Source organism: Brachyhypopomus gauderio, chromosome 21, assembly GCF_052324685.1.
Source record: "Brachyhypopomus gauderio isolate BG-103 chromosome 21, BGAUD_0.2, whole genome shotgun sequence".
NCBI classification, from domain to species: domain Eukaryota; kingdom Metazoa; phylum Chordata; class Actinopteri; order Gymnotiformes; family Hypopomidae; genus Brachyhypopomus; species Brachyhypopomus gauderio.
The window spans coordinates 7,062,897-7,125,812 of record NC_135231.1 but is presented as its reverse complement, the minus strand read 5'-3'; the positions used below and the strand labels follow the sequence as shown (position 1 = coordinate 7,125,812).

General features: G+C 47.8%; 2 protein-coding genes across 3 annotated transcripts in view; both read right to left on the bottom strand.

Annotated features, from left to right (window-relative positions):
* vstm2la (V-set and transmembrane domain containing 2 like a) overlaps nt 1-19,057 on the bottom strand; it is a 26,032-nt gene extending 6,975 nt beyond the window's left edge. The window contains exons 1-2 of the mRNA XM_076984693.1: nt 18,715-19,057; nt 1-28 (exon numbers count right to left, since the gene is read on the bottom strand). The exon at nt 1-28 is cut by the window's left edge and continues 142 nt beyond it. Of these exons, the coding sequence (XP_076840808.1) occupies nt 1-28; nt 18,715-18,832 (146 nt within the window). The 5' untranslated portion in view covers nt 18,833-19,057. The remainder of the gene's footprint in view (nt 29-18,714) is intronic.
* Nucleotides 19,058-22,000: 2,943 nt separating this feature from the next.
* ctnnbl1 (catenin, beta like 1) lies at nt 22,001-56,344 on the bottom strand. Of its 2 annotated transcripts, XM_076984100.1 has the most exons (17): nt 56,199-56,344; nt 55,483-55,665; nt 54,763-54,869; nt 53,489-53,628; nt 52,614-52,711; nt 51,870-51,963; nt 45,023-45,114; nt 43,075-43,147; nt 42,413-42,471; nt 41,295-41,443; nt 39,926-40,107; nt 33,440-33,537; nt 32,637-32,717; nt 28,938-29,075; nt 28,559-28,631; nt 22,432-22,539; nt 22,001-22,244 (listed from the first exon to the last, which is right to left on the bottom strand). In XM_076984100.1, exons 1-16 carry the CDS (start codon nt 56,226-56,228, stop codon nt 22,451-22,453), a joined length of 1,686 nt encoding a protein of 561 aa, XP_076840215.1. In that variant the 5' UTR covers nt 56,229-56,344; the 3' UTR covers nt 22,001-22,244; nt 22,432-22,450. The 2 variants fall into 2 exon arrangements, with proteins under 2 accessions (XP_076840215.1, XP_076840214.1); XM_076984099.1 differs by having other exon boundaries at nt 22,001-22,539.
* Between the last annotated feature and the right edge of the window lie 6,572 nt (nt 56,345-62,916).

Here is a 62,916-nt window from a genome sequence, read left to right as displayed (position 1 = left end):
ATGTCATGAGGAACTTCTGTGAACAGAGCTACAGAGAGGGACAGAACAAATCCCGTTACATCTAAACCCATCTAAAGTAAAAGTACAAAACACCTCCTTTATCAGCTCTGTATAGAAACATCTCGCCTATCAAAGCTTTGTTCTATTTCATGCTCTTAACAGAAACAGAGTGCAGACTTCCCTAAAGTTCAGGTGTCAAAGCAAAACACCCCCCCCCCCCCCCCCCCCCCATCCCACCCCACATGTAACCTACTAGCGCCCCAAAGCGAGTCATCAAGGATCCACTTCTGAGCTGCTGGCTAATTCCCTGTGATGGTGCTGGACAAAAAAAGGTGTGTGGTGCACATGCTTCAGCAGTCGCACGGTGGGCCTCCAGGGGACTCCGTGAATACATCGTCCTCATCAGTGATTCAGACAGGTGTAGTTCAGCCTCCCGCCACATCACCTCCAGCCAGACAGGCCTCCCGTAACAGCTTCCTTTCACTGTGAGAAAAGATGGCCTGAACGCTGATCTACAGTCAGCTTTTCCCCATAATAGCCTGTTAAAATGCGACAGCTGAGCTGATCTCTAAACAGGCGGGGATGAAAGGGGCACTTGCATCAACTGTGGAAGAAGGGCACGGCCAGGCCCCTTATCAGACCCAACACACGCCCGATATCCTCCCCGCAGCCCCGCTCCTTCCTAAGCGGGATAGCCGCCTCCTCACGCCTCCCTCCCACACCTCCATTTCAAGTCTCCTCAGACTGCAGGCCTGTCAAATGGCCCAGACCATCCAGGAGGCAACGAGACTGCAAGGCACAGATTTGTGAGACGAGGTGAGCAAACGGGACATTTGGAATGACTGGAACGCGACTCCGAGGAGTTTTGGATTGTTTCGGTTACACGCTGCTGGAAGCAAAGGGTCTAATGGTGGGAACACGTAGACATTACGGTGGACTTGAGTAGGTTTGAGCTCCAAAGGTTCACAACATCTCACAGTCCAGCCCAGTTTTGCTTTTGTGCAAATCATTCCCGTTTTCACAGATATGTTTATCTTGTAATGGTCAAGATCAAACAAGGCAGACTGAGGCTGTGCCATCTGCCATCAGATCTACTGTACATAAGCTAACAGCAGCTCTCCTTTAAACGCTGATGACTACTGAGGACTATACGGTATACTCTGAACTGTTTCCCAGTGGCTTTATTGAATTATTATCAGTGTTCATGTTCATGCCAACCTGTCAACCGCTACGATATAAAAGCTCTACATTCAGGAGGGCTCTGTGATGGTATACTGGGGCCTGTGCATATGTGCGGTGATGTACAGAGACTGGCAGGGAGTTGTGTGCCTAATACCGCCTGTGATAGTGGGTAGTGTAGAACTAGACCCGTGTGGAATGAAGACATTAGTCTAGCTGATCCCAACCCATATGGCTAATAACTCTACCCGAATCCTCTTAACTGCTCCCCTCAGAGCAATTTTAATTTTCCCCATAATCCCATTCAAACGAGCTCGGGCACTGTGGGGGCCACCAGCGGACCCTGAGGGTGTTCCGGACCCTTCTGTCCACACAGAAGACTGGAGATAAGGCTACTGTCGGAGAGGAAGCACAGGTGAAGCTTCTGGGGAACTCTTTGCATACGAATATGTGACAAAAGAGCAAGGAGTGTGTTTTTCACCAGAGCCTCACCTATAAATTCTCCTGCGGCATGTCGGTGAAGGGATCTCTCCTAGAACTGGACCCTACGTTGTTGAAATGGGACATATGCTGGCGAGGGTATTGATAAGTCACTGATAAGTATTGATAAGTCACTGATCCTCAATTCTGCATGAAAAAAATTGAAAGTCTTGGAGGTTCAGATAAAGGCACATGTAAACATCTCAACCAGGGTCCCAGTCTTTGTCCATGGACCTGTTGTAAAACCGAATTTATCTCAGGGGAGAGAAAAATAAAGGTCTCACCAAAGATCCAGCTGACCCGACCCAGCCCGCTGCTCTAGTTCTGTGAGCAGGCCTCTTCAGAACAGCCCTCAAACGAACAAATAATTCGAGAGCTTTCCTTATAGATGCTATTTGACAAAATCCACCGCTCTGTGGCAGCAGGCTGAGTTGTAAATGCCACACACCCAGACGGACTCTAAAGCAGCCCCGGGCCCCTGGCATGGCTTACCGGGGGGAGAGGGGACCATTATAACACAGCTGCCAGCCCATCAGGAAGCACTCTTTGGATGACTCAGTTACAGAGTAAAACTTTATATGAACAGAGGTTGCCCTTGTAGTCAAACCAGGTGAAGACACCCCACTGCCACCCACCCCAAAGACATTTCAGTCTTGATACGGCGTTTCTGTGGACCGATTCAGTGCGTCTGGAGAAGAGGCGTGTCTGTTTTATTACAAGCCTTTGCTTTCTGGTCTTGGCTGTTGTAAAGGGAAACCGGGCCAGCTGTGAAACATTGGGAGTCCATTCACGCCGCCCTCCTGTCTGTCGCCTCTGCGCCGCTGACGTTAATGGCTTTTAAAATCTGCAAGCTCACTGTACGTCTGATAAGGAGGACAATGTGGAGGCTAGATCACATGCCAGCGAGCCGCAGGACGGCCGTGAGCCTCACTCACTGGATCCTGTTATAGTTTTCATTTGTAAACGTACAAAACCCACAATGTATCGATTTGTCATAAAAACAGAGATAATAGGGGAGGGTGTGTGTGTCCATGCTCCTGGTCTGGGAAGAGCTGCAGAGTGAACTGCTCGTACAGCGTCACAACACACGTCATCCGTTGTTTCAGCAGTTGAATGCGCTCTCGTTGTGGAGACACCTCTTCAGACGCATGCCAGCTACACACAGCTAGCAGCCCTCATCTGATCGAATACGTCTCATTAGGCCCGCAAAGACACTGCCGATTACCTGCTGGGGCTGATCATGGGTGGTGGAGTGGTGAAAAACACAAACCTGTTCTGTTCAGGCCAAGGCAAAAGAACCGCACCGGCCGAGAAGCCGAGCACGTGAGATGCAGCGCGTGAGACTTGGCGTGTGAGATTCAGCGCGGAGTTTGATGCCTTTGCTGTGTGACAGTTCACTGCTTCGGGGGTTGATTAAAAACAGGAAGTGGGAATCTTGCCCCGTTAAACCACATGCATTCACAACTTCTTCTCTCCAACAATGAGCGCCAAAGACATTAATTAAAGGACCCCTATCTGCCCATCATAATTGTGGGCCTCAAAGGACTCTGTAAGCCGCGTTCAAAAAGAGGCCCGGAGACATCATTATCTCAGGGAGAAATGAAAGAGCCAATCAGATACGCCTGGCAGCCGCCTACCGCGGTCGCCTCCGCTGGTTGTGGGAAAGTCGTTCCGGGTGAGAGCGGAATGGGCCCAACCCACCAGTGAGGGGTGCGGCAAACGCACCTGCCCCCTCTCCCATCATCCAATCCGATAGGCCGGCAGAGCGGCTCGGACAGGAGCCTCTCGTCCTATTGCCTTGATAAGTGAAGCGATTATTCGTGTGAGATCAAAGGCCTCATTGCGAGGAGCTTTGGCATTCGTCACAGTCTCACAAATCACCCGCTGAGAATGAAAACGAACCGCATTCAAACCGCTTCACAGGGTTATAAATCAGCCCGGAGGCTCAGTGCCAAGCTCAAAGCGGAGAGCAAGAGCGCACGTGAGCGCAGGAGGGCACGCCAGCACAGGAGGGCACGTGAGCGCAGGAGGGCACGTGAGCGCAGGAGGGCACGTGAGTGCAGGAGGGCACGTGAGTGCAGGAGAGTACGCGAGCGCAGGAGGGCACGTGAGCACAGGAGGGCACGTGAGCACAGGAGGGCACGTGAGCACAGGAGGGCACGTGAGCGCAGGAGGGCACGTGAGCGCAGGAGGGCACGTGAGCGCAGGAGGGCACGTGAGCGCAGGAGGGCACGCGAGCGCAGGAGGGCACGCGAGCGCAGGAGGGCACGTGAGCGCAGGAGGGCACGTGAGCGCAGGAGGGCACGTGAGCGCAGGAGAGTACGCAAACGCAGGAGAGTACGCAAACGCAGGAGAGTACGCAAACGCAGGAGGACACGTGAGCACAGGAGGGCACGTGAGCACAGGAGGGCACGTGAGCACAGGAGGGCACGTGAGCGCAGGAGGGCACGTGAGCGCAGGAGGGCACGTGAGCGCAGGAAAGTACGCAAACGCAGGAGGGCACGTGAGTGCTTGTGCAGACGTGAGCGCTTGTGCGGCCCCTTAAACAAAGCTCACCCAGTGCAGGCAAGCAGGGGGCCGGTGAGCGCCGGCAGGTACGCCATATGTCCGAGGAAAACTCTTTGATTTTTCAGTGGAGCCACAAAACAGTAGGAGAGAGAGAGAGAGGGGGGGGGAGTGGGGGGAGAGCAATCAACAACTCAATCTCAGCTGGAACAAAAGGAAGAAGAGGGCTTGCAGTGAGAAGGGGGAGTGTGTGGAGGGAGACAGAGGTGTGGGGTGTGGAGGGAGGTGTAGAGGGAGGTGTGGGGTGTGCAGGGAGGTGTGCGGGGAGGTGTGGGGTGTGCAGGGAGGTGTGCGGGGAGGTGTGGGGTGTAGAGGGAGGTGTGGGGTGTGGAGGGAGGTGTGGGGTGTGGAGGGAGGTGTGGGGTGTGCAGGGAGGTGTGCGGGGAGGTGTGGGGGTGTGCAAGGAGGTGTGGGGGTGTGGAGGGAGGTGTGGAGGGAGGTGTGGGGGTGTAGAGGGAGGTGTGGAGGGAGGTGTGGGGGTGTAGAGGGAGGTGTGGGGTGTAGAGGGAGGTGTGGGGGTGTAGAGGGAGGTGTGGGGGTGTGGAGTGAGGTGTGGGGGTGTAGAGGGAGGTGTGGAGGGAGGTGTGGGGGTGTAGAGGGAGGTGTGGGGGTGTAGAGGGAGGTGTGGGGGTGTAGAGGGAGGTGTGGGGGTGTGGAGGGAGGTGTGGGGTGTAGAGGGAGGTGTGGGGGTGTAGAGGGAGGTGTGGAGGGAGGTGTGGGGTGTAGAGGGAGGTGTGGGGGTGTAGAGGGAGGTGTGGGGGTGTAGAGGGAGGTGTGGGGGTGTGGAGGGAGGTGTGGGGGTGTAGAGGGAGGTGTGGGGGTGTAGAGGGAGGTGTGGAGGGAGGTGTGGGGGTGTAGAGGGAGGTGTGGAGGGAGGTGTGGGGGTGTAGAGGGAGGTGTGGGGTGTGGAGGGAGGTGTGGGGTGTAGAGGGAGGTGTGGGGTGTAGAGGGAGGTGTGGGGGTGTAGAGGGAGGTGTGGAGGGAGGTGTGGGGGTGTAGAGGGAGGTGTGGGGGGAGTGTTGCCAGAGAGACTGCAAGGCCAGTCTGTTGACAGGTCTGTCTCTCCTCCCTCTCTGCTTCTACTGACCTGCTCCTGGGGTTTTATGTCAGCCATGTGAAAACTGGGCTGTGAAAATTGCCCATCAAACCTTTTGATAACTACTAGTAATATACAGTATATCTATATACATGTCCTGATGTAGAAGCACTTATGTTAATTAGGACATAAAACTAACATTTGTAGAATTTCCATGATCTGTGAAAGCCGTCCTGCTCTGCCACAACAAAGACTAATACACGCAGCTCGCCACAGTCATGTGCTCCTGTTGCCCCTGGAAACGGGAGGCGGACCCAATACTCAAACCCTGTCTACTGAGCAGAACCCTGGCAGTGAGTGTCAGGGTTAGTGAGCAGGGGCGTGGCGACGGCACGTGCTGGTGTCAGCCAGACGGCGAGCGCTGTTATGATACAGCCATATGAGGAAGGACAAACGTTGGCCATTAAAAGAGGCAAATATCTTAAACACTTCAAAACTCTGAGGGTAACTGCTTTTGTCCCGAGGTCACACAGTCCAGACGAGTGTTTTCCCTCTTCTGACATGTCTACTAAACTTGGAAATGACAACACAAATGACCTGCCTCTCCCAGTGCTGCGACTCTGGGAACCATCTGTCATTTTTCAGACTTTAAATGAGGGAAAACTCTAGTAGATCTAAATCTATGTGGGAAAAAAAACACACTAGCCTTGGTAGGTCTGTGTCTAAATGAACAGATCTAGCTCTAAACATTTAATCAACATTAGGAATACTTGCTGTAATAGCTCTGAATCTTGGTTGAGGAAAATTAACTCCGCAGGCCATGGGTCTATTTAAGAAGAAACAACCGAAATGTGTAATTTGCTGAAAGGATTGCTAACTCTAGTAGACCTAAATCTAGGTGGAGGTTTGGAGACAGGGCTGCAACTGGAGTGAGTAGAGCTAGGTGTGCGAGTGAGGCTAGCAGACACTCTATTAGGAGGGAGAGTAGCACAGTGTTTGGGTTGAGTGTCTGCAGCGTGGGCGGACAGGCAGACTCACACCACGCGGAATGATGAACGCTCTGCCGCTCCTTCACATCACAGCGTTATTGTATCCGCGGTGAATCTGCTGATGTGAATCATAACGCCGCGCGCGGTCTCGTGGGTCGGAGTCATGCAGGTGGATGCTCAAATGAACTACACCTTTCAATTGATGTGGAGACACAGATACGGCAGAGGATCCCACGCAAGGCTTCAGGGAGAAAAGGAGGTGAAAGGGAGGAGTGGAGTGGGGAGGTGGGGGTGGAGGTGTAATATGGAACGACAAAGACATCTAAAAGGAGATGAGAGAGAGGGATGGAAATAGAACCAGCTGAAAACTGAAGAACGTACAACGCAGCATGGGGGAAGAGAGAGAGGGAGTGAGAGATGGGGGAGAGAGATGGAGAGAGAAGGAGAGGGAGAAGGAAGTATACAGGTAAAGAATGATACAGGGAGAGAGAAAATGCATACAGGGCAGTCTGAGAGGGTGAATGTAAGATGGAGAATAGAGAATGAAGGAGAGAGGGGAGACAAAGAGACAGAGAGAAAGACACAAGGAGAGAGACAGAGAGGCAATAAGACACAGGGAGAGAGACAGAGAGGCAATAAGACACAGGGAGAGAGACGGAGGCAGAGAGACATACCGTCAGTGCACCTTGTTGGTTATGAATGGTAGAGAAAGAGTTGGTGAAGGTAGACAGGGTGGAGCAGAAAGACTAGTGGGCAGGAGGTGAAGTGAATTATGTAGTGAATTATGAAGTGGAGAACTTTGATTAGAGAGAAAACCTGCAGGGGAAATATATATATATATTTAATTACGATTTTACAACACAGTAACAAATTACCACCACGTCGACCCAAATTTTCTTCCATTTTCGAAAACCACGCGACCACGTATAGCGGAGAAGAATGAAACTACCCAGAGCGGAACATGAGAAAACAAATTATGCCATTTAATGTTCATGTTGTTAAGAATGACAGGGGACACAGTCCTAGCAATTAACCCCACCCGCTTACAAACAAAGACTGGGTCACCATCCGAACACACTCACTCTCTCCGTAAAGAAAAGAAGTGTGCACTTTCCTGAGCACTCTCAACTGCAGAAGACTGTTCTCATTTACACTCACATTAACCTGCCTGTCTTTACTTATTTTCTCTGTGCTTACATGTACTATATTTTTATCCAGCTGTTATTTGCGTTCAAATCACACTGATGTGTGTCTGTGTTCATACCGGCTGTTCTGTACACCAATATTTGTTCTTTACTGGGCAATTCATACACTCATCATATCCTGTGTTCATTCATACACTCATCATATCCTGTGTTCATTCATACACTCATCATATCCTGTGTTCATTCATACACTCATCATATCCTGTGTTCATTCATACACTCATCATATCCTGTGTTCGTAATGCAGTATACTCAGATATCAACAGCTTCTGCTTATGGCTGTTTGACATGAAACAGTGAAAGCCAAATTACTGCGTTGAACTGAAGTGTGAAGGAAAGTGTTACAGTAGCAAAACGACCCGCGTGTGCGTCTCGGGTACCGGGACGCCAGCCAGCGTGGAGCTGTGCAGCCGCGGAGCAGAAAAGGCACGCGGGCTGCGCTGGGTGTGGGGCTGCGCTGGGTGTGCGGCTGCGCTGGGTGTGGAGGTGTGCGGGTGCGCTGGGTGTGCGGCTGCGCTGGGTGTGCGGCTGGGTGTGCGGCTGCGGCTGGGTGTGCGGCTGCGCTGGGTGTGCGGCTGCGCTGGGTGTGGGACTACACTGCAGGGCTGTGGGAGAGTTCTCCTGGGGCCTTGGGCCTGGGCCAACCCCACATAACAGCGTTTAACTGCTAACCAGTTAAAGCCCCATAACAGATGACCTTCGGGAGACTAGCACGCTGATATTAACGTGTCAAAGTTTTACCGCCTGCCCCTTTTATATTTATAGGGACGGTGAATGCCAGCTTTTACCAAAATCTTTAGAACATATAGCAAACCATTCAGGGGTCTTCTCATTCAGGGCCGTCATAATCCTGAGACCCAGTGCCGTGCACAGCTTGGCCTGTGAGATATCGGAGAGTTTAATATATCACAGAAACATTTATTCACTCTGCTCACACAGCAGAGCGCCTGTGCCACCACAGGACGACGCAGATCCCAGTTAGACCCACTGATCTGCTGAAGCTAAAGACGCTCAGACCCCAACACTGCATCATACTGACCTGAGATCTGTGTAATCGTGTAATACTAATGATCATAACAGTTACATTTCATTATTCCAGCAAAGAGTTTTTGACAAACTGCTACTTGCATTCAATGATGCATTGATTGTTGGCTAAATGCATCTATACTGCAGGTACCTCTCATTTAATAGCAAGAGGCTCACATCTGACGTGTGTGTGTGTGTGTGTGTGTGTGTGTGTGTGTATAAGCAGGCACAGCCAGCTACACTAACTAACACACACACCACGACAACCCAACCCTCCAAGATGCCATGAGTGTTAGCAGTCTCCCCTGCGGGGGGGGGGGGTGTATTCCAGCTACACACACACCGCCGCTTAGCACGAGCGTTCAGGTAGCGGGAGAGATGCCAGCTTGGGTGTCGTAGCAGCCAAGACTCCGGGCTGCTTCAGTAGCGGTACTCTCAGCCCTCCGATGATGAATGACGGGGCAGGCGGGACGTCGTCCGTCTCCCTTCCCACGTATCCTGCGTGACATGTTCTCCGATCTTAGAAGTGACGTGTGTTTCAATGCAGACTCTCTACATTAACTTTCATTCTCTGGGTGCGGGCACGCCGCCAGTCAGTCACCGAGACGGTCTTTCATGCTCGAGTACTGAGACAGGACGAGCCGGAGTGTCACACTGAGTCAGGATGGTGGTGCCTCTCAGTGTACCTGAGAGCCAGTGAACCAGAGCCAAGATCAGCAGGGAGGCAGACACTACCCCCCCCCCCCACACACCTCCATCTACACCCAAAACAACGCTCTAGAACTTCAAAGCTCTGAATGATGGTGCAGCCCTGCGATCTGCAGACCGTGCAGGAACACCGTCGTCGTTAGTGACGTCCGGCCCATTTTAACCGACGCTGAATGAATGTCTGAGCCATCAGTCCAGCTAAACAAGGGAACATGTGTTCAGTATGGACCTGCACCATAATTAGAACAGGAAATGCAGAACGTTTAACAGTGGGAGGAGAGAAGACCCTAGAGGACCAGCCCAGCCCTGCATGAGCACTGCACCACCCCAAGTGCATTATTCAAGAACTGGTGGCAGCTTGACTTCGCAGTGTGTCCAAAACCATCCAAATCCCAACTAAAACCTTCGCTTGGAAAGATCCTGCACTGCATTCAACAAGGGTGGCGGTGTGGGACCGCTGTCCGTGAAGCAGCTTGGCCTTAATCCCTATTACAGATCTCTCTCTCTCTCTCTACACTGTTCCTCCCCTTTCTCCCCACTTCCTTGCTCTCGCTCTCTCTCTCTCTCTCTCTCTCTCTCTCTCTCCCTCTCCCTCTCCCTCTCCCTCTCCCTCTCCTGTGCCTTAGAGGATTTTGTCACTGGGTGTCTCCACATGCCAGCACATGGGAATCAGGGCAGGACTCTCAGGAAATCACATGGTGGGAATTCAACAAAGAAGCTGCTCTCACCTCCTCCCAGACCATGCTCTCCAACCCCTCCCCCCCACCACCCCCCCCCTCCCCCCGAACATGGGCTGTGTGATCACACGGGTCCAATATAACGAGAAGTAAAGAAACAGCATGTGAGGAGCAGGGAGGAGTGAAGAGAAGGTGAGAGACAGACAGAGGAGGAATGAAACAGGGCCAATCGTACGAAGTACGCAGAGGCAGAACAGAGCAGCTCACTGGAGCACAGGAGCACTGAGGGAGCCTGTGCTGCATGGTAGTGCTGCAATTCATCTACTGCCAACAAAGAATCTACTGCCACTGCAGAACCTACTGCCACTAAAGAATCTACTGCCACTGCAGAACCTACTGCCACTAAAGAATCTACTGCCACCGCAGAACCTACTGCCACTAAAGAATCTACTGCCACCGCAGAACCTACTGCCACTAAAGAATCTACTGCCACCGCAGAACCTACTGCCACCGCAGAACCTACTGCCACTAAAGAATCTACTGCCACCGCAGAACCTGCTGCCACTAAAGAATCTACTGCCACCGCAAAATCTACTGCCAGTGCAGAACCTACTGCCAGTGCAGAACCTACTGCCAGTGCAGAACCTACTGCCACCGCAGAACCTACTGCCACCGCAGAACCTACTGCCAGTGCAGAATCTACTGCCACCGCAGAACCTACTGCCAGTGCAAAATCTACTGCCACTAAAGAATCTACTGCCACCGCAGAATCTATTGCCAGTGCAGCCTAAGCACAGCGAATGACTGTCAAGAAGCTCCTTACATGCCTTAACCAGGGGTTATGGTGACTGGTTCTTATTATGGGCTGGGCAGCTGTAATGCATTTAGATTTCTGGTAGTGAATGCAGTAGTGGAAGGTCCACCTGAAGAAATGCCACACGTGACCTGTGATTATATTACTGTTGTCATAGTGGTTGTTAACGGGAAGTTGGTGGATGTTCGTAATAGGGGAGTGAGTGGAGTGTTTTTCCATTTGGGTTTCATTAACATGCATGTGCAGAATAAACCGCCTTGACTTATTGTTCATGTAAGTGGTGTGATGATATTTAGTGGAGGAGATGGCGATTCAGACTCGCCTTATTACGAAGAATAACACAGGAGAGATGTGTGTCACATTCAATCAGCCTCGACACAGCAGCATGTCCCAGTCCCATGATGGCCTCAAAACCCAGAACACACACACACACACACACACATACATAGAGGGAGTGAGAGAGAGGGGGGGCAGAGAGAAAGGGGGGAGAAATAGGATAGGGGTGGGGACTCAACAGCAGTTAATTAGAAGAGACTTTTCACCAGACTAGAGGAAGTGTGCTATATTTGAAAGCCCACCTCCTGTCTGTGGACAAACGTTCTAAAAATCACTGCTTCCACGTCCATATCACTCATCTACACAGGGCGTTCACCAGCACCCCAGACCATCGCACATCTCCAGCACCTCAGATGATCTCGCATCTACTCCAGCACCTCAGATGATCTCGTGCCTTCTGCAGAGTCTCAAACTCTGTCTCAGACTTTCTCAGACAATCTCAGGTATTCTCTGGAATCTCAGATAATCTCATATTTTCTCCAGAATCTTGCAGCCTGCCATCCTGAGACCTTCCCTTTCCCAGCCAGTGAACACCTTACTGTGAATGACTCTGGTTCAAACTGACTCCACCCTAACTCCCTCTCATCGCAGCTTGCTGGGAAACCACAGACCTTAGGCCCATGCTGATGGTGTGAACTCAGTAAGTCAGCACCATGTGTCCGGGGCAGGCACTTCCAAGACGACGCTCTGAACATCACAGCACTGTGGAGTTGATCCAGTATTCACTAACAATAACCATCGACCAGACTGCAAGACCCACGTGTGTCAGTCCAGCCCACTAATCTCAGATGCGTGCGGGCGGCGATAAGCAGCCGAGCGAGACAGCGGGACGTGATCAGTCCTGGCGTCTCTGCGGATCGATACGCCACTCCGTCTGCACCGTGGCACAGGCCCGACAAGCGCACCACGCCCCTTGATGTTTTACGGCTCCGCCCCCTCACCTCCCACGTGCCACCTCACACAGCTCAGGGTGCCTGGCCATTATTGACCAGCTCCCTGTTAGCCTGCGGGAGGCTTGGTGTGACATTTCTAACAGGCAGCGCTTCATAAACCCTGATCCACAGCCCAGCGTTCCCAGACAAATGGGCGGAGGATCTGGCCGGCAGCGACCGAGCCGACTACGGTAATGGCACAGGACGTATTTCAGCAGTATAAGCACAAGCGCTGGTCACCATGTTCTTCCAGCAGTAGAAGAAGAGGAGGGACGTGTCTCTACACGTTACCACGACGACAGAAGGGCCGCTACAGGCGCAACGTGGTTCACGTGGAAAGAGAATTCTGTGGTTGAAGATGATTTGATGCTAACGAGGGCACCAGTATGAGGAACAGCATGCAGCCTCAGTCCTGCAACAAGGGGCGTGGCAAGGGGGCGGGGCCAGTGTCAGTCCACTCCCACTCACAGGCTTCCTTTCAACATGGACTCCCTCCCTGTTTATTGCTATAAAAGTAGGGGAAGGGAAATGAGTAGGAATAATGGAAAAGTGATTGGATGGTGATTGGGGTTGGAGGGCAAACAAAACAAAACCGATTGGCTAGACTGGAGATCACTTCCTTAGCATGCAAACGAGGTTCACAGCTAGCATCACCTGCTTAAAATAGAGTACAAAAGCCCTGCTACATTGTAAAGTCAAATGAACAAAAGTATTGCATCAACTAAAGCAATATATATATATTTGTATATTTATACATTATTAATATATAAATAATATTATTAATATATATCTTGTTGCGGACAATAAGCAACAAGATGTGATCTCATACCAAACAGCCATGCGAGTGGGTAGAGAGCGGTGGGATTGGTTCTGTTTGCCACACACATGTTCATTAGCTCCTGTGCTGTTGCACTGGGACATCGTTGTCCTTGCAAACAGTGCAGGGCTTAATTAACTAACAAAAGCTCCTCCCTCTCCGCTTTTAGTGAGTTTTCCTGAGGTTTCAGCACTCCAAGGCAAACAAAGGATCAGCGAGGAGGAGCTGCAGACACGGACTAGCTGGACTAGCAGAGACAGAGAGAAAGAGAGAGAGAGAGAAAGAGATGTTTAAAGAGAGGTGGCACGAGGCGAACCGGCCCTGTGTCTCTCTCTGGCACGCTCAGCCAGAAGAAGAGCCCGCCAGCCCCATCCCAGGAGGGTAGGATGGCACGCTTGGCTCAAATGTGTCTAATGTGAGATAAGCTGTTGGGAGGAGCTCTGAAGACTCTTTTGAGGATCACTCTGCCTCCATCTCTCCCTCTCTCTCTCTCTCCATCTCTCCCTCTCCTCTTCAGATTAAGTTGGGGTGGGGTGTGGGGGGGTCTCACACAGAAAAAGCAACCATGACAGACCGCCACAGCTCAGAGCAACACAGAGAGAGAGAGAGAGAGAGAGAGAGAGAGAGAGAGAGAGAGAGGGGGAATTACAGAGAGATAGAGATAGACAGAGAGAGACTGCAAACATGCTGATTAGCTTCCTTCACTGTTTATATATAGATACTTGAATCCAAATCCAATAAGTTCAGGACTGGACCAGTGTCCCATTTGTCTGCTCAGTGCTGCGGAGCCTTTGGAGACACAGTCAGCCGTTGAGTACGTTTCCGCCAGCGTCGTCCCAAAGACACTCCAAGGACGCACTAACCCACAGCACAGAAGGACATGAAAAAGCAGGAAGAAAAGGGCAAGTGCGGATCTGAGCGCTTTGAGGCATTAGCTCTCCACAGGAATACTTATGTAAAGATGAGTAGCCTGCAGAGAGAGAGAGAGAGAGAGAGAGACGGCTGTCTGTTGGCTGCCCTAGCTCTTTGAGACTTGCTATTGAAGTGAAAAAGCATTTCATCTCTCTGGAGAGGAGACCCATGGAGAAGAAGAGATGGAGAGGAGCCAGGAACAAGCTTCTACCGTTTGTGGACTTAAGCACTGCCTGGTGCCCCAGTCTTCCCTCCGGCCCCCAGCGCACATCCAAGATTGCCTCTTAAATTCGATGCATCGAGTGTTTACAGTGCTGGCTGATCATTAAAAAACAGTTTTGTTTCCTTGCTATGCTAGGACTGCTTAGCTGCTGCGAATTCCCTACAAACACCAAGTTACACTTCACAAACTATTTGCTGAATGTGTCAGAATTGCTTTGCTGTAATGGCAGATCGTGAAAACCTGTTGAACGGAGTCAAACGAATCCGAGAATGCTAATCTGAAGCTTTGGTTACGCACGCAACCAGAACTCCCCTCTGGTGACATGTGACTCCCTGCTAGGTGCTGAATGGCTGAGCTACATGAAGGTGTGCTTCCTTCTGAGGTGCCACACCCTGCATTCTAATTTCACATCACAACGTATCGTAACGTTTCAAGCTGACGCAGGCAGAACCCCACACTCCCGGCATATCACCAGGAAAACGTACACCGCTGTTCCGTGTTGCTAACACAGAACAACGTGAGCGTTTGGGGAGGTTGTAATACAGCCCTCCAGTTTACCGAACGTGTGAACGCCGATTCTGTGCAGTGAATGGAGCTGCTGACTGCCGGGCCTCCACAGGTCACCGTGTGATGGGGTTTCTCAGTCGGGATTCTGTCTGTGTCTGTCCATCACACCAGATGTGATGTGAAGTACACAGTTCTGGTTTTTGTGTCCGATGATACACTCGTGGTCATGGCCCCATGAAAACAGAAGTTAAACAAATCGACACGTCATCACTTTGTAATTAAGCAGCTATTATACATATGCACACAGTCATTAATACGAGCCACACGTTATGTGGTACGTCTTGGCGTGTTTCAGAAAGCATGCGGGGCTTCTGTACAGCACGAGACTGCTCGTGCGCATCTTTAATCAGACTGAAGCAGAGCGGCACACCTGTGTGAGGATCTTTAATCAGACTGAAGCGGAGCGGCACACCTGTGTGAGGATCTTTAATCAGACTGAAGCGGAGCGGCACACCTGTGTGAGGATCTTTAATCAGACTGAAGCGGAGCGGCACACCTGTGTGAGGATCTTTAATCAGACTGAAGCGGAGCGGCACACCTGTGTGAGGATCTTTAATCAGACTGAAGCGGAGCGGCACACCTGTGTGAGGATCTTTAATCAGACTGAAGCGGAGCGGCACACCTGTGTGAGGATCTTTAATCAGACTGAAGCGGAGCGGCACACCTGTGTGAGGATCTTTAATCAGACTGAAGCGGAGCGGCACACCTGTGTGAGGATCTTTAATCAGACTGAAGCGGAGCGGCACACCTGTGTGAGGATCTTTAATCAGACTGAAGCGGAGCGGCACACCTGTGTGAGGATCTTTAATCAGACTGAAGCGGAGCGGCACACCTGTGTGAGGATCACGCAGGACCTGCATGTTTGGGCTTCTGCACACCGACAGGAAACTCTAGAGTCCATGTATCTCACACCTGCCCACCTGTCCAAAACCTGCATTGCTGCTACACTCTGTCTCTCTCTATCTTTCTATCTCTCCCTCTCATTCTTTCTCTCTCTCTCTCTCACACACACACACACACACGGCTCTGGTAAGAGAGAAGGGAAAATGCTGAGAATGTGAAGGGAGTTCTAGAAGAGTAAGAAGTACTTCACACTTGAATGACATCAACAAGCGTGTCTGTAATAACACAACAAACAGTGATTATTTGTGAGCAAATCAAGCATCCTTTTAGTGGCATTATATAATAAAAATAAACAGCAATCAGATTTTACACAACCAACAAATCAATGTATTCCTAACAGAGTTTAATCAAATCTAAACAGGATCTAATTACATCACAGGACAAACAGCAAACAGAATAAGTGATGTCTAATCAAAAATATTTAAGACATCTAAAACAAAAGATGCCATATAAATATTCAGATTTTTTACTGACAATGAAACAAAAAGCTGACAGAACTATTGCACTTACCCACAAAACTCATAAAGAATTGGCTACTCTAATTTTTGATGTCACGCAGTATCAATGTGATTCTGGTTTCCACCATCCACCCTAATGTCTGCAGTTTTGTCTAGAGATGCAGCTGGCTAAACTAAATCTGACGGCACAAACATTTACCAGCAAACCCAAACATCACCAACCCCAGTAAACCCAAACATCACCAACCCCAGTAAACCCAAACACCACCAAGCCCAGTAAACCCAAACACCACCAACTCCAGTAAACCCAAACACCACCAACTCCAGTAAACCCAAGCACTAATCTGCCGCCCATGACACCATAGAAGCTGGACAAGCTTTTCACTCTGAGTTTCCCAGTACTATAAAAGTAAAGAGCCCCACATGTCAGGCCAACAGGCAAATCCTGTTTAACAAGGAAAGCCATTTCATTCTGACACAGGAGTGAGATGTGTTTAAATATGGAAAAGCCTGCGACCATCAGTGGCCATGAAATGAACAAGGAAGGGAACGACCCAGAGTGCTTTTCCCATCGACACACTTTTCCCTCCATTAAGTGCAGCAGCTGACAAGATGCACAAAAGTAAAAATTCCGAATGCATGTCTAGCAGGGGCTGGGGGCGGTTTCAGCGGTCCTAGGGGACCGTACTCTGAACCACACATTCGAAAAGTGGGTCACACCAAATTCTCCCTTGAACAAGTTTTTTCTGTGTTACGGGAAAATGTAAAAGGCACCGTGTGGAACCCACGTGAGTGCACCGCAGTGCTGTTTATTCTGGACAAAAAACACCTGAAATGTCCCAAATGCACAGAGTTGGAATTTTACTTTAGAACGTCTGAAAAAAGGAAATCTAATTTTTCATAGATGAAACACACTTAATTTTGGACATGCAGGTGAACTGTTTACCCTCTACATAGCCTTTTCCTGTGCTCAATCCATTATTCCCCTTTCTGAGAATCACAATACAAACACACACACAACCACACCACAGGAATGACAGTCATGGTGATTGGAGGCCTGATGCAACATGTTGTAAAGGAAAAATCGCTTTGAAACCTTAAGTGTGAACAAAACTGTCCTCTTCATTGGAGTGTGTGTGTGTGGCCATTCCATGTCTTACTGATCCAGGCACTGAGGTTTCTGTCTCTGTGTTTTATTAGGTTAGAACCAACACCAGTGCCACAGCCTCCGTCAGTGTTAATTAGAGCTACTTACAACACAAGCCCAGGCCCGACTCTTGCACCTAGTGTTTTGTATATAAAATGTAATGGCATTGATTTCCAAAGATTCATATTACTCAGGGGTGAGAAAGCCATTAGAGGAAAATCACTGGACGAGAAAGCATTGGTGTGAATTATCAATACATCTAAAAAGGGCTTATAGGCAAAACAAACGCTAGTTTCGCACACATTCAAAGCAAGGTGTGTAATAATGTCCTGGGATGAGTTTGGGTGACACAGTCCAACACGAATGGGCATGTCACCTTTGCACTAGATCTGAATAGCATCAGATGCCCAGCTACTACTGAATGGGGGGGGGGGGGGAGTTAGAGAGAGAGAGAGAGATAGAGAGAGAGAGAGAGAGAGAGAGAGAGAGAGAGACAGAGAGAGTGAGCATTAACCTATTGAAATATAAAGAACATATATGTGATGCATAGATAAAGAACTACTAAACATGATATGATCTTCAGGCTGTGTTTCAGGTTTGTACTGTTTTGTGTCCAAGCTGTTATTACAGCAAAGGTAAAGCCATTTCACATCTATATGATACATTAATGCTGCTCTCAGTTTTGAGGCACCACCACCTAGACACGCCTTGTTTTCAAATAGCCCTCCCATTTCATTACTCTTCAGCCAATCAGACAAAAAGAGGTATAACAAGGTGGGGTTTGCATCTCTCACTAAAGCCTCCGTATAGCATTCACAGTGAATGTCTCCAGTCAGATTCACTGCACAGGGAGTCTGCACCATGTCCAGATACCCACATGGAAGGAGTGCACTCTTGTGAACCCAGGTCCTGTAAAACATTAACTGACAAGCTGGACCACAGCTTTAAACATTTTGGAGACAGGATGATCTAATATAATATTTTAGCACGTTAAAAAAAGACCACTGGGCACCAACCTTTTTTTTTTTTTTTTTTACACAGTATTTAGAGTAATTTCATGAATTAATCAAATAACCTGGCCATGAGGATCTGGCATCATAACTATACCAACTAGATTTTCAGAAGAGAGAAGAGAACGTGCTAAATATTGATATGTATAGTCTTGCTACTAAAGGAACATTTACACAAATAGACCAACAATTAACTGCCTTTCCTAATACGCATGCAGTTATAGGCTGGTGAACAGTCAAATTAAGCCCTCTGCATTCTAGCAAACAAGATAATCGCTCTCTGATGGTGTCTATGCCCCTCGTTTCAAAAGCTAACAAAAGAGAGTCTCTTTTCCGCTTTATAAATTAAATCCCTTGAGGGATATACAAAATGTTCACTCCCCCCAAGAAAAAAAGAAAAAAACACAAACAAATTCACAGAGCGTTATCATAAATCTTGCGGATGAAAAATTCTTTTGTTCCTTCACCCTAGTGCACACAACTGCATCCAGGCAAAGGTAACATAATTCTCCCGAATTCTGTGATTTAAAGATCAGGCTAATCAGGCTAGGTTAGTTTTTATCAGAGATGACATTTGTCAATCACACAACGAACTGCAGTCTGACCCAAAAATAAGATCACGCTCCTCCGAATTGCCTGTTTAATCAAGGATCAACCGAATTCAAACACTACATTATCAAGTCGCATCTTTCTGGCTCAGTGTAAAAATACATCGGGCTCAGAAGCCTACCGTTGCTAGAGATATGATTCTCCACCTCCGCGTATCCACCTTGTCCGAGAGGGGCACTAAGTTGGATATAGAGTCCCATATAATGTAAACTCCCCAGAATGACTCCAAACGTTCCCATCGCTTCTGCTAGTGACCACTTTCTGGCATTAGGTGAAAAGAGTCTTTGAAAGATAGATCCAGGTAACGTGTGGACTTATTTGTAGAGCCAGTTATCAAAGCAGTTCCTCCTTAACACGAGTCGTAGCCGCGGAATGAGGAGGTGGAGTTGCTGTCGCCCGCTGATGCCAGTGGACGCTTCTGCGCTTTTGCGTCTCGCTGCGAGGAACTCTCGGGGTCCCTCGAATACGGCGGAAGAATACAATCATGAGACAGGATGTGCCTCGGTCGACATTAGTGAACGCCAGTTTCGTGTAATTATCCTTATTGGAGGTTTTGAATAGATATTTACTCTATAAAATATAAACGCTTACCTTCACAGAATATTTTGTCATACATTTAATTTTTTTGAATCAATTCTGGACTGAACTGAAAAAAGGACTGGCCACAGCACACGAGTACCCTAGTGTTTCAGGTAATCTAACCTTGTAGTATATACACTGTAGCTATATGCGAGTCCGTTATAGTTCGTACGTTACTTTCATTTTTTTCAGCACCATGGACAGCGGATCTTGAAGCCCATCAGCAATGAATAGATTTTTCTCCGAGGTAGGAAAGGGCCAATCTTCCCTTCAGCTATGTTCAGTTAAGACCTGAAGCCTCAGCTTTTCGATTATTCTCCATTTGTAATTTCCTCATTAAAACTCAATTACGTATGCTAGCCTAATACATCACGCACACACTATTCTACTCACTATAAGGCCCAACAAATAAGGAATGTGCCATGCACAGATTGCCTTACTTGCCCTGTACTCAGTTAAATTGGTGGGATTCACAGCCATTGACATACAAGATTATAAGAGTAGTCCTCCCCAACACTTATATGACTGGTCAAAACTGGTAGATATTCATTAGCTACCTTTTTCAAGCCTTATGACACATCAAAGAAAAGATCATCAGATTGCGCTTAACTTTAAGGCTCCCCAGTCCCCAAATCTTCTGGTAAACTGTTGTGACAAAACACACAATTCAGATAATCGGACAGGAGGAAATTATGTGTAGAACGAACAAGTTTTTTTTGTGAACGCAGCCGAGACGGCAGGTACACGGCCGCGACGTGCTTCCTTACTTAACACGGAGACTTTTTAACTAACATTCTTATTACCGTTTTGTTTCAATTTAGCCGTTTAAAGGTGGGGAGGGAGAGCGGGAATTGTGCGCACGACGAGCTCAACTCAATCACTCGGAAAAGACAATTATTCCAAGCTCTCTGAGCTGTGAAATTACAGTCGAATCACCGTTAGCGCGCTGGTGTCATAATCACTGATATGAGGCGCGTGCTGGGGCACCTTCCCGCCAATTTAATATGCAAATGGCGTTATAGGTGATATTTGAAAGGGAGCGCGCGGAGCAGATGTTACGCCGCGTGAAGAGCGCCCTCCGCCCGGCGGCGACGCTGCCACGGCAACCGCCGAGACGAGAATGATTGGCACGGCGCGATTGCTCTCGTGCACTCAACAAGCATCGCTATGGTAATGACTGTGTCCTTGAAGCGCTGCGGGCGCGCGCCCCGGCCGCTAGTTACCGCTCATTTGCATTTGAAGTTTGATGCGGTGGCGGAGCAGCGTCAACAAATGTTCTAGCTCGCGCACGAAAACTGAAACTTACAAATAGCCCTTTCTGGCTCTCTCGCGCTCATTCAGACTTCGTTTTAAATCAGACCGCAACAGATGGATACCTGTGGCGTACGGTCTCACTCCCATACAAATTTCATTCTGAAAATGTATGCATGTTGCATAGAGCCTGCACAAAGAATCCTCTCATTAAAATGCAGCTCTTGCCAGAGGATTTCATACGTGGCTTTTTATAACCCATGTAATTTGCAGTCACGTAAGAAACCGTTTTTCTCGTATGCAGATTTGTAGAATAAGAACATTAGGAGGGTTAGATTTCCTCGTTAGAACACTCCACCTAAAACAGCTTCAAGTTTGTCAAAAGAAATCCATTTATTTCAGTTCACACAGAAAATAGTTATACTTCCTCCCTGGAGATATTATGGACTTGTAGCCTAAATTCAGCTTTGGGTGATTAAATAAAAACACCATATTGTAAAAACAGCATCTAACACAAAAGAAAACCTTGACAAGGAAACCAGCTGTACAAACGCAGCAGCTAACCATCTCCGTGGAAACAGCGCAAAGTAGCGAGGATAAGTGACCTCCAGCGCCATTCAGCGCCTTCCGTAATGACGACCACAGCGGCGGCTCCCGCAATAAATACAGCCCGGTATGAGGGGCCGGGGGAAATGTAATAAATACACACGGCCTCGAGGGGCGGAGAGAATTTAATATGCCACGAGCGTGGGCCTGAAACGCGAATGCAGCACTACACGGAGGATAAAGCTGATGGATAAACAGAAACGCGCCAGCCAAAAACAAGTGATTCCTCTCGTGCGCAGACAAACAGCGGGGCCAATCCTATCTTAAAGTATTCTAATCCTGAACGCTTGGATGATTTTCCTCCATGTTGCTTCTTGGTAGGTTCCGTCTCTACGTTATTGCACGTAGGCCTACATACGGTCTTTATATGTCGGCCATGCTGAATTAGGTCACAGCGGACAACTGTGCGCTTGCAGAATAGAAACCATTGCACAAAAAGAATGGACAGAAAGACGCAGTGAGATTACAAGAACGACACACTGAAATAGAGGGAGTCGCGCGCTCGTTCTTACTAGCTCAGCACGTCAGTTATTAGCTTAGGAGTAGGTCTGTACGGCTCATCGCCATTGGGCAAATATATTACTGACCATTACAACCATACAAAGCAGCCCTGTCTTGGAGTGGAGCGCGTTCTTTTTTTTTTAAACAAAAGATTAAGTGGAAGATAAAATGGAGCTTAATCTGAGGCAGTTCTGCTAAAATACAAGTGAAACTTCCTTCTACGATTTTCAGAGCACAACTGGACAGTTCAATTACAGGACCGAATAAATACCTGAAGAGTTGAGGCAGGTGAAATGCAGTGTAGTTTGTAAATTACCCAGTAGAGCCTAATGTTGTGAAAGTATATAAATCCTACCGACCCATTTTACCTATAGCGTACAGATGACAGGCTGCACCTTAACAAGCCCAGAGTTTATGAATTAGTACACTATTAGTACTATTGGCAATTAAAATCAAGCACACAGGCAGAATAGTTGTAAAGAATATTTAATTACACATCAAATTGGAATTGCTCACAACTTTTATACATTTCCTGTAAAAAAAAAATAGCCTGAATGGCAAAATAATACAAAATGCGTCCTGCAGGAAAGATGGTGGTGAAAACACAATTCACCTCTGAGCATCGTGTTGAACGCTGTGGTAAGATCGTCGTGTTGGCAGTCAGTGGCGGGAAAATTCATCGTCCAAGGCAACGTGTTCTGAGTTCTGAAAGGGCTGAATAGGTGAAATCAATCCCCATCAAGCCTATTGTAAGGTGCCTTCTCCCGCTTCCTAAAAACACTCCCAAGAGTCCAACTGTCTGTCCAATCCGACCCCAACCTCTCAAGGCTAGCCATTACGAGGAAACATAATGGGATCTTATTTACAGACGACATTCAGCTACTGGTTGTAGGATCCTTGCCTGTGTTCTCCTTGGAGGTTTAGAAGTTCTCCAGAAGTTCCATGATGCGCTTCTGTTCGCTCTGTCGGAACTCTTCATTCTTGCCATCGCCCAAACTTTCTGCGTACTCTGCAAAACGAGAACACAAAACAGCCACGACGTGTAAGTGGACTTCATTTTATTACGCAAAAACACACCTAAACCTACTGCATGCAATTCTAGGAGAAGAGAAATTGCATTAATGCTCAAGTTTTACACATGATGCACACTGGAGTCATCTCTGAGTGCCTGGGTCTGTGGGGAGACGCATGTACTCGGATCCAATAACTCCTGCATGAACAAGAATAAAGGACCACCAGCTCCTGCCTGCAAATATGAGTGAGGAACAGGCAGCTGCATCTGCAGAGCTCGGGCTGAATGCAGACCCCATGCTTTGTGCACAGGGGAGAAATTAGACCATTGCGTGTCTTTTGCTAGTAGGCGTTCATGAGGTATCAGAGCCGATTGCTGGTTGCCATGGTTGATCTGACAACATGCATCTAGTGAGTTATCAAGCCTGTAAAACCGCAGGAAGCAAAGTTTTCAAAGTGATTGTTAACACTCAGTATGTACACTAGGATCTATGCGTGTTTAACTAGACAAGGTGACCAAACATGTTCATGCTATTAATGTTAACTGACCATTTGAAACCTCCGTTATAACCACCTGAAATATCTTCCATTTCTAATGTTTCTTCTTACTTCCTCGCTTTTCAAACAGGACTATAAATATCAAGATATCTAAAATCAACTTTTCAATTTCACAAATCAACTTTTCCCAGATCGAGTATCTGACAGGTGCCAAAAAAAAGACCATCGTGTCCCACCACATCAGCAACAGATGCCACGCCTCCCATCACCATGACAACCGCCCAGCCTCACTGAGAACCAAAGCTGGGAAACTGCTTCACTGCTGGCCGGTGATGCCAGCATGCGCAATGCTCAGGAGCTCTGGGGCAGAAGGTCTTCAGAAGGTCAAAGAGCAGGAGCACCGGGACCCACCACGTGTGTACTGGGCAGAGAGGCACAGAGACTTGTAGGCCTGCACTACTTCACCATCTGCCCCTTTGGTTGCCTTTAGCATCTTCTGCACACATTCCCCCAAGCCCTGGCATGCTCTCTATGACTCACTCTCTTCCCTCAACGTTTAGTCTTCTCTACAATCTCTTTTCCAGCTGCATGACTGTCTTTCATCTGCCTACACCCTCAATCTTTCTCTCTCTCTCTCGGTCAAACACAAATACACAGACAGACACACCGCAGGTTCTCCCACTGATGCTGGACGGACACAGCAAGCCCTCTGTGGCGGAGCCGTGCTCTGTGGATTGAAAGCAGACTGTTGGACTGTTTGAAGGGTAATGGTTAGGAGCAGGCATGGAACCAGTGCTCTGATTGCACTCGGAGTCCGAGCTCAACCCGCCAGAGCGGCAGATATGGGTTCAAAGCAGCCAACAAGGTTCAATCACAAAGTGGAGGAATAAACAGGCAGATGAGGAATGCTGACAAAGGAGGTGCAGGAGGGAGAGAGAGAGAGAGAGAGAGAGAGAGAGAGAGGGAGAGAGAGAGGGAGAGAGAGAGGGAGAGAGAGAGGGAGAGAGAGAGGGAGAGAGAGGGGGAGAGAGAGAGAGAGAGAGAGGGGGAGAGAGAGAGAGAGAGGGGGAGAGAGAGAGAGGGAGAGAGAGACAGAGATGCACACAGTAAAAGAGTTGTTATATTTGCATACTGTATAAATAGAGTGGAGGAAGATAATCCCTGTTTGAGCTCAGGTGTTGGACGTGCAACTTTGCGCTCCATGAATTCATCAACACACAGCTCAAGGTCACACACACACACACACACACAGAATGGTGCAGAGGCGTGTATGACATGGTAGCGCTGGAGATGGCTCACACACAGAAGGGGTTGATGGCGTGGGAGTGAGTGGGGTCAGCAGTGGGAGCTTGACGCTTGACCCCTGCCATCACACCTCGTGTCGGGCTGCTTGATGTAATATGGCCCGTATGAGGAATAAAACCACACTTTGCCCTGACAGTGTTCTCACCAGAGAGACGGTGTGCTAGCCCTCAGGAGCCAGAGGTACGTGGCACACAGGGCAACACAGGTGTATTACATACAGGGCAAGTGGTAGGTACATTAAACCCAGGGCAACACACCAGAGGATTTATGCCTCGAAGTAGAACACAAAGCAGACACACTTTGAAAAATATGGAACCTACATACACCGGCCAATTCATTATCTATATTTTATAGGTTCGGTTTATATACACACACACACACACACACACTGCAGTGAACATACACCACGGGGTGCAGTACACCCATTAACATCCAGTCTCCCGCTGCTCATTGGTGAGCCTCTCTGTACCGATCCCGACCAGAAGACCATAGCTGAGCAGATCTTATTGTGGAGGCTGGTCTCTCAACACTGCACTGACATCGGTGTGGTTTTTGTGAGGCTGATGGGGCGGGAGCAGGTTTATCAGGCACAGCAGTGCTGCTGTCTTTTGTTTCTTTTCATTTCCTCTTTCAAGGTCACTGCGGACTCCCAAAAATCGACGGCGGACCAGCCCAACGAAAAAAGAAAAACGCCATCCATTTAACACTGCAAAAACGAGGAGCGCTAACGCAGCGCTGTATTCAATGAGGATTAACCCAAGATAAGACGAGCCAGCACTGAGCTGATAACCCTGCTGCCTCCTTCCCCCGATCACACCAACACAAACTCCCGATGGCTAGAATTCAGCACTGGACAGCGCCGTCGGGCGAGGGAGCCCTCTGGCTGTGTGCCAGGCCCTCTAGCGACCCCTCGGCTCGGCAGCAGAGGGGACGGGCGATGCAGCCGGCCCCTCCAGGGCGGGACGGCCCCTCCAGGGTCACGGCTGCCCCGAGTTGGTGGCAGAAGCTTCGTCAGGCGGAGGCAGGGAACCTGGGGGGGGGGGATGTACCATCTGCCTCAAGCGGGGGTCATGATGATCACCCCCAGTTAAGGTCGCATTAAGGAGAACTAAAACTTTACAATGGTGCAAATACTGGTTTCACAAGTACTCCACTCCCTTTCACCACCTGGAATTGCACTACATTAATTGCAATCTACACAAAGAAGTCCATAATACTGAAGTGTGAGAAAAGTTAATATGCAAATCACACACAAAAAAAAAACAAATTTTACTGTGAAAACACCTAATTTAATCATGAAACCAAGAAACCAGGTTACAGTTATTAAAAAAAGAAAAGCCCTCAATACATTACTACATTATAACGAAATTTAATTACTATATGGAGCTTCACCTAGATAAGGCCGTCCATTAAACTATTGCGACTAATTAAGAAGAGAAAAAATCCCCTAGCAGCTAAAAGGTAAAAGGTCAGTCTGAAGGATCTGGAAAGATCTGCAGCGGAGACGTGCCGAGCTGAGTGTGGGACAGATACTCCCCAGAGGCTCCACAAAGCTGGGCTTTAGAGAAGAAAAATAACCTCAAATCTCACTTCAAATTTCAAATCATTTCATCATCATTTCAAATCACGTTTAGGGCAACGCTGGAGACTCAGCAAACATCTGAAAGAAGGTTCTCTGGTCCAATGGGACCTAAATTGAAATGTTTGAACTTGGAACACGTTACACAGATGTCCGATTTATATTTAACCTTTGAGCCAAAGTAAAAAAAAAAAAAAAAAAAAAAAGGTACAAATCTATTTTCACTGGTATTACAAACTATAACCCATCAAAGTGTGAACATGGGGGACAGGGGAGGGGGGTGAACACTTCTATTCCAGTGATGACTTACACAAAACATTGATCTGCTGTTCCCTGAAAAAGGAGAATACCAAGTGACCAAGAGAATACAGGTAACATCACAAACAGGCTTTACCTGTCAAATCCTTAGTCCATGTAGTACAGACTAAGGGAAGCAGACAAGATAACGAGATAACGAGGATCTGGTGTGTGAGAGAGACGTTGTCAGGCCGGTGGCTGCGGACGTCTTCTGACAGCGGAGCAGAAAGGCGTCTGGCACCATGTCAGGAGATTAACGTATGGCTTACATGCGCAAGTCACTGGCCGGCTCCAATGTGCCGTAATGTTAGGAAGGCAGGTTTAATGCTTTTAACCGTTAGCTCAGCCGATGTCAGGTAAGCCTTGCCTCGTCACACAGAGAGCTTGAGAAGAACTTGAGAAGAGCTGGCTAAGCACGTCCACTACTGCACACCGGGTAAGCGCACGAGGTCCTCGACACATCGTCCCAACACTGTACGTAGAGCACGAGTCGCTGCGTGTTTCTGCAGTTACAAGCAAGTCTAAAAATAAGCATATGGACAGGGGGGGGGGGACGAAGAGGGAAATCATTCAAAATCCTCTTGGGAGGGGGGCATACTCTCGACATGCGCCATTTAGCTCCAACGTGTCAGGTCTTCATGTTAATAACACCATTCAGCTTCACAGAGATGAGGCCTCATCAGTCTCTCGGCGTTGCGTTCCTGCTCCAGAGAGCAGCGTGGATGGGCACGGCTGGGCTTCCAACGGCGGCCATTTTGAAGTCAGCCGGCATTCTTCACGGCGCACGAGCCAGAGTTTCCTGGTCTCATTAATCATTGATGACCGGGGCTCACTGAGCGCGCTCACTCCCGGGAAAGGGGGAAAAATGGATGGAGCAGCACTCAGGGTGCAGGGCTGCGTCTGAGGCCCGGCAATGAAAGGGCCCTGTAATTACGTTCAAAGGCTATGGCGCTATTGTGCTCGCCGCGGCTAATTGCTCGATGAAGTCCCACCGCAACGAGGGCCCGTGGGATCCTGTGAGGGCCCGTGCGGTCCTGCTCATGGCGAGCCAATAGCAGCAGGGCATCGTTTTGAACTCAGCCAGAGCGGGCGTAGACGTGGAGTTGCAACCGGTGACGAGCACGTCTATTAACTGAACAAAAGACTCAGGACCCAATGGATCAGGACCCCCACAACAGTGTACTCACAGTTACCCATCAAACCCAGGACAGAGGATAACATTGTGCCAAGGGGTAAAGACTGGAAACGGACGAGGAGTAAGCAACAATAAAGGCAGTGAAATAAAGGTAATGACATAAGGGGCAATGTAGCGTTAACCAACTTAACTGCACAGGATTTTCTTGTACAGAACATGGTATCAAACGGAGGCGCCTCAGTGTGTACTACTTTACACTTAACACTTCAAAGTCAACGTAATTCCAGAGAGCTGGAAAGAGATTCAACTCTGGACCTCCACTTCTGATCTGATTGTTCACTTAGATATTACACCCGGACTTCTGAATGTTGTGCGTTTTATGATGAACTAGCTAAAGCTAAAGACCTCTGCTTTGAAGCAGAACCTTTTAAGGTTTTTAACGTTTAAATGGTTTTATGCCTATTTGGTTGGGCTTTTAAACAACTTCAATGTGACAGTTACATTTATTGGCAAATATGCACTGCCAACAGCTACAGTGGTTTAGAATCTTCTAGTCAGAGTTTGTCAGTGTGTGACGTGTGGTAGCACTTTGCTTGCACAAGCCAGCTGATGAAGAACCTGCCCTCTTTGTCTGGGTACCTGGAGTACCTGACTGCACTACTACTTACAACTTCCACATCTATTACATGCATCTGGCAGCCTGGAGTTTTCTTTAGACAGGCATGGAGGGAAAGTTTAAGTGCAATGCACAACATATCCTCAAATACAGATAGCCAAAAATACTTTTATTTGAGTGTTAATCTTACATCCTTTTGTGGGGCACTGAACTTTGCCAAATCTCCAGTGTGTGACAGACATCACCTCAATGACCAATTAAAATGGCAGGAAAAGCTGCTTTAATACTAAGAGCATGAGCAGGAGTAAGACAGCAGTATGACTGGAGTAGTGGAGAGGGTGATGGGGTGGAGAGGGGGTGTGGCCAGGGAGGAGAGGGGGTGTGGCGAGGGAGGAGTGGGGGTGTGGCGAGGGAGGAGAGGGGGTGTGGCGAGGGAGGAGAGGGGGGTGTGGCGAGGGAGGAGAGGGGGTGTGGCAAGGGGGTGTGGTGAGGTAGGAGAATGGTAGGGCGTGGCGATGGAGTGGAGGGGGCGTGGCAATGATGCGGAGGGGGCGTGGTGATGGAGTGGAGGAGTCCAGTCAGCTTACCTCTCATAATGTGCCGGACGGTCTTCACAGAACCGCCCCTCAGGTTCAGGATCTGATGCACTCTTTGCTGCAGCTGTGTGGGTACACAAATAAACATATTTTCAGTGAAAACACCAAACGTGTACGACGGTGTAAAAGCCAGTCAAGTTCAGCAGTGTGATAAACGTCTACTCCAACGACAACACAAGCCTTCTCACATGTACATATCCAAGCATGGAAGGATGCTCGCACCCGGTCTCAACCTCTCAATGTGCAGAACAGAACATCTCTGGATCACGACGCAGAACATACAACGTTGCAAGCTGCTACTACGCTCAGATATCTTCTCTACAAAGCAACAAACGAACAGAGGGGTTGTGGGTGATGGGCTGGTGTGAACCTGTGGGATTCCTGCACTGGTGATCTCCACCATAATGTAGCAGATGAGCTGCAGGACGAAGAGGCCGGCATCCAGACGCCGCAGGTAGAACTCGTCCTCCATGGAGTCGTCCAGGATTTCCCCACGCCTCACCATGTCCTGAGTGACACACACACACACACACACACACACACATATACGCTTCAACACACTCAAATCCTGAGAGTCAGCTTGACTAGTGGAACTTGAGGTCTAATCTCCCTACTGATCAGCATGTAAATCAATCAGGTTGAGACTTAAATGGTGTGGAGAGTCGCACTCGCATCCATGCACATTTTACACACACACACACACACACACACACACACACACACACACACACACACACACACACACACACACACACACACACACACACACACACATTCACCTACACTCAATCAATTTAAATCAGTTAGTCTATATGTCACTTCTTGGCCTTGCCAACACACTCTAAAGAGAAATCCATCACAATGCTGAAGCTTACAGAAGCATTTTTGGGGCTAGAACATGCTCACACACACACACACACACACACACACACACACACAGTAAGGCGGCATGGCAACAGCAGTACACACACACACGCACAATCACAGGTATTTAGCAGACAGTGATTTTCATTACTTCATTGCTGTGATAGCCTTAAAGTCTGAACAACAACTAATAAACCACCATTAAGATTAAAACTGTTTATTACATCCTACACAGTTCCAGACAGCATATTGGAAACGGGGAACAAACGGGTCCATAAATAAGTAAAGAAGTTTCAGTGTCCTGAATAATTACAGAATGTAGAAGTCTTTCAGTAGGAGCGTTTGCTTTTCCACCTGTTCTTGTTATGAGGACTCAGTCGGAGACGGCACACTGTGGCGTGAACCAAGCCCACGTGGGCGGCGGTGATGAATGAGACCTGAAATGGTGGTGAGCTGTGCGCACCTGGCCACGCCCACAAGCTCCACCTTCAGCCACTCCCTCTTCCTGAGTGGTGGGGGGAGCTTCCCTGAGGCCCCACCTAGCAGGAGCGCTCGGATGGCCTTCTCTCAGTCCATAACTGCTTGTCCAGGAAGTAGGACCAGTGTGTGTGTGTGTGTGTGTGTGTGTGTTTGAGGGGGAAATGCTATTAGTGCCAACTGAAGACCCATTTCAGCAGTGGCTGTGCAATAAACCTTCAGAAAATGTAAAATGACTAACATTCGACAGTAAGAAACAAGTTATGTTGATCTGATTGAAGATTGAAGATATTGGGGGGGGGGGGGGGGGGGGTGGTCACTAAAATCTGATGACAGCAATCGCCGTCTGAGATGGGGGGGGGGGCTCTCATTAAGGCCAGCAGCTCAGACAGACGTCAGAGAGAGAGAACGAGAGAGAGAGGGAGAAGAGACAGAGAGAGTGCAAGGAGCCCAGAGCGGGAGCATGAGGAGGAGGGGGAGGGAGACGTTACTTTCTTCTCAGAAACAAGCAAAGAATGTTGCAGAGAGGCAGTGCTGCTTGCCTAGATCGAGGCTCTTTGCTCGAGAGTTTAATGGGCTACCGAGATCAAAACAGTTGCATTAGGCTTGTGCATGCAAAAACCCTTGAGAGTGAAACACAAACACACACACACACACACACACACGCCTCACACTCATTACTGCAGAACGACGGGGAAAAAAAAAATAAAGTAAAGCGTTAGAACCTCTGTTGGCAAGTCAATAGCGCCCTGAGGGGTGGGGTGGGGGGGGGGGGGGGGGGGGGGGGGGGGGGTCAGGGAGTCACCTCATGCTAGAGCACTGCAGGTGTTTCATATGACAGTGGGGAAATGCAGTGTTTCAGATCCGTGTTCCTCTTGCTCTCCCAGAGACTAAAATTAACCTGACTAGTGCTGTCAGCACTTTCCTTCCAGACACAATCCAAAAATAAAGAGGAGCATAAGAAAAAGGAAGAAAGCAAAGGTAGTGTGTGTGTGTGTGTGTGTGTGTGTGTCCATGCTGCAGAGGAAACTGTGATGGGGTGAGAAGAATGAGCCGGTCTAAATGGAGGAGAGCGCAGAGCCTGCAGGCAGAGGGGCCGGTCCGGCAGGCAGAGGGGGCGGACCTGCAGGCAGAGGGGGCGGACCTGCAGGCAGAGGGGGGCGGACCTGCAGGCAGAGGGGGGCGGTCCTGCAGGCAGAGGGGGCGGACCTGCAGGCAGAGGGGCCCCAACCGCAGCGGCAGTGATAAGACGCCCACACAGCCCAAACGTTGTCGCAGCCTGACGGGCTTTTATAGCGCACAGAAACTCTCCTTCCCGGCATTCCACCCAATATGACCCAGATGCATTCAGGCAGATCTCAACAAAGAAAAAAAGAAACCAGGAAAAGACATTTCTGCAGTCATGTGCATTTCTCCAGAACTGAAACATACAGCCATTCTAAACTTGGCGAACACACACACACACACACACACCCCCTCCACACACCCTCCTCCAACACATAACGCATGGAAGGTCCCTTGATAATCCACAGTAGTGTGTGGGAGGAGGCAGGTGTAAAGGTACACTGTTTCCCCCCATCACTGCCTACCTCCAGAACTTATTTTAAAAAATGGAGAGAGAAAAGATGAGAAAGAAAAAGTAAGAGAGACAGGCAGAGAGAGAGAGAGCGAATGTAAGAAGGCATTCCATGCTAAAAGTAGTTTCAGTAGTGTCTGCTTCGTAAAGGGACCACAATCTAATCTAATCACTGTACAGCACATTGAGATGGAATTCTAATCAGTGTGTGATAGAACCTGTCAACATCAATCCTATGAAAGACCAGCACCAGAACACAATCCGCCCGGTTACTTAACAGTCCCGGGAGAGGTGTGACGATTACTTAACCGCCTACAATAATTCGATGCCACTTCTCTTCCCATAATGCCTCTGGGCGAGCGGCTCGTCCACCTATCTGATCAAACGGGGCGAGAAATGGCCATCTGCACTTCAGTGCTGCTCAACAAAGCGCTTGTCTTGTAGAGCCCCTAGGGCTCACATCTGAGCCAATGACCTTCGACCTCGGGTCCATCATGCCAGTTTATGGTGTTTTGTTTGTTTTTTTTTTAAGTCAGGATTCAGCACAGGTTTCAGTGCAGGAATGTAAGACAATCCCATCCGAAGTGACCATAACACACTGTCCTAGAAATTGCCCAGGGCTACCCCAGTGACAGTGGTCGGGTGCTTGTGGGGTCTTCGAGTTATCTATTGGAGGTAAATACGACAAAAATAAAGGCACTCCATCTAGTCTACATAACCGTTGTTAAGGGAACCTGCCAGGCATGTATACCATGACAAGGGCAGAATGTCTGTACTATTCATCAACCCACAGCATCATGCTCCTGTAGCATCTTGAGTAGGTCAACCTCCGAGATTCCATTAGCCCCATTAGGTAAAGGTCCAGCCCCTCACGCCCCGAGTCCGCATGAACAGGAGGTGCACTCTGGCTCCCCTTGGTCTGAATGGGATTGGAGGTGCGGTCCAGGGGAGGGGAGACTGAGGGACAGTCGCTGCAGCCGGGTTAACGGCGCCCCCCCGAAGGCGGAGGCGAGAAAGACACTGATCCCACAACTGTGCAACACCACAAACCCTCACACTGCTTCATTCTTACCTCAGGGTGAGTGGAAGCCTCAACGCAGGTGTGTGTGAGGGTGTGTGTGAGAGAGAGAGAAAGAGTGTGTGTGTTCTTACATGCTTCTCTCCATCAATCCTCCTGTCAGCCTGCTGAACACCTTCCAGGTACTTAAAATGCAGCTCCATCAGTCTGTCCACCTGCAGGAAGAGAGGACACATCTCTGAACACACACATGTGCGGACGCACAAACACACATGCGTGCACGCGCACACACTTTTAGAGAACCGAGCATTCACATACACACACACACACACACACACACACACGCACGCCAGCACATTCACAACTAAAAGCCACTCATCTGCACCACATGCAGCCCGGCCCGGAGATATGGGAGCGTCTGTCCCAGTTTCAACTTGGCTAGCGATTCCTCCGCTAGTCCACCGGTGTCTGCTGCAGTCACCTTGAGCTCCACTCCAGCGGCTACAACCCCAGCACACGCCGCCAATTTTAAGTGCTTTTTATTTTAATATTCCAATTTATTTAATTAATTTCTACAAAGTACATGAAAAAAAGCCTTGAAGATGCCCGTGTTTGCAAACACCGCATTTCCAGCGATCAAAAAGAAAGAGACCCAGATTCAAACACCTCCCGGTACCAAACTGCCACGCTTTGAGGAGTGCGCCGGCAGCCGATTCTGGAGAGCCAATCATTACTTTCTCATTCCTACATCTGGGAGCCTTTCATCCTGGGTGGGTTCTATTGAAAGGAGGGACAATGGCAATCCATCGCCTTTGATCATAAAGGCAACTGGCACAGGTTTCAAACGCAAGACGACGTGCTTCTAAAGCAGGGCTGCGTGCTTTGAATGTAAGCCCGCGTGTGTCTGAGACCGGAGAGTGTGAGTGTGTGTTTCTACCTTCTCGCAATCGTTCTCCGTGAACTTGCTGAGCAGACGGCTCCTCTGCTGGCCCTTCAGGTTCCTGAGCATGGAGGCCAGGATGGAGCACACGTGCTCTGAAGCAGGAGGAGGAGAAGAAGAAGAAGAGAGGAGAAGACCGTCAGTCGTGTTTTTCCCCCCGGCAGCTACAGTGCCCTTGCAAGCCTTGCGTTTCTGCAGCACAAGCTACAGCCCTGCGTGGCACCCACACAGGTGCGGGCTAATTCCAACCGCTATTATGCACAGCAGGATTACGTCCTGGTTTTGAGTTATTCATACAGGCAATCCTTCTGAGGATTCAGCTAGTCTTTACATTCGAGAGACTTCAAGTACACTTCCAAGAGGCTCTAGAAGAGATGCATGGAAAACAATTACAAAGCAACCCTCCCCCAGTGCCTGAAAAGGGATTAAAAAGGAGACAGAAAGACAGGCTAATGAACGTGAGAGAGTCAGTCTTCATTAGTCTTCGTGGGAGAGGCGGCTGGAGATTCTCCGGGCCTAACGGGACTCTGGGGCCGCAGAGTGATGCTTAATCCAGACTGCAGCTTAGTCCAAAGCTGCTTTCTTGACTACGGGAGCTCGGGCCGGGGGCTAGCTCCCCAGGGTCCGGCTCCACTGTGGCACTAATGAAGCCACGGTCATGCACCGCTGCCATCCACACCACATCAGAACCATCGCTCGTGCTCGAGTCCGTGCGGTCCATCGCTCGAGTCCGTGCGGTCGAACGCAGGACGTGGATTAAAACCACAGAGCAAAAATCTAATCCGCTGACTCGCATCACAAGCCTAACTAGATGTCTGCTATGGTAAAGCAGTTTTGAACCTTGTGACTTTAAAGAGAAAAGTGCTGTCTTAATTCCCACGTACTGGGCTGCTTGGTAGGCCGGCAGTCTGCCAGGGAGGGACCCCGGGGCAAGGAGCACACTGGGAGCTGCTTCTCAGAACATTTAAGGTCCCTTAACACATCTATTAGGCAGACTAATCACGGGAGGAAGCGGAGGGGTGGGGTGAACCAGAGGACAGGAAGAGGAAGTGCGGAGTCAGCAGGGCCACTCCCCCTCTGGGCCGCTTGTCTCGAGCTCCCGGCAGGACGGGGCGTGTTAGGACATCGTTACAGCGGAGACGATCTGTGTGGGGTGAGAGGAGATGGGACTGTGGGGGCCAGAGAGAGAGAGAGAGAGAGAGAGAGAGGAGAGAGAGAGGAGAGAGAGAGGAGAGGAGAGAGAGAGAGAGAGAGAGAGAGAGAGAGGAGAACGTTGGCACAGGACAGGATAGAGGTTTTAGATAAGGGTGCTCTCTGGGCTCTCCCTGGGACGTGGAAACAGGAGGGAGGGGGGAGAGTGGGGGAGGGAGGGAGGGAGGGAGGGGCTTGAGCTCCTGGTCTCCGTAGCAACAGCAGAGAGGTTATTAGCTGTAGCGATGTAGAAGTAGGGGAGAGAGAGAGAGAGAGAGAGAGAGAGAGAGAGAGAGAGAGAGAGAGAGAGAGAGAGAGAGAGAGAGAGAGAGAGAGGAATGAAACGGCCCTAACGAGCATGCTGGAGTGGTGGTGCTGGAGCTCTGCACGAGTTTTGGCTCTCATTACACTCATTAGGACGGATGATGTGTGTCAATGGCGGCCATCTCATAGCAGATGAGAGCTGATCCAGGAACGACCATGTGGCCTAGAACCACACCCAGCACACAGAGCCCGGCCACCCACACAAGCACGGGTCCAAGAGTGAGGAGAGGTCGTGTCTACGGGCCGGTGGCTGCTTCCAGTCCGGGCCGGGCGGTACGCGTCTTCACACAGTGGAGGGTCTATTAGCGTGCAGTAAAAGTGCACTGGAGTCCGGAGTTCACCACGCAGCTCGTGTCAGAAGGAGTTTGGGGAACGACACTGTGCCGGCAGCACTTTAAAGAAACACAATGCGGCACTTGCCAATGCAAACCCAGAAACGCTGCACCAAAACACCCCTCCACAAACTAAAGCAGAATGACAGTATAGTTCTTAGGGGGCAGGGAAAAAAATTATCAATTACCAAAAGCTTTACGGGGAAATGAAGTGAGCCAATTCATTTATGCTAAAAACAAAAAACAGCAATGGACTCTTGATTTAGTGAGATGGAGACGATTAGCTGGGCTCTTTCCACGCCATTTACCAAGATCATTGGTCCAATTACTAGGGATAATGCCAATCAGCTTTCAAGAAAGAAGTTTAGCTGGAATGATTTAAAAAGCACCAGTCGTTTTCTTTCTCAATTTAGCATGATAATCTCTAATGGTAAGTTACTTCCATGGGTGAGAGACTCAAAAGCAATCATAACCAGCCCTCCACAAGCGCAGAGTGGGCTACATTTTAGATAATCTCAGGCATTTGTGTTACCATCTAAATTTATCCAAAAATCCTTCTAAGCATTAATGACTCATTAGCTAAACAGAAAACTGTGACTCCATTATTGAGAGAGAGAGAGAGAGAGAGAGAGAGAGAGAAGGGGAGGGAGAGAGGGGGAGAGGGAGAGAGAGTGTTTATAAACAGGGCAATAGTTTCTGATGAAGACAAATCACCCAACAGCTAGAGATTGAAGAAATGTGTGGGAATCGGGAGACATTACAATTGGAAATCTTAAAAGGGCAACACACACAACACACAGAGGCAAGCTCACGTAATCCATCAAGACCGTACGATCCATCAAACCCAACCCCAGCGGAGCTAGGAGATACAGCAGAGTTCACAAAGGTCTCCTATCCGACCCATATCTCATCAGCAAAACATTTATGTACACAGCAAGGCTCCCTTCAAGGCTTCCCTTTGGGATTCCTTCAAAATGCTTGATGGTGATTTCTCTCCTGTGGCTCTTGGACCACGATGAAAACAACGTGTCTGCATGCACAGCCGGCTGGTGGCTTCTGACCAAACCCCAGACTTCAGAGGACATCTCTGTTCCCAGCCTTGATCGAGCAAAGAGGCTACAGAAACAAGAAAACACTACGACTATGAATGAACGAAATAACGACAGATCTCAACAGCACCTCATGTGCTTCAGTGCTAAGCAGCTATTAATATCTTAGATTCATTGTAACCAGTCTTGAAATGTAGGAGAACCGTTTTAGTCCTGTTCACCTCCAAATGCCACATTTCACTCAATACATAACTTCCAACAAAATCAACTTCCTGCTCAAAGGATTCTTAGGATATTTTGAACGTTTGAACCCAAGGACTGACTTTACTTAGTTAAGCTTTGGCAGTTGCTTTACGCTTTCACCCAGGGCAGGGGGGGCAATTAGGTGCAAGGGAAATTAGACTTCAAACTGCAAGGCCCTGGGGAGCCATCCACCATCTTGCCTGGTCATACCCTTCAGCCGTAGATGACATGCAACCTCACCCCGGCCCTGTGCGACGCAGCGCACAACATGCAGCGAGACTCAGTCAGGCTCGAAAACCCACGCTGGGCTAATGGACGCCCCGACACGAGCATAGAAACACACATAGAAACAGAGAGGCCGAGATCTGAAGTCTAAACGGCTTCGGTGCCGACACGAGTCCATGTCTGCTGAGGAACGGGAGCTCGGCGGGAGGTGAACACGGGTTCACGAGGGGAGTGGTCTTACTGAGTGAGAAGGCAACAGGGGGTCTGCGGGACACACTCCACCAATCACAGTGAGCCTCTGATCATCGGGTACCAGCTCCAGAAGACCAGTGGCTTATGGATCGTAACGGTCATGGATGATCGATGTTAGGGGACGTGTAAATTTTCTTGGATTACTTGTACAGTGGTTAGGGGTACAGGGTTACAGGGATGCAGTGGTTAGGGGTACAGGGTTACAGGGATGCAGTGGTTAGGGGTACAGGGTTACAGGGATGCAGTGGTTAGGGGTACAGGGTTACAGGGATGCAGTGGTTAGGGGTACAGGGGTACAGGGATGCAGTGGTTAGGGGTACAGGGCTACAGGGGTACAGTGGTTAGGGTTGGGTTGGAGGGGCAGGTGTTTGAGGCACTGCGTTGAAGACACTGGCATCACTGCTACACACATTTGTCTCCTTTAACATTGCGAGAGCCAAAGGAGAACATGAAGGTCCAGGTTGGACTGTAAAAGATGTTCGGTTGCTGTCATTTCTGTAGTGGTCCATCTGATGAGTCAGTGCCTCTGTCAGATGATGGACATGGTCACCATGAAAGTAGCAGGAAAAAGCAGGAGGAGATACCATGGATGGAGCCTCTATGGAATGTACCACCCACAGACAGCAGAGGTGGCTTACATAAGGCATATCAATAGCTGGAAAACGTGTTTGCTATGCTTAAAGGAATAGTCCAGTGTTAAAAAAGGGATAAAAGCAATCACAATTTAAACTATTTTAATCTTCACAGAATGCTAAATATAATGGGATGTAATGCCGCACAATTTCGGAAAAACCGTATCTTCAAAACAAGTAATCAAGTAAACAAGGTGAAATAAAGGGGACAAGAAAAGCCCGCCCGACGCTGGCGAAACCCGCCTGACGCTGGCGAAACCCGCCCGACGCTGGCGAAACCCGCCCGACGCTGGCGAAACCCGCCCGACGCTGGCGAAACCCGCCCGACGCTGGCGAAACCCGCTCGACGCTGGCGAAACCCCGCCTGACGCTGGCGAAACCCGCCTGACGCTGGCGTTGGCTGTGCGGTTTTTATCCCCTCGGAGTTTTGAAACGTGGGTGACGGAACCGGGCTTCCCGCTGGGGCCCTTTTTCTGGGTTAATGAGCATGAGGGCGGGTCGCCTACCACAACAGGCGCATCATTAGGTGACTCAAACCGTCTGTGTTGGAGCATGAGCTCCCCATAGCGCCTCCCCCCGCCTCCCCCCCAGGTACCAGGGGCGTCGCCGTCAAAGCCACCCGCCGCTCCGGGTTTCTCCCGAGCCTTTCCTAAAATAAGCTCGTTAGGAGCTGCAGCGGTTTCTTGGTGGAGTGAAAGTAAGTAAATTTAAGGTACAGACAGGGCTGAAAGGCTCAGCGATGGACACATGCTGTACACCGATAAACCCCCTCCCCCAGCTTTGTCTCTCTCTCAGTCCCTCTCCTTAGTGGCTCCTCTAGATGGATGTGGTAATTAAAGCAGGGGAGGACAAATCGTATCCCACGATGCAACAAATGTTAGCGCTTTCCTGCAGCTAGCCACTCGCTGCCTGGCTCCGGCTTCGAGAGCAGCCTCCCCATCTCCGTGGGCCACGGCATCTCTGCCGAGCGTTACAATTGTCAGGGAAAATGTCAGCTGTTATTAGCGAGAGCTTTGTTAATGAGCTTGTAACAAATGCAAAGTTAGACCCTTAATCCCTGTCTCGTGCTGGAGTGCAAATTCAAGATGGGATTTTACAGGATCAATCTCAAAAATGCTCACCACAGAGCACAAGTGGGTCGCGTTTTAATGACTTCAAAAGCCCGGTTTGTAATAGCAATGGCTTCTGATTAATTAACTTCTTCTGCTCTCCTGCTGTCCGTCAGCCACACCGCTCACCACACACACACCTACCTGAAGGGACACACACACACACACACACACACACACACACACCTACCTGAAGGGACACACACACACGCACACAAATCCTATTAAGAAAAGGGATGTGAAGTGAGGTAGGAACAAGATGGACCCCCCCCCCCCCCCCCCCCCCCCCCCCCCCCCCCCCCGTTCTATAGACTGAAGATGTGTCAAAGAACACAAACAGGGGTCTGTTTCAGATTGGATTCATTTTCAGGAAGTTCAGAACCCAGTGAGCAGAAGCGAATTAAAACATGGAGAGACAACATGGGCACAAGGCTCGAGTCGTTTAATTTAACAAAAGCGCTCTAGTAAGCAAGGACATCCACCAAAGACCGAAAGCAAACACCAGAGCCGTCCAGCTCCAGGGAAATGGCTGTAGAGAAGCAGCAATATGCAGCCAGTGTGTGTGTGTGTGTGTGTGTTCGTCTCCCGTTTTGCTTCTGTTGGTCTGGGCAGCATGTGAAAGACAACTTCACAGTCTGATGCGTTCCGCCCATCACAGCTCTCAGTCGCTGCCTCTCTCTCTCTCTCTCTCAGTCTCTCCCTCCCTCTCTCTCTCAGTCTCTCCCTCCCTCTCTCTTTCAGTCTCTCTCTCCCTCTCTCTCTCTCTCTCATTTCAGCCCTCCTTCATTCCTCTGAAGCCCCCCCCAATGGAATTTTAAACACATGAAGGCAGTGCATAGACAGCCTTGTACCCACAGAGCAGATCCTGCACGTGTGGAGGCTTTTAGTGAAAACCCAATCAGTGTGAGATCTGCTAGGCAAGCACTGAGAGGCAGGCTACTTAGAGAAAGGCGCTAAAAATAAACAAGTAAACAAATGCTCGCACGTAGGGATACCCTGTCCGTTAAAACCCAGAGGTAAACAAACACGCTGACTCTTTGACAGCGTCTCTGAAAGGGATCAGAAGGGTGGAGGTGTGTGGTGAAGCAGGGCGGGTGTGTGGGCGCCGGGTGGGCGTCTGGCCTACCCTCGTGCTCCTTGTCCGACAGGCCGGCCTTCCTCATCTTCTTGGGCGTCTTCATGAACAGAGGGAAGATGGTGCGCAGGCCAAGGATGTCCACGAACTTGTGGCAGTTGTCAGAGCCTTCGGGGCCGATCATGCTGTGGTCCAGCACCTTGAGAGCACTGGTCCGAGACTGCTTCTTCTCCCTGTGGGGACAGAGAGGGGACAGGGAGAGGGGACAGGGAGAGGGGACAGGGAGTGGGGACAGGGAGAGGGGACAGGGAGAGGGGACAGGGAGAGGGGACAGGGAGAGGGGACAGGGAGAGGGGACAGGGAGTGGGGACAGGGAGAGGGGACAGGGAGAGGGGACAGGGAGTGGGGACAGGGAGTGGGGACAGGGAGAGTGTGTGGGTAGCTGTCCGGAAAGCTTCTTAAACGAACACACAACTAACACAGAGAAAAATGAATATACATTTGATCAAATTTGGATAAGATGAATGATAGGAACTGTGTCTTTGTAAACAATTCACATTTTTAGTAAACAGAGACAGAATCTGCCCCACATATCGGTACAAGTTCTGATACATAATAAAGAAAACATAAATATATATAAAAGCAGGTGTGCAGACGACTATGCACACGTGCGCACACACAGAGGGAGAGGTCCAACAGTAGCTCAAGTCACGCAGCAGGTGTGAGCTGTACAAACAGGGCTCTATCAGAGCTCTCCACAGAGCAGACGGGCACCCTGGGAAATGTAGCTGTCTGTCACACTGCCACTCTCCTCATCCGGAGATGACAAATGACACTGTTTATCTAACGCACGGGAAGTATTTCAGATGTCAAGGTGGGGAGATACAGAGCCCGAGAGAGAGAGAAGGATCAAGGCAGAGAATGAGTGAAAGAGACAGAGAGAAAGAGTTCGAGAGAGAGAGAGAGATATCAAGGCAGACCGAGTTGAGAAAGCGAGCGAGAGAGACAGCAAAATAGAAATGCAAGTGACAGTTATAGAGAGTTGGGAGGGGGGAAAGAAATAGAGTGAAAGAGTTTAGGGGAGAAAGAGTGAGAGAAAGAAAGAGAGGTGTGTGAGGCAGAACCCCTCCCTGTGCAGTGAGCTCACAGGTGTGGGATGCTGAAATCTCTGCTCAGTTTCCATGAGCGTCCACATGACACAGATTCAAATAAATAAATAAATAAGAAAAATAAAAAATCCGCCATGAAGCAAGTATAGTTTTGGATCCCTTTCTTAGGAAATGTCACTGCAGTTTATTTTTATACATTCTCTAAATGTATACATGTCTCAAGTGGGGCGCTGCTTTTTGCAGTCGCCAAGTTGCCGTGTTCTCTTACATGGAGGAGACTTCCAACACGACACGACCAACCAATCACAGACCTGAGCATGAGGTTCATGAGCTGAAGGCCCTCCCCCCGGAGGAAGCGGTCACGATTGGCAGGCAGCATGAGGCAGGAACACAGCGCGTCAAACAGGTTCTCCATCATCTCCTGCTCCTCCGCTGTGGATGGGTTGTGCCTCTTGAACACCTGCCACACACACACACACACACACACACACACACACACACACACACACACACACACTTTGTTACATCCTAACTACAAGCAAACAATGGGCTCAGTGCATGGGAGAACGTACCGCACCAATCCTCAAAGAGCTTGTGGCCACCAGGGTCATTCGAAATCCACTTCAAAACACTATTCCTGATATTTTAAGCCCTCAGAAATGTCACAGTGTATGAAAAGTGGTAAACAAATAAACTTGCGTTGCCTTTACTTCAGTAGCATGATACCAGATTAAAACACCACCACCCGACTAAAGACCACAGAGGCTGCGTTCTGTTCCTGAGGGCTGTGTATGATGCTTCTGAATAACCATTCAGGACCATTTAGTTCTGCAAGGCCTTTAGCTGAACTGCTCAGCCCTGAATGTTTCTTCACTCTGCTGTGGTTCCTTCTGTCTTTTATTGTAAATAACACATTCACTTTTATTTGTTGCTCTTTTATAATTTGCATCTTTCTTTTAATGTATTCATTATTTATCCTTAGTTTTCCTCCAAATCACTCTAAATTGTGTAAAAAAGTGCTATGCAAATAAATGTTATTAATATTAATAACAGGCTTGCCCCCATTCTCGTTCCAATAGCCAATGTGCAAATCACTGCAACAATAAAGTTACTACATTATACATGACAGCGTCTGTGAGGCAGGGCGTACCTACACTATACTTATAAAGGTCCTCTGAAATGCTAGTGGAGTTGTTACTCAAATATCCCTAATCAGCATGAGATTCCAGATCAAGAACTGAACTCAAATAGTCTTTAAACCTGTCTTAGAGCTGCACATACCAAGAGTCTGGAGGTGCAGGCGAGGGGCGTGGCCAAACAGGCTCCGCCTCTCCATCAGTAAAGAGCGGGGAGGTGCTAGTGGAGGCGGAGAACCGGAGGGAGGGCACGAGGAGACAGGAAGGGGGGAGCAATGGGGTTGGGGACTTACTGACAGCTGCTGCAATAAGACATCAATGCCGTCCATCTCTCCCAACAGCTCCCTGGTGTCTGACAGGAACAGACAGAGAGAAAATAGGGTGGATATGAGCAAACCGAGAGCCGGGGGGTGGGGGGCGGGGGGTAAAGAGAATATTATGGGGAAAGGGAGACACAGCCAAGGATTGTGCTACAGAGAAGAGGCTGGTGTTGAGGGGTGTGTGTGTGTGTGTGTGTGCGTGGATGGATGGATGGATGGATGGATTTGTCCGGAAAGACAAACAGCACAGCTGGAGCAGCTAAACTGCTTAAAGTGGGAGACCCGGGGGACAACTAGACAAAGATGGACCACAACACCCACCCACACCCACAGTAAATTAGTAAATATCCCCCAGTGCATGCTTGTCTTGGGTTTGGCTGTGTAGAACAGAATTGTCCAATATTCCAGCTATATCTGCCTTCATTTTTCACTTGACTGATGATGAAATTCAGCTGCAAAACTACACATGCCTTTCAACAGTGCAACAGCTGATAATTGGTTGAAACTCCTACTTTTCCAGTGCAGGGAGTATATCCGCCATCCAATTTTAAACGTGCCAGCCAGGGATGAACCACAGGACCATGGCTGTAATTTGGGCTTGACAAGAGTGACCTGAAGCTTCCAACAAGACTTACTGTCGTTGTTCTGGAGAAGGATGGCCAGGATCTCACTGCAGTACAGCTTGTTGGCATCAAAAGGCATCTTGGCCTATTTATTACAAACAAACAAAAAATATATATCACCCAAAACTTGCATGCGCACACACACTCTCACGCGCGCACACACACACTCTCACGCACACGCACAGCTTCATTTTCATCATCGAGTTCCATCAGTGCTTTTTCCAGCCACTTTCGCTGCGTCATTTGGTGTCTGTGAACTCATTCCCTGCCTACAGGCCAAGCACCTGTAATTGAATCCAACTGAAACTGGCATGACGCTCCCGTTTGACCTTTAATTACGATATTTGGGAGCAATTTTTTTCGGGTCGCGCCCCCCCATAACGGCACAGGGCATCCGGTCGCGTTTCCAGCGTATATCGGCTCTGACTGACAGGCTGCGTTCTTGTGTTCAAGGCAGGGACTTGCAACCCATCAACTGGTGGAGCTCATCTGCTGAGAGCAAAACCCTCAGAGCATGGACCACAAGTGTGATGGCAGCACATGAAAGGTTGGACAGTTCACTACACAGCTGAAAAACTGCTCGTCACCTGCTGTTGTGCTATAAAGCTTCAGCCATATCCTCGAGAACCGCCATACTGAAGTTACTGAATTAACTGAAGATGGTCCAGCCTCATTATAACTGCCGCCACTAGCTGAGACAGCTGAAGATGAAGACGGACAGATGAAGTCCAACACAAGTGTATCCAAGAAAACCTGAACCGTGCATTCGGTGATGTCCTCTCTAAGCATAAAAGCTCCAGCCAGAATGAGTTCTACAGTGATTTACACGGAACACCTCCACTATAAAACTGAGCACAGACTGTGGAAGAACGCAAATCTCCCCACGTCGTATCTTTGCAATCTTCTGGCTAAAAAAACTAAACAAAAACAACTCATTTGTATTTGTACCACCCTGCGCACACACTGCGGTAGAATTTATGTGCATCGCATCGGTGCAGTTCAGTTGGGTGGAAACAGAGGCCGACCAGCCCGAGAGGCCTGTGGACAGCATCGTCCCCGGGTCCAGAGAGCCGCTGTGATCCGGTACGGCTCGGGTAAACCGCGCACGCAGCCCATCAATTACGCAGCGACGTCTTGGATCATTGTGCACTTTGTAATGGAAATCCTACGCTGTGCGTCGTGCTGCTCTTCGCCGCCGCCGCTCGTCTTCATCACACACAGCTCTGGCACCTTCGATACGTCCCAACATCTGCCGTGCAGCTTTCACCCATCCAGTTAACGTTTACATCTGCACAACATCTGGCGTACGATATTATAAACCCCCCACTAAAGCTCAACAAGTCTCTCTAAAAACAGCAATATAGATTGCATAAATATTGCACAACAATGTTTAACTTAATTGCTGCATAAATCATAGCCACACGTCTGTTGTGCTCCTGCAGGTTCTCCCCTCTACCCAGATCCCTTGTTAGCTGTAAAAATAGCTGTAGAAGCAAAGTGCAAGAAAGTCCTCCACACGAGCAGAGCGAGAACGCTTCTCATGTTCATCACAACCAGAGTGCTACAGGGTTTGAAGTCCACACTCAAAAGCCCTGCCCACCTGAATCAACCAATCGGATAATCACCAAGCCCATAACAGGCCGAAACCCGTGTGTGTTGGAGCAGGACCTCCACAATGAAATCTGAGGACCTGTGGTTGAGACACTTAAGGGTTTCTTCACAAATCCATGAAAGTTCTTGTTAGGACAGACGCGCTGTATAGCAGTATAACAAGAAGACTAGGCTAGTTTTTACTGTGATAGCACCACATGCCTTGAGGTCCTAGGGCAAAAGTAAAGCAGATCGGGTCACCAGACACATTTGGCTGTTTGAATAGTCGAACTGACTGGAAAATGTATTCAAATGTGATTTGTTCTGCGCGCCCCCCCCCCCCCCCCCCCGGGTCCTTTAATGCTCTTACCTTAATCCTCTTGAGAAGCCACTGCATCAACCCCTGCTGGGCGGCCTCCGCACACAGGCCTGGTCTGAACTCTGCCATGTTCTCCACGATGGCTGAGGGGAAAGGGCAGAGGCACAGCATCAGTATCACACTAGCAGTGGCCAGGTCGCTGAGGGCCGTCGCAAACAGCCGTGATGCCCCTCCCAAAAGCCCCGTGTGGGGGTTCCAAATGTCCCCAGAGAACAGCCCCAGAGAAGCTTGGAGAGCTTAGAAGAGCCGCGAACATTCTCGAGCAATGCCTCTCGAATACACACCTCGGGCTCTCCCCGAGAGTCGTGCTGAGGTGTTTCAAACTGGCTACTATTGTAGTAGTTCCAAAAGACCCCAAAACGCCATAAACTGTCTGAATATTACTGGAATACAGTAGCTGAAATCTCCATCGTAAGGAGGTGCTTTAAGAGACTGGTTAGAGAATTCACCTGCACCATAGATCCTGTCACCATAGATCCCTCACAGACAATGAGAGAGCCACTGATGATGTCATAGCCCTGATATAGCACATCGGCCTTCAACATCCTCACAAGGGGAACATATGTGGGAATGCTGTTTGTGGATCACACTTGGCATTCAAGTCCACAGACCCCTTTAAAATGAACATGAAGCTACGTGGTTTAGGTCTGAGAAGGTCAGCAGCGTCAGGGTCCTCAGCATAAATGGAGAACGTCCAGTCAGGCTGCATCACCACCGGGTATAGGAACCGCACCTCTGTGGACCAGAACGCTCTGCAGATGGTGGTGAGAACTACTGGAGTTAAACTTCCATCGTTCCTGGAGCTGGTCACCAAACACCGACTAAGGAAATCCAAACGGATCCCGGGAGACTCCACACAGGAGCAGACAAACCAGAACCTGCAGATACTTCCCACAGATCATCAGGCTGCTGAATATTCAGCAGTACTGCAGCACGGCCCAAATTCTCCAAGATTCATACGCTCATATACCAACACCTCCCCCGCCATATGACCCACATTATTAAATGCAATTATAGGCAACGTCATGTAAAACAGCTCAGACAGAAATACGCCGTATGATATCAATGATTACAACAACAGTCACCCCCCCTCATTCTGACTACTCAGTGATGGTTTTGCAATGGTGCACAGTGTGTATGATGAAATCATGATGTATGCAAGACACGTGCATGTAAATGTCTGTAACCTTACGACCCTTTTATACTTAGTGTGCACACGCACGCACACACACACACACGTACGTGTGAAACACTGCCAAGTGAGCAGTAAGTACGCTTTCACCGACCTTACTCCTGACTATGTATGATGTGACAACAAACTTGATTTGATTTGAATAGCTTCAAACAGCTTCGAATAACTCCAAACAGATTCGAAGAATCACACCCTTGAATAGCAGCAGGTTTAAAAAAAAAAACCCCACACACACTCACACCGCCTCAGTCAGCGTTGAATAGCAACAAACATATGAGGTGTTTACTCAGTGGTTACAGCAACACAACAATTCATCAGACCTAGACAGCTTGTTTCACCCAACACCACACATCACAAAAACCCCACAATCCTCGGCCAAATGGGCCAGGGTCCTGTGAATGCACGCAATAGCAAAGCTGTTCTACAGGCAGCAGTGCATGAAATCTACATTACATTTCACTACCCAATAACGTCGCAGGGAAAGAGTCCTCGATGCGTTCTGTGGTCTTCCTCTCCTCCAGCTGAGCATTAAATGCTGGTGTTGGTACAGAACAGCCTGAGCTAAATCAGCAATACTCACCCAAACATGCCCACCCCCCCCCCCCCCCCCCCCCCAAGCAGGTCTGACCCACTTACGAAGAATCCAACTCAATGACTCTGTGCTCACCAAACAACTTTAAAAGCAAACACACCTCTGCAGGAACATCTCTGCAGGAAAGTGGCCAATTCCATTCATACAGCCAGAGGAACAGAGATTAGTTTCCTAAAGCTATTTTACACAGAAGCAGGGGGACGAAAAAAAGAACATAAAAGCCTCTTTCTAAAAGGTGCTTTCTGCTCAGCACCTCAGCATGTATGTACAGCAATGAGCCGAATGTTATTTCCATGTAGGAGATCTGAGGCTGAGCACTTTAGCAACATTACGGGAGCAGACATGCGAACACCTCGGAGCAGAAGAGAGAGAGAAAGGTAGAACGAGGAGACTGGAGCAGCGGAGAGAAGACGGAGACGGAGAGCTTTCAGCAGTCTTTCTGATCCGCCACCGAGCCGGAACAGGGTCAGCCGCCGTCATTGTATAGTGTTGCTTGAAGGTTTGTGAACTCCTTGAGTAGTTTAGAGGTTTCTATTGTTTTACCATGATTCTCTTATTTTATCACACATTTTTGTATATGAAATATTGTTTTGAGGGAGATGTTGTCTGCAGGCTACATGAAACATGGAATCAGAGCATGTGCAAAAGTAAATGAACTAGGTCAATTAGGTAAAAAAAATGTGAGTGCTCGAGTAGTCAATTAAGTAGACCAATCAAATGAGACATCCTTGGGAAAAGATTTGAGCCACACTGATTAAAAGGGAGAGGAAACCAACCAAACCACTGCTGTGCCGAGGTGTAAAGCACACGGATCAACAATGCTGAGGGGAAAGGAGACATGAGAGGACGTCAGGAAGAAGGTGGTGATAGAACATCAGTGTGGGGAAGGAAACAAGACCATCTCCAAAACATTCCCGCTCCATCCATCCACTGTATCATTTAATATACAGTATATTAATATACTTAATAATTTACAAATGGATGACACTCAGCATCACCGCAACTCTGCCCAGATAATACGGCCATCAACACTTGCACCAAGGAGCACCAGATAAATAATGATTCAGGTAAAAACCAAACCCACATATCACTCATACAACTCCTCCAGAAAGATGCACACCCCTCTGGCTGCATCTGAAATAAATGTATATGCAACTACAATTAGGTGAAAAATCAAGAAAACGAAGAAAGAACAAAGTTGCCCATTTAAACAGAGAGCACTTGGACAATCAAGCGACTTTCTGGAGGTTTATTTTGTGGACAGATGCATCCAAAATTGAATTCTAGTTTGGAGATAAGTGCATATAAAGAGAAGAACCTCTTCCCAACAGAGAAGCATGGTGGTGGAAATGTGAAGGTCTGGCCTGCTGTGTCTGATCATCAATATGATATCAACAATTTTTTGCAGTTAAATAACGAGAAGACAGAGGTTCTTCTTGGTAGCGACTTATTTAAATCAAATGAATCTGAAAGCCAAACAACGTGTTAAGAACCTGGGTGCCACTTTTGATAACGAGCTCAGCTTCAAATCACACATCATGACTACATGCAGGACAGCTTATTTTCACCTCAGAAACATTGCTACGGTCCAAGATATGCTCTCTTCTGCTGACAGTGAAAAACTTGTCCATGCATTTATCACATCAAGGCTAGATTATTGTAACGCTGTTCTATCTGCTCTCCCAAAGAGCTCTATTTCTCACCTACAGCAAGTTCAAAATGCTGCCACAAGGGTTCTGACCCGCAGGAGAAAGAGAGATCATATTACACTTGTACTCCACCCACTAAACTGGTAACCTGTCAGTTTTAGAAAATATTTGCATTTGGCAGATTTTCAATTTTTGGAAAGAGAAATTACTTTTGTCGAATTAATTAATATATTTTTTTTTTCTGTGTTTCTTATTTGGAAGGTCTGCTTTACAAACTAAGATTTGGATGTTAATTTCATAAGATTATTTTCATTTTATTTAGAAAACAATTTCCATGATTTGGTGCTACACAAGCAGCACTGTACATCAAAAAGGAGTCACCTGATAACTCAAGCACTGCAGCAGTAGCAGCAACAGAGTCAAACAAAGTGGGACGAGGAGGAAGACACGCGAGCGAGCTTGCGCGCACACACATACAAAGCTACCATCAGAGAGTATGCTAGCATATATGAATGCAGCAATAAGCACAATGCCAACAAACTTGTATACATGCCACAGGCCATTTCTGCTGTCTCTCTTGGCAACAGGGCCTGGAAAACAAGATAAAGACAACTCTGACAGAAGTCAGCAAATTGACAAAGTAGCAGAAGGGCATAGACAACAAAGATCCTGGCTGGCTACAGAATAAATACAATCACGAGGGAGACTGAATCATCTCACAACAGTGGTTAAGAGATCTCCAAGCAGAGAATCACAATCTCCCACAGCAGGAATCGGTCAGGATTACAACAGCAGATGTCCAAGAATGGGTCTGAACATGAACTTGACTGGCATAACAAATGATCCAGGCGCTAAACACAAACTCCCAGTTGAGCTAGCTAGCGGGAGGCAGGACAGTACTGGTCATGAAAGAACCAGTGGCCCAACAGTACCTGGAATGTTGTTCATGAGATCTGTTGGAGTCACTCCTCTACCTTAGGGGGTCACAGCCATAAGTGTCCTGATAACCATTGGGACAATCTTACATGTTCTTCTTATTTCTTATATTAGTGCCTAGTAAACTTCTCATGTTCCTTCCTTTGGATATTTCCATCACAAGACATTGCCAAATCGTATTGCAACTGCTGTTTTCTCCATCTTGTCCATCACAATGTCTGGTAGGTTTTCCATTACTTGTTTATCCGTGTGGATCTGGAGATCCCGTAGTATATTAGCCTTGCTGTTCACATCACTATCTGTGGCATTTGGACTTGCGTATGGTTGTGTCTATGGTTGTCTCTATGATCCCTGACACTTGGTTATGTCTTTTTCCCTGCCGGCATCTTGTACGCTGCTACTAGGTGCCAGATTGTTTCAGAGGCTTTTTGTCTGGTGTGAAACATCCCTGCTTCATTTGGCTTAGCCAATAGTGCTTGATCTTGTGCTGCTATGATTAGTGCCTCTGTGTTGGAGGTGTCATCTATAGGAGGCGTCATCTATAGGGGGCGTCATCTATAGGGGGCGTCATCTATAGGGGGCGTCATCTATAGGGGGCGTCATCTATAGGGGGCGTCATCTATAGGGGGCGTCATCTATAGGGGGCGTCATCTATAGGGGGCGTCATCTATAGGGGGCGTCATCTATAGGGGGCGTCATCTATAGGCGGCGTCATCTATAGGCGGCGTCATCTATAGGCGGCGTCATCTATAGGCGGCGTCATCTATAGGCGGCGTCATCTATAGGCGGCGTCATCTATAGGCGGCGTCATCTATAGGCGGTGTCATCTATAGGGGGTGTCATCTATAGGGGGTGTCATCTATAGGGGGTGTCATCTATAGGAGGTGTCATCTATAGGGGGTGTCATCTATAGGGGGTGTCATCTATAGGGGGTGTCATCTATAGGGGGCGTCATCTATAGGGGGCGTCATCTATAGGAGGTGTCATCTATAGGGGGCGTCATCTATAGGGGGCGTCATCTATAGGAGGCGTCATCTATAGGGGGTGTCATCTATAGGGGGTGTCATCTATAGGGGGTGTCATCTATAGGAGGCGTCATCTATAGGAGGCGTCATCTATAGGGGGCGTCATCTATAGGGGGTGTCATCTATAGGGGGTGTCATCTATAGGGGGTGTCATCTATAGGGGGTGTCATCTATAGGAGGCGTCATCTATAGGGGGTGTCATCTATAGGAGGTGTCATCTATAGGAGGTGTCATCTATAGGGGGTGTCATCTATAGGAGGCGTCATCTATAGGGGGTGTCATCTATAGGGGGTGTCATCTATAGGGGGTGTCATCTATAGGAGGCGTCATCTATAGGGGGTGTCATCTATAGGAGGTGTCATCTATAGGGGGTGTCATCTATAGGGGGTGTCATCTATAGGAGGCGTCATCTATAGGGGGTGTCATCTATAGGGGGCGTCATCTATAGGGGGTGTCATCTATAGGAGGCGTCATCTATAGGGGGTGGCTGATTATAGTTCTGCTCCTGAATCCTGAGTTAGTACTAACTAAATAGTATGATTACCCATCTTAATTAAATTAAGGTTTATTTTCCTGCATGTGTCCCATTCATAGTAACAGCCTGTATTGTCATATAACTCTACTTGCTTAGAGATATCCACAGATATCTTAAGGCACCTGACCAACATGTTATTGTTACACATGGTCCATGTGGCGCTTATCATATTAAGTTTCCTTTTGCATCAAAATAGTCTTCTGCCAAATGTAAGGTGTAAAGCAGGATGATGAAGATGATGATGATGCCTCTAATAATGCACTAGAGCATGATGAAGCCTGCCTACATCGCTCGTGCACATTAACAAGTTAACCAAATTCAGTGGTCATTCAGCGAAACACTCGTGTGTGACGTCACCTCCTCTTGTCTTCTCCTTACACCACACACAGCAGAAATGCTTGTTTTTCTTTTAATGTTTACTTAGTTCAGGGACATACTGACCCAAACATCAGCCAGCATCAAACCCTTAGAGGTCATCGGTGACCAACCATCACCTGTGCTCAGCGTGGTGGTTCCCACACCGCTGGTGCTCAGCATGGTGGTTCCCACACCACTGCCTATAATTACTGTTAGAGCCATTTGTGCCAATTGTTTAAACTGAATCCGTGTTGGTATGACAATGTACAAGTTATCTACCATGGCTCACAACTCCTTTCCAAGTCCCTGCCACAACTGCAAACAGCTACCATCACGGCCTACCAAAAGCCTCAAAGCACTTCATAACACACCAGCGGCATGACGAGGTGTACCAAACGCGTGTGAACTTCATGAGGGGAGGGGGGCGGTACCAAACGCGTGTGAACTTCATGAGGGGAGGGGGGCGGTACCAAACGCGTGTGAACTTCATGAGGGGGAGGGGGCGGTACCAAACGCGTGTGAACTTCATGAGGGGAGGGGGCATGGCCATACCTAGCGTGTTGTGGACTCCGTCCGCCTCCTCCTTAACGGTCTCGTCCAGCCTCTCCATGTTCTGCACCAGAAGAGCCACCACCTGGCCCTCCAGCTAATAAAGTAACAAATGGAAGACTTCACAAACAAAAACAAAGCTCAAACACCTTAACAACCACCATACAAATGGGTAGGATGTAATTGCTTTTGGGGTTTTCCCCTCCCAATACTCATATTTTATGAATCATGACTTCGGTGTTCTCACAGACACACGAAAGAAAGAAAGAAAAAAAAGTCAATAAAGTCAAAACCAAAGAAAGATGTTACATGAGTAGCAGTAATTTTCTTTCTGAATAGCCACACCCAGGTTTGCAGGCATGGTGCAAACAGCAGAGGGATCGAGCCGGTTCTGAACACGTCTGTGCTGAGCATACGCACTTAGACACTCAACCAAAAGGTTGCACAAGTGTGTTCTTGCATAAGCAGCACAAATGTCATAGTTACAGGGCGCCTTGGGCTTATTGACCCCTGCCCCCGTCAAACCCTGCGTTAACTGACTGGATGACTCAGCCTTTGCTTTTTAAAATGTCAGTACACACACAACAAACTCCCAAAGCAGTAAAAAAGAAATTGCTGATCAATAGCAAGTGGTTAATAGAGTTATTATATACAGTTATTATTGAGCAGTGTTGGAAATTTGGTTTAGAATGACATTCAGACTTTTGTTCAGCTTTTGCATATGAACGTCATTTGACGCCTCCTCACCAGGGCGTCAATGAGGACCTCTGCCCCTTCTTCGCTCTCGTGGAGGGTGTCTATGTCTGTGAGCTCCTGCAGCAAATCCACCACGGCGATGGCGATATGTGCAGCGGGTTAAGGAGAAGGCACTGGGTGCACGGGGGGGGGGGGGGGGGGGGGGGGGGGGGGGAGCCGACGCACGACGCATCGTGAACACATCGTGAACACATCGTGAACCAACCTACAGCCAACGCAACTCCTGCACCGGGGACTTTGAGATGCTGTGAACTGGAGAAACGCTGTACACCACGATGGGATCGAACAGACTGAACAGACTCCGTAGTGCACAAGAAAAAGGAAAAAGACTTGTTTAAAATACACAGTGATCTACCTACAGACAGATAAAAGATAAAAGACACCGAAAGAGCCTGATAACACACTGCAGTGAGTCAGAACCTTGACAAGCACGATTCTAATAATACTCTGTTGCTCTGACATCAGAAATTTCACAATCCACTGCAATGACTATCCAGTGGAAAAATGTGTTAAGAACTAGGTTTGTGTTAAAATGTTATGTTGACAATGTCTTAAAAAAGAAACGCTTCCTGCTCTTGCTTTTGTTTTTAAAACATGTTTCTAATACCAAACCTGACATCTCAAGCCGCATTACATTTGTAAGAACATGAACAGTCCTACTGTGACTGTAATTACTTCCATGCGTCTTCTGTGGATTGTATTGAAACGCAACCTTTAACAAGACTGAGACTTTTGTGTAGATTCCCCATTTACACAATTCTATGCAACTCAATGTATGTGCTTTTTGTGTGAGAGGAATTTCTACCGCTCTCTATGGAATTCTCTCTACAGCTCCATGGAGCTGCTCTGTTTAAGTGAAAGGATATCAGTGTTATCATGGCTCAGAAGGCCCAGCAGGGAATGGACAGCGTTCAGCTCCACCAGCAGGTGGTACAGCTCTGGGATGGTGGCAATCACATGCATCTCCTGGATGATGTCATTCAAGTCCAGCTCCGCCTCCATGAACCTGCCCAGAGTCAGAAAGAAGATTAAGGAGATACATAGGAATTTGTTTCTCTTAGGCTCCCCTTATGTTCACATTACCACCTTGGAGTGAGGCAAATCTGAGTCTTTTTCAGATTCAGATCCACGAACTTGAATGAGAACAGTGAGAGAACGAGATCAGATTTATCTGGGCTTTTCGACTAAATGCAAGCTTTGTCAAAGCAACAATGGAGCAGAGCAGTGAAAACAGGAGCTGAGAAAACAGCAAAGCCACAGCTGACTGACTTTATTTTGCCTTCTTGACCTGCCACAGCTGAACTGTTTGCCATGCTCGAGAGCAAAACATGATGTAAATGTGCCATATTTTGTCAATTGTGATTTTTCACCGCAATCTAAATTTGTCCTCCGCTTTTAACCCATCCATGCAGTTAGAGAACACACACACACACACACACACACACACACACACACACACACACACACACACACACACACACACACACACACACACGTGATTACTAGGGGGCTGTGGATCACACGTGCCCAGAGCGGTGGGCAGCCCTTGCCCGGCACCCGGGGAGCAGTTGGGGGTTAGGTGCCTTGCTCAAGGGCACCTCAGTCATGGCCTCAGGTCTGGGAATCGAACCCACGACCCTCCAGTCACAAGACCAGTTCCCTACCACCAGGCCATGACTGCCTGATGAGTATATGCCTACTAGTGCTTTCTTGTTGCTGGTTTTAAACCACGAGTCATCTCACATGAGATTAGGTTGTTGGTGATGCAGGTGCAAAAATGCATCAACAACCACATACGAGCCATTTCAGTGGACAGACGAGTTCACATTACAGACAGACGAGTTCACATTACAGACAGACACAGGTCACTTGCAATTATGAGTGTGAAACATCAAGAGAGGCAGATCCAACCTAAGCTTAAAAACTTTTAATTGAGAAATGTGGCTTGCAATGCAAGCATAACCTAAGGTATGTGAAAAGACTGTGGATAGCTAATTAAAGCATTTTTCAAGTTTGCATAACTTTAGCACTTTAGTAGCATTAGTGGCATGTCTTCCATAGTGGCAGTAAAGCATTCCATTTCTAGTACATTCACTTAGCAAAATAAAAAGCAAACTTTGGTGGGTATTTGTTAACTCACTTCTCTGGGTTGTCTGGGAATTTAATCCTGAGTTCCTGGTTTTTGTATGACCTTTTCTCAAAGGTCAGGATCATTTTCTTCACCGTGCTCTCATCCACCAGCTCTCCCTGTATAGCAACACAGACACAGGCCTTCAGCACTCTGAGTATCTAACCACAAAACTCCAACCCCTTAAAACGGGTAAATACTTCAGAGAAGAGCCATTACTGAAGCAGCCCTGAAAAAATCTTCAGTGCCCTGTAAATTAGAAGAATCCATCTATTTGGTCATTGAACTTCATTCAGTAATTGAAAAGTAAAACCGTAATAAGTGGAAATTATATATCAGGCAATCACTGGTGAATGGAAATGTCCTTATTGGCAATTACTTGAACATAAGAATACAGATCTACACATGTGCATCACATGCAAATACCACAAGATCTGCCATTGGACGCCTGAGGAGATCTAGTTTTGGTAATGCAATAAACTCATTTGTACATGCTTCTTTTGAATAATCTGGGATGTATTAGAATGTTCTGTGCTTGTAAATGCAAAACAATCACTGGAAGGATGGTTGCCTATTTATTTCTGCAGTTCTCAATATAAAACCCAAGCAAACAAACCAGCATGAGCTTAAGTGACAGCAGTTAGCACTTTGGGAGTCGCTCTGGATAAGTGCGTCTGCTAAATGCCATAAATGTGAATGTGGGCAGTGAGAGATCCAAGAGTTCTGCAGTACCTCTGGGTCCACCTCGTCCTGGTCCATTAGCTTCTCCAGGATCCTCTCCTTACTCTCAATGTTCTCGCCCTCAGCCTCCCCCAACACCGCTGGTCGTGGCGGCTCCTTGCTGGACGTCTTCTGCCTGCCCCGGGTCTCCTCATTGCCTTCCTCCTCCCTGGGCCGCTTGGCTCCTCGGTCAGGCTGTCATATACATACACAAGGTTTGGCAAGACAAGCAATGGCAGGTATTTAAGAGCACTGTTGAGGGTCATGATGCGTGTTGACAGCAACATTTACATCTAGAAAGCTTGATGATCGACTTGTTGAGCTATTATTACACAGGAGGTTTAGCTCAAACACACTGAAATGCTGATCACTCTGAATGTAGGCCAAATGTACAAGTTGGCTTACCTAGCCTGGCAAAACTTCCCTAGCCAAATGTATCATTTTCTAAGCTGGCAGATGAAAACGAACTAAAAGTTCTACCCAGCTAATATCTAGCTAGTCGTCTAGCCAGGTACGTTTAAAGTATTTTTAATAAACTGTAGAGTCAATAAAACAGTGAGCTGTAGTACAGTTAGCCAGCTACCTCTACACCATGCTGGACCATGTTGTTGTTGCCTAGCAAGCTAGCTAAGCTATGTTAGCTTTGTGGAAGAGTGATATATACTTCCATTAACGTTTCTGATATGTGGTTAGCCAGCATGACCAAAACAAGTTTACTTGTTCAATACCTGATATGTCAACAGCTCGCCGACATCCATAACTACCGACGTCTATGTGTATTCCTCAGAAATCCTATTTAATGAATTAAATTAGCGGCAAAATGAACGCAGAGCGACAAACTTATCTCTTCTTCGTCGGTATCGCGTACGGACGAATGAAAACTCTAGCAACATCTTGCCAATATTGCCACCTACAGGCTCGGAATAAGATACCGCAGTAGAAAAAATACACATTTTAAATTAAAAATACACATTTTACATTTTAGATCAAAATGTATTATTTATAAGACCTCTAAACGTTGTAAGACGTTATAAGACTTCCTAACGTTGTTATATGGTATTTGAATGTTTGTTTATAATTTTTTGTTTGTTTTTGTTTATCATATGTTTATCATTTGATTTTTGTTTCATTCTCAAAATGTAACTATATGACATTAAGTGACAGTAGTTAAAGTTTGTTGAGTAAATTTAACTTCTGCATTCGTTTGATTGAAATAGCACCCAGGATCAGCCCTTAGTGCCCAAGCATCCAGCTGAATGGCTGTGCAAGCTGACAGAAGCATTCATGCACTCTGTATCACCCTACTGGCCACCCTGCACAAACTCAGCAAACCGCATTGGTGATGTCATTCCACTTCTTCCTCTCCTCCATAGTCTCGTCATATATACAGTTTTTTCCACCTCCAACCAGGTTATTGAAGAAACTGTCACTGTTGTTCTCGGTGCAGCGTAAGACCAGACACAAGCGTTTAAATATTTACATCACAGTTTACTGGACCAGGCACCTCTGGCCTTGCCGACACAGAGGGAAAAAATCTGCACTATCCACACTGATTCACCTATTCTGTTTTGGTCCTGTAAATTTAATGTTTATACAAACCTTCTGCAAGATGCCAGATTAAGTAAAATAAGTGCATGTCTTAGCCATAGAAAACAAACATTGCGTATACATGTTAGAATTTTCCATGCCAAAACAGGAAATACCATCATTTTAATCTTAAATAACAGACAAATGGCCTTAATAAATCATATGGTGAAAGGTCTAAAAGCTGCACTCTTGTCCCTCCCACTTTCTCTCTCTCCCCGTCTCTCTGAATTGTGTCTAACTGTTCATCTGTCACACATCCGCAGCCTCTGTGAGGCCTGACAAGAAGGAGGTGACTGTTCGACAGTGCTCATAAATCCGGGGGGCAACGCCACTCGTAAAGGTGATTTTCCGGCCGGCTCACGCACCCAGCCTGCTCGGAATATTCATCCCGTCTCTAGCAGTGCTCAGATGTGCTACCATCCACTCTGAAGGTCCTTCAAGGATAATCCGACACTCCTCTGATTCCATCACCACGTGTCCCACGTGTCTCTTGCATACTCAGTCTGTCTGCACTCGACCTGGCTTCAGACCTGCTCCGTACACAGATCATTTACCATAACCTACGTCTCTTCTCATAAGCGCTAGCTGTCTTCCATGATGGTGCACGTTCATTTATGACCGATTTTGTAATTTTATGGATGTCAGTGTTTCCGTCTGTATAGGCACATACATGGTTCATTCCCCAACCTAATGAAGGTCATTTTATATGGAATGTGGTTAAGTTAATTGACAACTTATGGATTTCTCCTCTGCTGCGTGTTTCCTTAGTAACAGTCAAAGGTGTTGTTAATGGCACAGTGACCATGGTAATGACTCTGCTGTATTCTAACCATACTGTCTTTTTTATTATTAACAAGGCGAAGTTCATGAACATGAACAGGCTCTCGCCATAAAGAGAAGAAACAGAAACAGAACAGTTTCGTGAGTCTAGTGGCACAAATGGAAGATGAGCAGAAAAATAACGGTAAGTATTTACATCACAGGAACACGTGTGTTTTGTCATCCTAAGGAATACGGTGCATCCCCAGCACAGCACTGTCCCTCTACCAGAATGGTGCTCGGGCAAGGCGGCGGAAGCCTTCAGAATATGATCTAAGGCACCATAAAAAAATTTTATGGTGGGAAAAGTATCATGAAAACAGCGATCGTGAATACCAATCAACTTTTATATGTTTTTTGTGAAGCAGCGCAAAACAGCTCTCCATCTAGATGCCAGGGGTTTTGCAATGACATTCACTTGTCATAATGCCTCTCTCTCTCTCTCTCTCTCTCTCTCTCTCTCTCTCTCTCTCTCTCTCTCCCTCTCTCTCCCCTCTCATTGTAGACCAAAATGGCACTGACAGAGCAATGTTGAGCATTTGCATGTCATCAATCTTTTTGCCCTCTCTTTTAGAAGCATGCCTCAGTGGATGGTAACTATAGCAACATTTTCAGAATGAATATTCAGTTGAATTATTATCATTTGAAACAAATAATTCACTTTTTTAAAGGTCAAACAAAGTGCTTTTATTGCTCGTTGCAGAACGATAGAGATTCCAGAAATTAATCTCCAAATCATAAAGCCTAATTAAATATACAGTATATCTCCAAGAGCTGATCACTAAACTGAACATTTCATTATGGTTTATGATTACAATGCTGGTCTATAACAGCTTGATTAAAACTAGCCTCATCAAACAGCCAAGATGACATAGGCACTGCAAAATCCTTCAATATGGATCTTTAATTCCCTCCTCTGTAAACCATGGCAATTAGCACTCCTGCAATTTAATAAGTCCATGCTTCTAGGGAGCATTCAGGCATGCCGTCAAGACTCAGATGTCTTGAATGAAGGACACGGGTGGGAGGATGGGGGGATGGGGGGATGGGGGGATGGGGGCAGTACTGGACAGATAAGAGAAGACAAGCAGAAGTGACTGCAAGGTGGGTTTGAACGGCAAGACAGCTTAATGGCTTATCCACTCTGTTACTGGCATTGAGAGCAAGACCAGCCATCAAGATTTCCAAGCCTGAGAGAGAGAGAGAGAGAGAGAGAGAGAGAGAAAGAGAGAGAGAGAGAGAGAGAGAGAGAGAGAGGATACATGAAAACACTGTGGATACATGAATTGGGATAGAAATTCATCCATTGTATAATATAAATGGGAACTGGGAAAGGAATTCAGTCTCTGTATAACAGAACAGAAGCTGAACTCAAGCCTCCATGTATCCTGACATTGGGCATGTTGAAGGAGAGACAGGTGCAGCATAATTAGAGAGTTGGAGGGGGGCCTCTGGAGAGCAGGGTTAAGACACATGTGAGGGGCGGAGACGGGGGTGGGCTTTGGATAACGAGGCTAGAGTCTCAGCGAATCAGGTTCAAGATCAGGAAGGACCTGCCATCTACAGCCCCTTAGGCAGAGTAGAGGAAGAGTTTAGGACTCCATTAACCACCTCTCTGCCTCAGTGTTTATAAATGATCCAAATGCCCCCATCCATATTTCATCTTGAACTTAAAAAAGTCATGTGAATAGTGCCTTTAAGAACTCTGATGGTTTGAACATTCTCAATATCTCTCTCTGGGTCAGAATACAGCGGCCCAACAGCCCAATTAGACCTCTAGAACCTGAGCTCACACTGGAACAGCTAACTGGGAATCCTGGAGAAGGAGATAAGTTAACTCCACACTATCTCTGCAAGGTAGTCAGCCGTGCAGGGCCTATGATAAGACCTCAGCTGGAAATTCAATTAAAACCCCGACAAGTGGAACAGCCCGATAAAGGAGGGAGGGGGGGCAAAGGGCAAAGTCAGGGTGGTATCTGCCCTAGGCTTTATCCAGTAGAGGAATGTAAATTCACTCACCTCTATGACTTTGACTACTGAACTAGTGGACCCTCCCCTGTGTGGCAGACAGCCCTAACATCTGTACATTCATGTCCAGTGCAGAAAGCAATCAGTGGTTCTATGGCAGTATAACTTCCTTCCAATAGGGTGTAATGTGGGCAAGGTAGGAGGGTTTTCATATTTTCTTAGTGCCATTTCTGAGTAATCTTCTGCACGATTCAGCACTGGTTGATTTTTTTGCTGAATGCTGGTTTGAAAGCTGTACGTATCCTGATGTTTGGTTGATTGCTGGTTGGCTCCTGGTCTAAATGTGGGTTTGATTGCAGGATCCTGGTTTGAAAGCTTATTTCAGTGCTGATTTGAATGTTGTTTGGATTGTAATTTGAAAGTACGTTTGAATGCTGGTTTGAATGCTGGTTTGAATGCTGTTTGTATCCTGAATGCCTGAATCCTCTTTGGATCTTGTTCTGGATGCATTTGTGAAGCTTGTATTTAACTGTGGATGATCTGTGGATGATCTGTGGCGTGATCTGTGGCGTGATCTGTGGATGATCTGTGGTGTGATCTGTGGATGATCTGTGGATGATCTGTGGTGTGATCTGTGGGTGATCTGTGGATGATCTATGGCGTGATCTGTGGATGATCTGTGGATGATCTGTGGTGTGATCTGTGGCGTGATCTGTGGATGATCTGTGGTGTGATCTGTGGGTGATCTGTGGCGTGATCTGTGGATGATCTGTGGCGTGATCTGTGGCGTGATCTGTGGCGTGATCTGTGGCATGCCTGAATCACTGTAGGCTGTGTTTGAAATGACTGAGTATCCAACATCCTCTGGAGTTCTCATCAACAGTATATTTATGAAACTAAACATTCCATCAAATATAATTGGATGTGCTCACATTATTTTTAAACTTAAAAATAAGTTTATTTTTCTGGTCCTTGGTCATTTTCTGGGCCCAGTCTGGGCCTTGGTCATTGTCAGTCATATCACATAGTTACATGATAGCAGGTTTTGGGATGTTTTGAAGGTCTAATTTTCAACTCACCATTTTGAACAAGCATAAATTTAAAATTTCGTAAATATTAATAATATTAAATTTATTTAACCTAGATTTACAAAATATGAAATAAACAAATCAGTTTTCTTTATTACCTGTCCTGAGATCATCACCAGTTGGCCTGTCTGACGATGTGAGGAGATTAGAAATTAGAAGGTTAATGAAATTTTTATAAAGTGTCCATCTGGCAATTTAAAGCTAGATTAAATTGACATGTGATAATTAGAATGAATTGGCCTGTGAAACGACGCTGCCTCTGCACGGTTAGGGACTGATAAGTGGGGGTGGAGGGGTGGGGGGGATCAGAGAGGAGACCAGACCACAAGAGAGAGAGACAGGCTGATAAACCTCTTCACCGTCTGTGAAGCATTTTAATGCACAAATTTTAGGGTTCGAGGGAATTCGTTTCGCCCTCTTCTTCCCAGGTTTAATGATAACGCAAATTACTTTTTGGCAGCATTCTGGATCTTATCTGTGCTTTCAGTAAACCTATCATACAACAGCCTAATAATACGCACAACATTCTGATTAGTTTATCTGTTTTCTTTTTTGGAAGGTTGAAGTTCGTAGACTTCCATGAAAACCATGAAAGCTCGAGCGGTCTTCACTGTCTGAGGCGCAGTAAAACCTGCAGGCTGTGACCTATCAGTAATGTATCACACATCAGTAGTGTATCACACATGTCCTGCATTACCGAGATGCTTACCGGATTTTTCCGATACAGCTTGCGAAAACAACGCAAGTGCTAATTGCTATTCCGTGTGCATTGCTCAAGAAACGCCCGCTTGTTTTTATTCATCACTGCAAAGTCTTTTCTCCTGCCACGGCGGCCGTATCTGGCTGCTCCGACGCGTGTTCCGTCCACGCCCGTGTCCCGTCCACGCCCGTGTTCCGTCGCCGTCAGGCTGCAGCCACGGCCCGTATAATTCACCGCCGCGCGATTATGATTTTGTCGCTACCTTTGCCGCTTTACAGCTTGTTATTATGCAGATGGATTTTTTTTCTTCACTCAGTTTGTGACTTTGCATAAAGTGAAACGTAGCATGAAAATGTCATTAATATGTAAATGGGCGCCGGTATAAGTGCGGTTAAAGACAGGTCTGTTTGAGCTCCTATTATCCGGAGAGACGCGTGACTTTATAACGCGGGCCAGGAGAGACCGGTGTTGATACATTACATTCAGGATGTTGATGTTCGTAGGATGTGTTTCAGGGTTGTAGGTCTGTGACAGTAGAAATGTGTCACCGAAAGAAACATTTTTACACACAGACGTCGTCTCTGAGAAGAAAACTTAGAACGATGTCTGGCAGATGTCAGAGTAAGGTGTAATCTGTAGGCCTACATATTTTGTCTGAGGAATGTGTAATCCGTAATCTGATTCATAAACTTTTGCTTTACTTGAAAAATGCAGAAGCGAGTAAGATGGAGTAAAATTGTCTAACCTGATGTGCTTGTATTCATTCAATCAGATCTGTAATATATGAATCATAATCTGCTCTATGCTTTATGTTAAACGGAGGAGCGTTACTTTACGTCTCAGGTTTGAGTAGTTCTCAAAGAAATTCTTTGTCTCTCTCTATGTGCGGGGCCTGCAGGCCTTCACTCTGGGTTCACTCTTCCTTGTTTTATCTGGACTCCAACAGTGCCACTCTGAACCGCGGATAAGTTGCCATCATTTTGTCCCGCACGGGTTCCCTGAATGCTCCGTCTCCCACATCATCGCGGGACAGAGTGATAGAAGCATTTTCTAAACCAGTAATTTTCCATTCGCATCTGGCATGTGCGTGTGTGATGGGGGCCAGGAAGAACCACATGGGAAGAAGGCAGGTGGACAGGTGGACAGGTGTGACTCGTTACCTCCTTATGCTGTCATAGACACACACACACACACACACACATATAGTCTCTTTCTCTCTCTGTATATATATATATATATATATATATATATATATATATATATATATATATATATATATATATA

Bases quoted from the DNA above. Each gene is read 5' to 3' on its own strand.
- ctnnbl1 (XM_076984099.1), bottom strand. From the start codon at position 56,228: ATGGATGTCGGCGAGCTGTTGACATATCAG. The intron at 45,115-51,869 runs GTATGGCCATGC...CTTTCCCCTCAG, and splicing joins CGGAGTCCACAACACGCTAG to CCATCGTGGAGAACATGGCA. The intron at 43,148-45,022 runs GTAAGAGCATTA...TGTAATAAATAG, and splicing joins GGCTTCTCAAGAGGATTAAG to GCCAAGATGCCTTTTGATGC.